We start from the raw sequence: 60,948 nt of genomic DNA on the forward strand, positions 1-60,948 counted from the left end.
GAAAATATGAGGAGATGAAGCAAATCCCTGAGGTAATACCGTCCACAACAATTGGGTCTTATAGTATGTATCTGGATCTTCCCATTCAAAGGCAAACAATTTCTGACTATCTTCATGTAGTGGAATAGAGAAGAAAGCATCTTTTAAATCTAGCACAGAGAATACCTCAGCATCCGCTGGAACCTGGGTTAAGATGGTGTGGGGATTTGGGACTGTATGGTGGTCCACTAAAATCTTTTTGTTTATGGCCCTTAAGTCTTGTACCAGCCTAAAAGAGATTCCATCTGCTTTGGGTACACCCAAGATTGGGGTGTTAAAGGGGGATGATCCCTCTATTAACCACCCATACCTCTTAAATTTTTCAATTAGTGGCTTCAAGCCTATTCGAGTGGCTTTCTCAGAGGATATTGTTTGACACACACAGGACCTTCTCCTTCCCTCAGGGGAATTTTTACAGGGTGTACATATTTTGCTCGGGCAGGAGTTCTGTCTGCCCATACACAGGGATCCACATTTTCTAAAATCTCAATCCCTTCGGGTTCTGATCTTGTCTCAACTGTCCGTAAAGCCATCTGGTAGTTTGAGCCTTGCTTTACCGGTAATTGCACTACGATTTGATCTTCACAGAAGAAGATTTCCGCCTGCAGTTTTGTTAGCAAATCCCGTCCCAATAGTGCTACTGGGCAGGCAGGTGATACTACAAATGCATGCTCCAGCTTATTATTCCCAATCTTCGTGAGGAGGGGCTTATATACAGGCAATCTGATCCGTCTTCCCTCTATCCCTTCTATCATTACATACTTTCCGCTTCCTTTAGCTAAAGGGGGTTTCACAGGAATCATTGAAAAGGTGGCCCCAGTATCCACTAGGGCCTCATAATCTCTGCCACCTACCCTAATCTGTACCATGGGATCCTTCCGGGCGTTTGCCCGTAGGGCGGTGGCCTTGAATCCCTGGACCCTTCAGCTAGAATCTTCTCCCGAGGATTCCGCTAGCATCTGGCGGTCCCCTCGTTGGGTTTCCCTCTTTTTATCCCGTAGCTTAGGACAATCTTTTTTCCAATGTCCTTCTTCCCGGCAATATGCACATTCATCCAGCTGCGGCCGACCTCTTCCTTTCTTCTGCCCCCCCCTCTGGTTGCCCTTTCCATCCTCCATTGCCATTAGTACTCTTGCTTAAGGTGGCTGCTAGCATGGCCATTTGCTTCTGTCCACGCTTCTCCTCCTTCTTTTCTGCTATTTGATCCCGGTTCCCATAGACTTTATACGCAATTTCCACTAGCTCTGAAAGGGGTTTCCCTGGTCCTCCTTCAACTTTTTGCAACTTCTTCCTTATATCTGGGGCTGCCTGCCCAATAAACAGCATATTCACCATGCGGTGATTTTCTGAAGCCTCAGGGTTTATTTCACTAAATTTCTTAAAGGCATCATACAACCGCTCGAGGAAGGCTGAGGGAGATTCATCCTTTCCTTGGCGGACCTCGCATATCCTGGAGAGGTTTGGTACCCGTGGTACTGCCTTACCCAGAGCTTCTACTATAATCCCCAGATATTGACGATTCAGATCTCTCCCTTCCTCTGAGTTGTTATCCCAATTGGGACTCTCAATAGGACATACAGCACGCAGGTCCCCTCCAGGGGCTACTACCCGCTCCTCAGCTATCTTATCTGCTACTCCCTGTACCATCCACCTTTCTTCAGAGGTCAGGAGGATATGCAGCATCATTTGAACATCAGCCCAGGTAGGACGGTGGGTTTGCCCTACTGACCGAAACAGATTTTGCATCTTATCGGGGTCTTCTCTAAAAGAAGGATTTTGATTCTTCCAGTTAAACAAATCTGATGTGTGAAAGTGTACGTAAACGAAGGTTGTTCCCCCCACCCCCTTCTCCTGGAGTCACTACTTGTCTCATGGGACAATTGTAATTGGTGTAATTGGGGTTCTTGTTACGGGTACTCCGGGGGATTTTATCATGCCAGGATTCCACGAGCTTTAACGCTGATTTGAGCTGAGCCAGCCCCTCTGGGAAGCTGTCCATTTCCTCATAAGGGGGAGATGTTGGTGGGAGATTCTCTGGGTCTTTTCCCTTCTTTTCTCCTGAAACCCCGAGGCCAGTTAGGGGTGCTACTGAGGGACTTTCTGACCTCTCCCTGCCCAAAAAGTCAGGATCCTCTCGGAATGATGAGGATGATGGTGATGATTCCTGGCTCCTGGAGCTGGGGCTAGAGTCCGTCTGAGATGATGATGGTGACTCCTGACTCCTGGAACTGGGGCTGACAGGTGACTGTGTTCTAACTCTGTGTCCTGGTCCCTGAATCAGATCTCCCTCACTACCAGAATCAGGAAGGACTTGGGCTGTTCTCCCAGTGTCTTTTGCCAATAACATCTTACACATTTTCTTTTTACACTTCTGAACCCATGGGGGAACAGGATTCATTATAGCACTTATCCAACAATCTATATACGGCCACTGATCCCAGTGGCCGTCCCGGGTTATCACATTTGAAACTGCATTAGCTAATTTTACATTGTAAGAACCAACTTCCAGCCATCCAACCCCGAAAGTGGGCCATTCCTTCTGACAAAATATAATCAAGTCATCCTTTGTCATTTCTATTCCATAGTCTCCCTTAAATTTACCAAAATTCCTCAGCATGCATCCTAATGGGGAAGCAGAATCTTCTTCTTGGGAGCTACCCGAACCCATTGTGTCTACCAATATACAAATGCACTCAGGTCCCTGTCCACTGAGTCACGAGGTTCCAGCTGAGCCCCCTTGCATTTGACTCTACCTTGTTGGGCAGAATCGGTGTGGCTAGGCTCAGCTATAGTCTCAGACTTGGTCAGCAGCTCATTTTTCTAAAGGGATTCCCCGAATCCAAAATCCAGACCAATATGCTGGATACCAAAACCAACACCTAAATCCTCAGGGCTCCCCAAATTCCCTTAGAGACCATTCAATTGACACAAGGAAAGCGAATACTCACTCTGCTGGACCCCTGGCGCCGTCTCTTCGGACCCACTCAGCCTGGATGACTCGTTCAAAGGAGTGCCTTTGACCTTTCAGGTGCCCGACTCACGGACCCGGGGGTCGTGACGGACTCCAAGATCAGTCCGGTGGCCACTTCACGACTCCCCTTTGCCGATCTTGTCGTGCCCTGAAGTAGTCCAGAGGGCTCCTGCCTGGCTCGCCAAATTGTTGCCAAAACGGCTAGTTTCGTTCCCCTGGAGGCTTGTTCAATTACCCTCAAGGAAAGAGTCACACATACATACAGGCTGGGTCCATCTAGGTTTATTGTTTGCAAACAGTTCGACCGGGGAGCAGAGAGCTCAAATCAGGGCCGACGATGAGTCCGGCCTGGAATCACATTTTTATAGCTTACATTCAACAGAGTCTTGACGTACTAGAAGTTTATTGGCTGCAGTACCAGTTCCTAATTGTGACGTCTTATCTTGTAGGCTGTACTTAACTAGTTATTGGTTAATGTGACTTATCAGGGTTAGTACGTGCGCACTCAAAGGTAGAATTGCAGCATGCTCAGAAGAAAAGAGCAATTTCAACAAAGTTAGTTAACCTTTAGTAACTTCTTATCTTATCGTAACCTTAAGGCACTGGACAGAGATGATTTCAAAATGCAAGGCAAGCAGTAAGAACCACAGCTTGGACATTAGACCTCCTGATCTTTACACAAAAGGGTCATAAGATGGTCATCAGACACTTCTATCATATGGTTGTTTCTCAAGCATTACTGCAAAATTATGGGGGCTAACAATGGTGCAGTTTAGCAGGTACTGGCAGTGGCAGAGTGCAGACAGGTCCTATTTAACATGGCTCAAAGCCATGCAAGAATGGGGGGCCTTGGGCTCTTCCCATCGCCTGAAAAACGAGGGGCTGGCAGCCGCCCACCCCGGCTGTCCTCGCATGTGCTGCGCTGCGCTGCACTGCGCTGCGCTGCGGGGAGGACCGTGCTCTCGGCACGGCTCGGTTTTCTCCAGTGATCTTTTGGAGTTTCCTTCCCAGGGTAACAGAGCGAAGAGCAGGCGAGGCCGGGGCTGCACGACACGACTCCGCTCCCCGGGGGCTGTCCAGTCCGGCGCCTTCCAGGGAAGCTCGAGACGCGCGGGCGGATGCCACGGCGGAGCGCCCCAAGGCAGGAGCCCGGAGCATGGGGGCTCCGCAGCCACTGCCCCAGGGCTGGAGCTCGCCCCGGCATCCCCGCGCCAACAGGCCCCAGCGGCGCCTCGCCCGAGCCGTGTTGCGGGCACCCGCGGGGTCAGGCGTCGGGCGGGACCGCCACGCGGGACAGGCCGCTTCCCGCGAGGCGCTGCTGGGGGGGAGGGGACGCCCCGCCCCGGCCTGGTCCGGCCCACCTCACCCGCGGCTCCACAGCCCTCGAACCGCCCGTGCCGCCGCCCCCCCTGCCGCGGTCTCCAGGTCCTCCCACCGGGTCACGGAGAGGGCAGTGCATGTGCGCACCCCTGCCTCGGGCCACGCGCTCAGCTCAGCCTGGCGTTCTGGCGCGGTCAGGTGATCCGTGCGGGGCGCCGCGATTGGCTGCTGTGGGGAGGGGGTGGGGCAACCGGCGGCTGAGCGTGGGAAGGTGGTGGTGTCAGATCAGGGTGGCTGCTGCCTGAGGCGGTGCCGGGCCAGGCCGGGCCGGGGGCAGCGCGCTCTTTGTGTCGGCCCCAGTTGGGCCGAGCCGAGCAGCCCTTGCGGGTTGCCGCGTTACGTTTGGGCCTGTGGCGTGGCGGGAGGCGCTGGCAGGGCGGGAGGCCCTGGCCGCAAGGAACCCGAGCCCGAGCCATGCTCCGTCCAGATGCGGGCACGGCCGCAAACGCCCTTCCGCGGCGCCCTGAGTTTTAGGCGGGGCCTGCGGCGCCCCGAGCACGCTCCCCGCCGCGGCCGCCGGACACGCGGGGAAGCAGTAAAACCACGAGCGGAAACGTCCTTGCAGCGGGCGGGGCGGTGCCGTGTGGAGCCGGGACACCGCGTCTTGTGAGCTCGCTACAGCGGGTGGTCCGTAGCCACCAGGGACTCGAGCCACCCCCCTTTGGAAACTGCCAGCTCTTAGTAGTACTCACTTGTGTTTTGACTACAGACAAGCAATGGAGTTGTTCTTCTGTTGCAAAGACCTGAGAAAAGCGGGACCAGGTCAGAATCTTTTTAAGGCGGTGGATTCGTTTTTGACATCTCCCGGTTTGTCTTGAGAGTCACGTTTGCGCACCTAGCAGTGCTCACGTTGCGTGGCACCGCAGTGCCGTGCACAGGATCTCGAGGTGCCGTCAAGTTGCTGCACAACCCGTTGGCAACTGCCACTGCAGGGGAAAGAGCCCCCTTTAATAAGGATGTGCCGCACGGGTCACGGGTCTGCGGTGTAGGTGTAGAAAGATGCACCAAGGCACAGGCAGACTTTGCCAGTATTTCTTTCTTTAATGTTTGTAAATCTGGTCATTCCTGCCTTGCTTGTCCAGGGAAAGCATTAACAGGTTGTTAAAAGAAATGTTTTGGGCACTCTTGTAAACAAAATTATTACTGTGGGGAAAGTATATAGGTCCCCAAATGAATTATAGTTTCATAGTTGTTAGGGACTGGAAGGGAAAAAATCCTGGAAAGTGGCTTCTCAGGGGACAGGCATAGGATTATTCCAGCCCTAGAGTTAAGAGTCCTTTCAGATGATGGTATTTTTTTGCCTGTAAAAGTAGTTTATCTATTGGACGCAAATAAGATGTGCCTAAAGCAATGATGAGTGAAGTATAGTTTGACCTGGTATTACCAAGATGTTGTGTCTTGATTCTGACCAGGGTATGATCACATAATCTTCTCTCTCAGCTAGTTGAGGCTATAGTCTCATCTGCTTCTAAATGATTTTTATGCATCCCTTTAATCTCTCTGACCAATGTATCTAAACAGACATCGAGCAATATGGTGGAAACCATTCGTGGAAAAAATAGGAAGAATTCTGTTTGAAGTTCTTGTATAAACATTTATTCAAAAGCTATATTGGTACTGTCAATAATGTTGGGGCCACTGTCTTCACTTAACAATCCATTATTTCTGAGGCTACGAGAGGTTCCTAGTTGCTCTTTTTGTCATAGAGGGTGATGTATTAAACTTCAACTATTCTGCCGTTCCATTTAATCTATTTGTAAGAAACCCAGTTGTAGTGGAAATAGAGCAATTGTTTGATAGTCCTTGGAGGTCTCTAAACTACATTCTTATCTGGTTCTTTTTTTTTTTTTCAGGCTTGGCTGACAGCTTCACATCCACTTATCTCTCTTTGTACTTTATGGAAGCTCACGGAATAATTGAAGGCTGAAAAATATATAACATAGGAAAAAACACAGGAGTTTTATTACCTTTACATGGGTATTATTGGTGTGTTTCTGAGGAACAGCGATTGATAGTTCTCACCAGTGCAATAAATGAACACATGCCGTGAAGTATAAGAGGAAGCATTACTAGGAAACATAGTGTGGATTTGTGTATGCTCTGTACTCTTTCTGCTGACACGCTGTTCACTTTGCACAGTAGTGAGGTGCTCAAAAAAACTGTATGGGGGGGTGTTCTCTTTTGTTTTGCTTTGTGAGCGTGAGTAAAGATGGCAAAGCATGTGTCAAAGAAGAGGAAGATTAAGGAAGAAAATAATAGATTTCCAGAACATTGGGAAGTGGATTATACTGAACAGCTATCAAGTGCTGCGTCTTCTTATGCAGTAACTTTGCAGTTAGCCAAAGCAAAGAAACCATACAGTGATGGGGATCTAGTGAAAACATGTGCAACTGAAATGGCCAGGGCATTTGGGGATGAGAACATGGTGAAAAACTTTGAAACAGTTTCACTCTCTCATCAGACAGTAGCCCAAAGAATTGAAGATATGAGCAATCAGGTATGTGAAAAGTTATTATACAATGTCAAAAAGTGTCGCTATTTTTCCTTATCGTTAGCAGGGATCACTGACCAAACTGATACAAGTCAGCTTTTCATATTTATCAGAACTGTGGAGGAAGATTTCTCAGTCAAGGAGGAGTTGCTGTCTCGTGTCTCATTACATGACACTACAAAGGGAACAGATATATTTGAAGCTCTTCAGAAGAGTGTGAGTGAATATGGCGGTTTTGAGAAATGTACCTGTATTGCCACAGATGGTGGTAGGGCTGTTATCGGTTCTGAATTTGGATTATCAGATCTTCTGAAGAAGTCTGGTGTTACATGCCCCATGATTCACTGTGTGATTCACCAAGAATCTTTGTGTGGGAAATGGGTGAAACAAGCTGAAGCTATGAAAGGTGCTGTGAAGGTTACCAGTCTTATTTGTGGTGGAAATAAATCTTTGTTAAACAGTAAATTCCACTCATTTTTGGAAGAAATGCAGTCGGTGTATGGAGATTTACCTCTGGATTCCGAAATTCGTTGGCTAAGTGCTGGTAAGGTTCTCATAAAGTTCTGTGCTCTCAGAAAAGAAATTCCAGTGTTCCTAAAAGAACAAGTGAAAACTGACACCACAGAGCTTGAAGAAAGATTTTTGTCTCCCCAGTTCCTGGCCGAATTAGCCTTCTTGACAGATACTACCACTCACTTAAATGAATTAAATTTAAAGTTGCAGAGTAAGAATAATACAATATCAGACCTCTTTGGATGTGTGAATGGGTTTCGTAGAAAGCTAAAACTGTTCAAGGTTGTTCTTGAAAAGGGTGATCTTATACATTTCCCATCTTGCAAGGAACTGGAGAAAGAAATGGAAAATTTTGAAGGTGTAAACTTTTTGGAATTCTCATCCAATGTAGATGCTATGGTGAAAGAATTTGACAATCGCTTTACTGAATTGGAGTTACTGAAAAACACACCGATGCTTTTCAACAACCCACTTGGATCTGTGCTTGAAAATCAGTCTTCCAACATACAGCTTGAGCTGTGCGATCTACAAGCTGACCCATTCTTAGCTGGTAGACGAGAAATAGGCCAGGACTTTTTTAAACTTATACCAGAGAATCGCTTTCCACATTTAAGGGACCTTGGTTTAAAGATTGTATCAAAGTTCGGCAGTACGTACCTATTCGAAAGTGCCTTTTCTACAATGAAGTCTATAAAATCTCAGTATCTATGTTCACTTACAGATGAGGCCCTCACTCGCTCACTTCGACTGGCCTTAACTGAGGAGTCAGTTGATATAGGTCCTCTTGTGCAGAAGATGGAGGGTCCACAGTTTTCACATTGAAAAGTTAACTTACTTTTTTTTTTTTTTTACTGTGTTACTTGTAGGCAAATGTATCAGTGTTGTTTAAATATGTAGATGTTTTGCTTATGTCCTTCCATGCCACCCAGCAGGTCATTCCCTAGGCTGTAGGTGTGCTGGCCATTTTTCCTCCCTAGGTGCAGCACTTGGCATTTCTCCCTGTTGAACTGCATTCTGTAATTCTGCATTCCATACTTATAAAAGCAGAGAGAGCGAACAAGTTGCCTAGGGAAGCTGTACAATCTCCTTCACTGGAAGCTTACAAGAAAAGGCAACTGGGATGGTTCAGCAAGAGTGAATCCTGCAACTGGACAAGGGTTGGACTGGATGGCCCTTGAGGTCCCTTCCAACCCCCTGCAATTGTGTTTAACTTTTTAAAAATTCCCTGTTACACAAGTATGACATGTTTACAGAGCTATTTAGGATCAGCCAGATTCTTAAGGCAAATAAGTCTAGGAAGGTATAACTTGGCCTGCCTGAGAAATATAGCAATTCTTAACACTTTGAAAATTTTAGATCTAGGTTTACTGCATTTCTGAGGTAGAAGAGCTTAGGACAAGAGACAACAGAACCTTTCACCCAGGGATCTGTGTTTCAGAAGGCTCAGGTTAGCAGTACCCAAAATTCATTGCTGTCTGAATAAGGCAAGTTGCTCATCTGAACAGATAATTGATGCCATCAATCTCCCTTGGTACCAGCCTCAGAAATGACATCGAGTGCTGAACAGGTCAGAGACCAACTATCCTTACACGTTTCCAGCCACGCAGCTCTGCAATTAACTTCAACAAGAAGTCTACAAGACTCACTAGTTCATTTATATTTAAAGTGCATTATGACCTTCCCTCTTTTCCTGCTCTTCACCTCTAACACTGATGGTTTCATTTCACAGAACCATCTGTGAAGAGAGAGAACCTGGAACATTGCCACAAAGCATTGCAAAAGCTCTATGTTGAATGTGTTAGATCAGGGGTGTTCAACCTCCAGCACACAGGTCAAATGTGGCCATGGAGCCATGGCATCTGGCCCATGGGGGCTCCCTATGGGTTGGCAAATTTGGTGGTGAGGGAGCAGTGGCAAATAATACTGTCACCCCTCCCCTGCTGCCAAATTCCCAAGCCCTGTGGACCAAATTGGGGTTGGCCATGCTCCCCCCCCCAGGGCCAGACTGGGGCTGAGCCACACCTATGGGCTCAGATCAAGGCTGGGCTATTCCCTAACCCCCTTCTCCCCGCCACACACAGCTGGACCAAGCCCTGCCTTGCCTGTCCCTCACACTGGATTGGGCCCATTCACTGGAGCACTGTCTGTCTGGCCTGCAGGGCAAAAAGGCTGGGTACCACTGTGTAAGATTAGTCTATAACTTACCCGTGGCTTGCAGTAGCTGCAACCAGTTTCTTCTCCAAGGCCTGGATATCATCCACTGTCAATCTTACCAGGCATACACCAGCCAGCCTTAGCAGCGGTGAATGGTGTTGAGCCTTACCAAGGATGTAACAGAGCTGCTGGATGAGAAACCAGGAGGCTCCGGGCCCGGTTTGCGGCCTCCCGCTGATGCAGGGCGGGGCTGGGCCTGCCCCCCACGTGTCAGCCCTTGCCGAGGAGAGCACCTCTCTTCCTAGCCTTAAAAACATTCACCTCTTCACGAAGTTTTGCCTCTTGCAGAAGAAAGCTGGATTTCCCTTGCAGCGCTTGGGAAGAGCTGCCTCTTGTGAGTCCCAGCTCCTGTCTCCAGGCTGGCTGGGCCTCACCTGAGCTTCCCCGTACTCTTATTTGGTTGGGAAACCAAATGATATGAAATATCTAGGGAAATTGCCTTTGACAGCATGTGTGGGGCAAGCTCCAGCCCAGAAGGCAGCAAAATGTCTGTTCACCCCAGGGACGGGCAGCCTTAGACCAGGTTGCACTTGGATGGTGGAAGCTGTGCTGCTAACTAAAATAACAGTCAGATATTGTTTGGATCTGCTAACAGTGTTGTGAAGGCACACGCTGTGATTACATTTAAATAAGGGCAAGCTAATTTAATGACTGCTAATGACACTTGTAGGTACGTGAGCAAAAATAATAAGGGACTGACGTGTTCATCTTCAAGGCATAAAGGTCTCCTTGGATGTTTAGCAAGGAATTTTCCTCTGGCATTGCACAGTCAAGTGGGTGCGTCTTGGGTGTCTGGCCTTTCTCTGAAGTACCAGGGGTTGGCTGCTGTTCATTGCCAGACTACATCAGCCAGCATTTCTGGCCCACACTGCCAAATCCTGCGTGTAATATAATGAAACTGAAGCATGGGAAGAAATTTACATTACATCTCTTTTGGATGGTGTTAGGCCTTGTGGCCTTGTATATAGCAAAACATCTGAATCTTCTTTCAACTGGGTTAAAATCCTAAGCAATGTGTCAGCAAGAAGATTGCAGTGGAAAGTAGGCTGGGCTTGTTTGATAATTAAAAAGACTGTGGCAACTTCCTCTCTTGGAACACTTACAGTTTTGCTTGAAGGGATTGTTGCCAAGATTGGTAAGCTTGAGGGGTTTACATTTGATTTGATCTGGGCAATGCTATATTTCCATGTTTTTTCTAGGTGTTTCCAGGCTTCATGAATCAAAATACTCTGTCCTGCAGTAGACTTGCACTTGGCGCTGTGTTTAGCTCAGCCGAAACAGACCTGGAGTGAAAGTAAATTGCCCTGATCACTATCATCCTGTCCTAACTGTTGAGTTAAGGACAGGTAACGCAAAAGGTACAGTACAAGCACAATCTTTAAGGGGCACAGGGAGATAGAGACTAACATTTGCCTTTCCCACACTGAGGCATTTGGACATCACAGTCGTGCCCAGAGTGCTCCCTCGAGAGCAGACTGAAACTAACCAAGACTTGCTTACTGCTTCTCAGCTGCTGCTTCTGTTAACTTTACGGCTGAACCAAGAGCAGCAGCATTAGTCTAACCTTAAGGGTGGAAGAAAAGAAACAATCTTTGAGAGGAAGAGACGCACTAAGATGCAGGGTGTGTCTAGGGCAGTGGTACTCAACCTTTTTAGATTCAGGGCACCCCTTGTTAAATTTGGGGCACCCGCCAGCTCTTACCGTCACTTGTTTCTTGATGGGAAAAGTAGCAGAGCAATTTTTTGCAATAGAAGAACTCGAAAGACCACAACAGGTCAGAATGGTTTTGATTTTATGGGTTCCTATTTGAAATCTTGTGAATTTTACAGGTGTTTTTACACCTAATAGTGCAGCGTGCCATGCAGTATCCTAAAAAGAATCTAATGGCACCCCAGGGTGCCACGGTACCCTGTTTGAGAATCACCGGTCTATGATTTGGAAGATGAGGTCCACAAATGATATATGGGGCTGTGTTGCTGTTCCACGCTGTGGGCTGTGTTGCAGCCGCCCCAGGAGCAGCCAACACCAGCTACCTGCAGTTGCTGGGCTGCACCATGCCCCAACCCCCCAGGGGCTCCACTTTTCCCCACTCACCACAACACCTGCTGCAGCAGCCCCAGAGCAGCCGACAACACCACCTGCCTGCACCGTGGCATGGCGCAGCCCAAGAGCTGGCGTGAGTGGGGACAAGTGGAGCCCTGGGGGGTTCGGGGCACAGTGCAGCCCAGCGGCTGCAGGCAGCTGGTGTCAGCTGCTCCCAGAGCAGCTGCAGCAGGGGCTGGGGTGAGTGGGGCCTTAGACCCATGGCCTTTTCCCCTCCCCGCACAGACTTACCTGCTTTGGGGGGGGGGGGGGGTGGGCCTATGCTGATCTCATAAGAGTGAATTTACCTCACATATAGTGAATTTGGGGTATAAAAAGGGTCATCGTATAAGAGCTAATTCACATATACAGAACCCGCATAACTCGAGGGAAACCTGTATAGCACTTTGTTTCATAGATTTCCAGGAGTTTTACAAAGAAGGTTGGTATCATTTCCATTTTTGGGGATAAATGCTGAGCGGAAAGTCCTGGCAATGTGAGCAGTGACACTTCCTTGTTCTGTTCCTTCTGTGTTCAGGAAAACAAGACTTGGATGGTTCTTTGTAAATATGCACCATTGCATGAAACAAACACCTGATTTCAGCCGTTTCTCTTCTGAACAGAAACAACTTTGTGTCCTCAGTTCAGGTGAAGTCTTATGGAAGGAGTTCTGAAATAATCTTAAAAAAAAAACATTTCTTGTGTTTCTTCTTTAGCATTTGCGAGAGGGTGACTCCACGGCAGTCTCATGCCAACTCGGCAGTGGTGCTCTCTGCAATGAAAGTCTTGATGAAGTTCCTGGAGCTCTTACCCAAGGACTCAGACTACTCCAACATGCTGCTAAAGAAACTAGCTCCTCCGCTTGTAACGCTGCTGTCAGGAGAACCTGAAGTTCAGTATGTTGCTCTGAGGAATAAACTTAATTGTGCAGAAAAGGTAAAGACTGGAGTGCTGCCCTCCTTGGGTGCAATGAAAGGGTGCTGGTTGATATGTACAAGCTTACTTGGAAGACTTAAGCTCTAGATGCATCTGTGATGAAATGGTTGACTAGTTGTCACAACAGTGTTCAGCCAGTAAGACTTTTTTTAGTTTTTGGTTTTCATAGATTCATAGATTCATAGATGTTAGGGTCAGAAGGGACCTCAATAGATCATCAAGTCCGACCCCCTGCATAAGCAGGAAAGAGTGCTGGGTCTAGATGACCCCAGCTAGATACTCGTCTAACCTCCTCTTGAAGACCCCCAGGGTAGGGGAGAGCACCACCTCCCTTGGGAGTCCGTTCCAGACCTCGGCCACTCGAACTGTGAAGAAGTTCTTTCTAATGTCCAGTCTAAATCTGCTGTCTGCTAGCTTGTGGCCATTGTTTCTTGTAACCCCCGGGGGCACCTTGGTGAATAAATCCTCACCAATTCCCTTCTGTGCCCCCGTGATGAACTTATAGGCAGCCACAAGGTCGCCTCTCAACCTTCCCTTGCGGAGGCTGAAAAGGTCCAGTTTCTCTAGTCTCTCCTCGTAGGGCTTGGTCTGCAGGCCCTTGACCATACGAGTTGCCCTTCTCTGTACCCTCTCCAGGTTATCCGCATCCTTCCTGAAGTGTGGCGGCCCAGAATTGCACGCAGTACTCCAACTGCGGTCTGACCAGCGCCCTATAGAGGGGAAGTATCACCTCCCTGGACCTATTCGTCATGCATCTGCTGATGCACGATAAAGTGCCATTGGCTTTTCTGATGGCTTCATCACACTGCCGGCTCATGTTCATCTTGGAGTCCACTAGGACTCCAAGATCCCTTTCCACCTCCGTGCCACCCAGCAGGTTATTCCCTAGGCTGTAGGTGTGTTGGACATTTTTCCTCCCTAGGTGCAGCACTTTGCATTTCTCCTTGTTGAACTGCATCCTGTTGTTTTCTGCCCACTTGTCCAACCTATCCAGGTCTGCCTGCAGCTGTTCCCTGCCCTCCGGCGTGTCCACTTCTCCCCATAGCTTTGTGTCATCTGCAAACTTGGACAGAGTACATTTGACTCCCTCGTCCAAGTTGCTGATGAAGACATTAAAGAGTATCGGTCCAAGGACCGAACCCTGCGGGACCCCACTGCCCACACCCTTCCAGGTTGAGACCGACCCATCTACCACGACTCCTTGGGTGCGACCCTCTAGCCACTTCGCCACCCACCGGACTGTGCAGTCATCCACATCACAGCCTCTTAGCTTGTTCACCAGTATGGGGTGGGATACCGTATCGAAGGCCTTCCTGAAGTCTAAGTATACGACATCCACCCCTCCTCCTGTGTCCAGGCGTTTCGTAACCTGGTCATAGAAAGAGACTAGGTTGGTCAGGCACGATCTGCCCGCCACAAACCCATGCTGGTTTCCCCAGCTGGTTTTTTAAGTGGATGATCTAGGACACTATTATTTTCTTCCTTTTCCTGTCATAGTGACAGCCAGAAGGACCCTTCCCTCCATGCAGTAAAGTAAAGAATCTAAACCAATAGAAGGGATTCATGAACATGGAGCTCTGCTGAATTAGAGGGCATGTGGTTGGTCTCTTTGAAACCAGTCCATTCTTGTGTACTCTTCAGATAGACGGTGGCAGCTTGAACTGTACATTTTGAAAGCATCGCTCTGCCACTAGAGCTTTGTGATTTCTTTTTGAACAATTGTTCTCTCATCTGTTTGCAAATCTGTGCTGAACTGATATCAGTGAATTCCCAGCAAAAGCTGAAGTTGATTTAAAAACTAAACTACTTGTGTGTGAAATAGGAAGCCGTTTAATTTTCAGGCTTGGGTTGATTCATGTGTTCTCCAGGCCTGAGATCTTGAAGCAAGAAATCAAGGTGTTCTTTGTGAAGTACAATGACCCCATTTATGTCAAACTGGAAAAGCTGGACATCATGATCCGCCTGGCCTCTCAAGCAAACATCGCCCAGGTCAGCTCCTCAAGGTGCTTTTAGCCCTGCATGCATCCTTGGGATGGCAAACAATGTGAAGGAGGATTTATGTACGAATTGATACCTCCTTAAATTGTTCTCAACTACTGTGCAAGAAATGACAGCAAATCAATGCTCCCTTCAGCACAGTATATTCTTTAGTTACTTAAAAGCAGGAGCAGCACACCTGTTAATTGGGTTTTACATTTTTGTAGTTGGGTCTCAGCAGAGCTGAGGTTAAAATTTAGGAAACTCTTGACTGTTCATGCTGTGCATCTTCTCTGTCCTGTTACTACATTGCTGAAATGCCATGGTGTGTCCATTCTCTTTAGCAATATTTGTGAGCTCAAAGAGCCAGTCTGCATAAGAGAGCTTTAAGAGCAGCGAGCAAAGAGCAAGCGGGCACAAATTCTCCAGACAAATGTTTTTCTTCTTTTTTGCAACGCCTTTGTGACATAACCAATTCACATCAGCTCTTTCATACACATGGAACATATGAGAAACAAGAATATAAATGCTCTGCTGGGTCAGACTACAGATCCATCTAGCTCAGTATCTCGTCCCTCATAGTAACAGAGTAAATTCTAAAGGGAAGAGTTTAAGCAGGACATACAGTATCTCAAATGATCCCTCCCCTGCGCCTCTCTCTTCACTGCTTCCAGCATTCAGGGTCCTAGGTTGTCCTGACTTTGAATTTGTACTCTATTGCATTAATACCCACTGAGGGACCTATCCACCATGAATTTGTTCAATCCCCTTTTGAACCTGGTTAAATTATCAGCTTCCAAATGAGGAGGAGCAGATGAGTTTGAAGTAGTAATACTATACAATAACACATCCCATTTGTATTTTAAATATCTCTAGGACTAAAAAAAAAGTCAACCCAAAATTTTCCCAAGAAAGAATTGCTTCTCTTAGGCAAAGTGTCCTAGAACCTTTATGAATCTACCCGCAAGGACTGCTGTTGTGCCCCAGAATTCATGCATCTCCATGCATCAGACTGATAGGCCAGGGGTGTGCAAAATGGCAGATCTAGCTGGTAGCTGGACTCTATTTGGTAGCAGCCCTTGCCCACATGGCTGAGGCTGATCTCCATGGAGACCCCAGCCACAGCTCACTGTGATACCAAGGCTATAGTTGCCATGGAGACCAGCCCCAGCTGCACTGGCGGGATGTGCGGCAGGGCAGGGGGCTGCTCTGGTGTCACTGGGATCTTGCAGCAGGGGCAGCTTGGTCAGGGCCAGGGCAGAGCCACAGTCTCAGCCTGCATGTTCTTGGCAGGCGTGTGTAGGCAGCAGATCGTGCCTTGGCCCTTGCTCGGGACCACACTGTCACCGCTGCAAGGAGCCAGGGCAGAGCCGCAATGCGCTGCCTGCGGGCTCCTGCCCAGTGGGCAGTCTGCAGATCACAGCTCTGCCCTGGCCCCCACCAAGCTACCCTGCCACAAAATCCCAGTGGCTCCAGAGCAGCCCCTTGCCATGTGCCCTGCCGGCACAGCTGGGGCTGGTTTCCATGTGGCCAGGGGCTGCTGGGAAATGGACTCCACAGCCAGCCGGACTTTGCACACCTCTGTGATAGGCCTATAAAGGAATGGACAGCACTAGCTCCCTTCTCCCCTTTTTCTCCTATACTCTCTGGTGCTGCTTCTAAATAAAAGAGGGATTGTGCTAACAAGTTGGTCAAGGAAATTTGAAAATAGGTCAGATTGTGTCATTCTTCTTTCACCCACAGTGAGGTTGATCTTGCTGCTTCATTCTAGGCAGCCCTTCTCTAGGTGGAGTTCAGAGTTTGAATCTAGAGGCTGCTCCTGGAGTTAAAGGAGTATATTCATTTAATACCTGCACCTACAGTTATGGAGGGGACATTTTAGATTAAGTTTAAATATAAAACTTGAATTGCATTTACTGCACTCTCTGCCATGGGGACACTATAGCTCCACTTACAGTCTAATAACCAAGCTTGGTTAGAAGTGAAAGAGTCATTGGAAATGTTACCCTTCACTCCCTGACCCAAACAACTCAGGTTTTGTGTGATGCTGCCCAACAGGTTCTGGCAGAACTCAAGGAATATGCTCCTGAGGTGGATGTTGACTTTGTCCGTAAGGCTGTGCGAGCAATTGGACGATGTGCCATCAAGGTTGAGGTAAGTATTTGGCATTTGTTTCTAGACTTCGCTATGACATGTGCAACAGCACAATTTTTGAGCTCTTTGGCAATGCTGATGTATTTCCCTCCTCTACCCTGCATGGTGGGGAAGGCTCCTTATCCCTGTCTTAAAGATTAAATGACTTGCTTATGGTTATACATGGGTCTGTGCCAGAGTCTAAGATGGAACATGAAAATCGTGACTTTCAATTCAGTGCCTTAGAGGGGATGGTCTTATGATTCTCTTGGATCTTGCGGTTGTGGCGGATGCTTAGCTGATATAAATTGCCATCACTCCACTGGCTTCAGTAGAATAATGACAATTACCCACAATGGCTGTGAGCTGGCATTTGGGGAAGGGAAAAGAAAGACCGTGTTTATTGCATAAAAAAGCAGAAAAATGTTTCTCTAAAATGGTCGATGGCCCCAGATGCATTTGAACAAGAGCTTGGAGAAGTGTTGAAGATTTGTTATTTTTCAGTATTCAGATTTGAAGTCCCCCATCCTCGTCCTGCCCTTTAGATCGTTTAGTGTTCAGATCATTTTGTGTTAAAGGTCTGTAAAACTTCTAGATTTATTTCAGTGTTCAACATTCCTTTTCAGTTTAAAGGCAGAAACTATTTTCAAAGGAAAACAGTAGGCAATATCTTAGTTTACTATTTTTAGGCAAACTTGTACTTCTCAAGGGTTGGACAGATCTATGAAGAGAGCAGGGACTTGTGGTGTAAAGTCCTGGCTTCTTAAGCCACTGTAGATAAACTCATGCAAAGTACTATGTGGACACTTATGCTTCAGGTTAAATCAAACTTGTTTAAATTTAGCTCAAGTCGCTGTTGACTTTGGGAGCAGATTTAAGCGAACCCAAAACAAACCTGCCTTAAAGTGTCCACACAAAGATTTGCACCATTTGCTTTCTTCTAGGGGATATGGTCCATTTGCTGCCTCCTGCCTTGCTGTCACCTAGTTCCTCTGGTCTGAATAGATTTTGGTTGAAGATTTTTACCTCTGTGGACTTCCCGCCACATGTCGGAGGCAGCAGAGGAGGTGATCTCCTGCCAGCCCATTTGCATTTCTAATTTTGGTGAATCTTTTCTAGTCAAATAATGAGAAGGAGACTGTTTAAAAACCAGCAACAGCAAACAGTTGGGCTCCTGAGGCAGAAAGTGCTTCCTCTGTAAAGGAGCTTGAACAGATCTGGAGGTGATGCATTTACAGGCTAGTATTCTCCAGATCTCTCACTTGAATCCACTCCAGTCCCTCCACATCAGCAGTTGAGGAGCTAACCAGGCCCTCTGATTTCCACAGAATCAGGATGCTGTAGGAGGCCTCTTGCCTGCTCTCACACATCAGGTCTTGTGAGACTCATGTCCAGTATATGTAAGGACTTAATAAGATGCCTAGCTTATTTTCAGTGATAATTCTTTACCATATTACCATAAAAATGCACGTCCTAACAAACAGTTAATTTTACTTTTAGCATCTTGTGAAGACTTTGCTTTTGAAAATTAAGGTCTGTTTATTTCTCTAACGATAGCTTGAAAAGAAGGCAATCTCAAAACAATCCACTATAGCATGTAAGAGGACTCTTGTCTCTGGGTTAATAGATACCTGTTCCCAGGGCAACAGAGTTTATTAGAGGCCATTTCCATCATGGATTGTAACTAATGGAGGAATCTCCTCATTCTCTGAGCCATCAAAGCTCTCAAGTTTTTGATGGCTTAAAAATCTTCCTTTGATGCAGGAGAGAGCCAGCAGGAGCTCATGATGAATGAGAGTTCACAGGGAACCTCATCTCCGCCTGCAGGAATCCTGCCTTTCATCTAATTGTGTCTGTTCTAGGAGAGTAGATTCATGAATATATTTGCATCCACTGCGATTAGAGGCTGGGAGCAAATGCATTCCTCTAGTTTGGGAGCACGTGCATTATCTGTCAGGGGTACAGGGAATTGTGTATTGGCTAACTCTCTGCAAGGCAAAAGAGAAACATGCCACCTGCAGCTATCGTCATAGGGATACAAATGATGCATCGGCCCGGCCCCAAAACTTTCCATCAGGTTAGAGTAGACAGGCTAAACAAGACACTGAGTGCAAGTAGCAAAGCTAATGTAGTAAATACAGTAGGTGTGGGGGGATGTGGGGACATGGCAGGAGGGGTCAAATCCCATTCACAGTAAGACTTCCTCTGGAGAGACGTCAGCAAAAGTTCTCAGATAATTGCAGGAGTGGGATCTTTACAGTACAATTTACAGAATTGGGCTCACCTTTCCTGGGTTGTGTTTGGTTTCTGTAGAACAGCAGCAATTTTGAATACCCCCTACCTGGAAACTGCTTCTTTTCATATTGGCTCGGTTTCTACCTTTGCACTGCACAGTAGTCTGCCACACACACACATCATTTCTGAACTGATATGTTTTTGTATGGAGTCTGCCTGCAGAACCCTCTCAAATGCCTGTCCTGCAATAATAAACTCCCCCCATATGGCGAGATGCATCTTGCCAAGAGTCAAAGTAGAATTGCATGTCCTTCCATAGCAATTCCCTTATAAAGAGCTCCTCATGGTACAGATCAGTACTGTGTAAACATAGGATATTATCCCTGGCATAAGAGAGCATTCTGCAGACTGTTCAATGGGTCAGAATTACCCATATTAATTTGCTTGTCCTGTTCCTGGTGCAGTTCTCAGCACTTGGACAATGAGGTTTCATCAATTTCACTTTTAAGTTCTCATGCCCCGCTGCATTGTTTGGACTGCAAGCAAAAATATTTCTAATGGCAAGCTAGGCTTTGTGCAGCTACTTTGAAAAGAAATCATACTGTTTTAGTACAATTATAACCCATGTTCCTTTAAGGTCAGGTAGGAAGAATGAAAAGTTCACCTTGTTTGAAATCAGGGAGCAAAGTGGAGCTGTAGAACTGCTTCATGTCCATCATTGCTATTGAACACCTGGGAAGAGATGAAATAACTCATCTGGATATGTCTTCCTTACTGGCTAAGCCTGTGGAACTCATTGAGATCCCAAGTGAACAGACATCCCAAAAGTCCATCTGCACAACATTTGTAACCTGGAGACCCTGAGGCTTTTCAGCTTCACAGTCCTCAAATGATGGCTTCTTACACCTCAAATGATGGCTTCCCAAGCAAGCAAGAGAAGAGATCAGAGCACCCTGTTATCAAGGCAGACACCTTTCAATTACAAGGTTCCAGGTTGTATTTTTCTTGCTGTCTTAATGGTGTGACACACACTGAGCAGTGCTGAGGAGGACACCTTTGCTATTCTGTGTGCCTCTGTAAGAGACATTTCTAGGTAGCCTTTTGTTTTCAGTGCAAGGCCAGGACAAGTATGCAATTAAAGGTGTGCCCCTTTTCTACCTCTTCCTATTGCCAGTGCTGTCACTGAGTAGGATGCTACACTTGGAAAAATGTTGTTTTCTTGTCTGGGAGGAGGTTCCTGGTCACTTGAGCCAAATGTCACAGACTTGATTTATTTGCTGCCTGAGGTTTGTCCATGAGATTTTGCCAGTTCTCAAACTGAGCTTCTGATTTTGCTGTTTAATCCCCTTTGTTCCTCCTTACCACCCCCAAGCACTTCAAGATTGAAGGGGACTATTAGCTCACTCAAGTCTAAGATCCACCTACGTAGATATTGTCTGTACCCTATAATGTTTGTGTCTCTCTACTGAATGCTCTGTGAATATATTTATGGTGGCTGCTTATTCACTGCCTTGAGCAGTCTGTTCCTCACGTTTAATCATTGGCTATGTAATGAGGCTTTGTATGTACTCTGCTAACACCTCATTCTAGGCCGTGTTGCATCAGCCATTTATAGCTCTTGGGTGTGGCATCCTTTGCTAGTACCCCTCAGAGCATTGTCTTCCTCATTTTCCTATCTGCTAATGAATATAGCTCTACTACCTAGATATTCTGTTAGCACAGAGAGCATTCTAGCATCCAGTCTTACCCTGTAATGGTGCTTAAAGCTAAGGTTTCAAGCCAGTTAATCTTTAAATTGTTCTAGCCATAGTTAATCTAAGAGAGGTCTCTGGCCATAGAGTTAGTGAACCCACCCCATAGATACTGAAGCTGCTGTTCCATAGTTCCAAGTTTGCTTTGTGGTGCTAATCAGCAGGGAGCTGGGTTTTCTGTCTCCCACAGAAAAATGTAGTAAAACAAGAATTTCCCTCCTTACTGGAGTAAAACATGGGTTTCTCATTTTAGCAGAGAAACCCAAGGATTTTGCAGTTTTGCAGTGAGTTCTCTGCAGGCTGCCAGAGTTCCAGCCTGAAAGGGGCTGGGAGGAGCAAGAGGAAGGTGGTTAGGCAGGGGGTGCCATGTCATCGGTGGTGGCAGTCCCTCAAAGTCGAGGATGACATCCGTTAGGCTTGATGGGTTCTCAGGTGACTGAGAAGCCCGATTCTGGATGCGTACATTCTTTTGCAATGGGGCATGGTGTTACACGGAGGAGTGGGATTCATGTTATGCGGAGGAGTGGGATTCACAGTCCTGGGTTGGTCTCCTTGTCCTTCCTCTACCGCTGCCATTTCACCTCGGTATCAAATTGTTGGGCCTCAAAATGGTGTGCACCTTGGTGGACCAGATGGCTCGACACCGAACAGTCAGCAGCTTGCTCCTCCCAGCTGTTGATGTCAATGCCTATGTGCTTGAGGGCAACCTTGAGCATGTCTTCGTACCATTTCCTTCAGTCGCCCTTTGAGCATTGGCCAACAGAGAGCTGGGAGAAGAGAATCTGGCGAGGGAGGTGGTTCTCGGACATCTGTATGTGGTGGAGGACAGCAGCTTCATGGAGGACGCTCGTGCTGGTCCAGCAGTCCTCCCATTTGATTCCTGGGATTTGACACAAGCACCGCTGGTGAAAGCTCTTGAGGGTCTTAATGTGGCATCGGTAGACAGTCCAGCTTTCACTGCAGTAGAGGAGGGTGGTCAGCACGACAGCCTTATAAAGCAGGAGCTTTGTTGACTTCCAAAGGTCTCTATTTTCGAAGACACATTGCCGCCGTCTTCAAACTGCGACACTGATGCAGTTGACCTGATGGTAGCCTGTTGAGAGAGGTGGCTGTCGAGATACAGAAAGTGCTCCACGTACTCTAGAGCCTCCTTTTCTACGTAGCTAGCACAAGGGATGTTCAGCTGGCTTGGGGAGAGTGGGTGGAGAACCTTTGTCTTGGCAATGTTCAGGAACAGGCCAAGTCTCTTATATGAAGTGTCAAAGAGATCTAGGGTCACTTGCACATCCTGTGCAAAGTGACCCATCACACAGCAATTGTCTACAAACTGAAGGTCATGGATGTCCTTGGTGGTGAGTTTCATTTTTTCCCAGAAGTGCCCAAGATTGAAAATCTTCCCGTCCAGTTGATACTGGGTACTGATGCCAGATGGTGGATAATCTTGGATGAGGTGGATGATGACGGTCAGGTAGATGGTGAACAAGCTGGGGGTGATCGCGCAACCTTGTTTGACCCCAGTGCGGGTGCAGAAGACGTTGGTTTCAGATCTTCCACTCAGGATAGTGGCAGTCATATCATCATGCAGGAATCTCAGTATGGTGACAGACTTCAGTGGGCAGCCAAGGCATTGGAGGATGGTCCGCACAGCTTCACAATTTAAGGAATCAAATGCCTTGGTCAGGTCAATGAAGGCAAGGAACAGTTCTTGATTTTGCTTCCGACATTTTTCTTGCATCTGCCTGGCAATGGAAACCATGTCTGCAGTGCCACGGGATGGTTGGAAACCGCATTGGGTTTCTGGAAGGATCTCCATGGTGATGGGATGAAAGCAGTTCAGGAGGATGCGGGCCAGGATATTACCTGCAGTGGACAGGATAGAAATCCCCCTGTAGTTCCCACAGTCAGATTTGTCTCCCTTCTTGTGGAAGGTCATGATGATCGTGTTCTTGAAATCCCCAGGGATGCCCTCTTTGTCCCAAAGGTGGAGGATAAGCTGGTGGAGTTGTGATGCGAGCCGGAAGCCACCAGCATGGTAGACCTCTGTGGGTATACCATTGGGCCCGCAGGTTTTGTTGGTTTTCATCTGTTGGATGGCCCGCTTCAGCTCTCCGATGGTTCGTGGATCACCAAGGGAAACCACCACAGGGTGCTGCGGGATGACTTGGAGAGTCTCCTCTGATACGGTGGACTCCCAGTTCAGGAGGAGTTCGAAATGCTCCTTCCAGCGCAGATGGATGACATCATCATCCTTGAGGAGCCAGGAGCCATCCTGTGATCGGAGGGGGTTTTGTCCAATGGAGCGGTGTCCATAAGTTGTCTTGGTAGCCTGGAAGAAGTTATGTATGTCATGCTGGTTGGCGTAGCTCTGGATCACGCGCACCTTCTCTACCCACCAGTTGTTTTTCATGTCGCGGATGCATCACTGGACCTTAGCCTTCAGCTGGTGGTACACTGCTGTCTTTCGCCGGGTTTGTGGATGGCTTTGCCAGGTGATGAAGGCTGCACACTTCCACTTGAGGAGATTGCAGATCTGAGTGTCATTGGCGTCAAACCAGTCCTGGTTCTGTTGCAATGCGAACTCAATAGTCTGGGCGCAGGCGTCTTGGACAGCAGACTTGAGTCTGTCCAGTGTGCCTGGATAGAGATGTTATCATTGCTAGGGACTTGCTCCGGTGTACTATACAACTGGGCCTGGAACTCCTCCCACTGTAGAGGGGTACCAGCAGGGCTGTGCAGGCTGTGGGGAAGGTGTGGGGAGTGAGGGGCACCAGCAGGACTGTGGGGGCTGTGTGGTGCCTTTAATTTTAATCATGGATTTGGTGGGTTTTATTAGAGAATTTGCAATTTTTTTATCAGGGAAAACCAGGATCCCTGCCATTTCTCCCTGTAGCTTTTACATTTTTCTCTTCCCCCAGCACATTGTACTAGTCCCCCTTGAACTTCCTTTCAATCCTGAATACTGACAGGCAGCTCCTGCAGGGTGCTAGCCTGTTTTGTGTATTGGCTAGCAAGGGGATGCAGAAGTATTAATGCAGGTAGTGTCTGTTAATATCACTTTTGCATGTGTGCTGACCACTGGTTGGATATCATGTCAGAATAAAACCTTTTTTTTTCTTGTGACAAGCCCTTGAGTTAAAGGACATTGTCTTTGTCCTGCAAAGTTTTGAATATGCCAGCACTAAGCTCCTATCTGCAAACTGTGCATGTGCTCAGGGCTGCTTGCTAGCCTTTGCCTCTGTTTTGGGCTTAGAAGTACACCTCAATTTTCAGATCATATACAACATGTGGGTGGTTTATTTGCTTTGCCTTGCGGCAAGTTGTTCCAAGACTACCCATACTGCTTTTCTCCTCAGCAATCTGCAGAACGCTGTGTGAGTACCCTGCTGGACCTCATCCAGACCAAGGTCAACTATGTTATCCAGGAGGCTATTGTTGTCATCAGGGACATCTTCTGCAAGTATCCCAACAAGTAAGTGAAAGTATTTCAGGCCTAAGGACCTGAGCAGCTAATGCCTTAAAGGACAACTGCCCCTATTTTGCTCAGTGCCCTGTAACTCAAAGCTCCCATCATTTGTGTAACTTCTCCAACTTTAATGGATAAGGTGTCTCTCTTTCTGAAAAGTGGACTATTCTAATCCAAGAATGTGGTACCCTAGTGTTGCTAATAGATTGCTCTTTGACACAGTATGTGTTTGAGTGGGAAGAGTTTTCCTCCATACAGATATTTAGTTTTCATTAAGTACAAGTTAATTAAAATCAATAAAATTCTGATTATGGTGGTTACATTGAAACACTGACCTATCTTACAGCATTAGGCTCCTGTAATTGCTAGCGTCTGTCAGGTGATTTTATAAGCCACCTCCAGCAGAAGGTTCACAAGCTTAAAAACATGTTTCACCTCCCAAGAGCTCAGGGTGTTGTTTCAAACAAACTCCATTTGTTAAATGTTACCATGGGCTTAGCCTTCTGTTTTCATAGTTTCATAGTTGGTAGGGTTGGAAGGGACCTGAGGAGATCATCTAGTCCAACCCCCTGCCGTGGCAGGAAAGAATACTGGGGTCAAACGACCCCGGCCAGATGGTCGTCCAGCCTCCTTTTAAAGACCTCCAGGGTAGGAGCCAGCACCACTTCTTTTGGAAGTTGGTTCCAGGTCCTAGCCTCCCTGACAGTGAAATAGTGCTTCCTAATGTCTAGCCTGGAACTACCCCCTGCTAGCTTATGTCCATTGTTTCTTGTAACTCCCAGGATTGCTCGGGGGAACAGAGATGCTCTCATTGCCTGTTGGTCCCCCTTGACTACTTTGTAAACGGCCACTAGATCCCGTCTTAGCCTTCTCTTTTGGAGGCTGAACAGGTTCAGGTCCCTCAGCCTCTCCTTGTATGGCCTGCCCTGCTGCCCCCTGATCATGTGGGTGGCCCTCCTTTGGACCCTCTCCGTATTGGCCACATTCCTCCTGAAGTGTGGCGCCCAGAACTGGACTCAGTACTCCAGCTGCGGCCTTACCAGTGTCTCATAGAGGGGGAGGATCACCTCCTTGGACCTGCCTGAGATGCATCTGTGGATGCACGACAAGGTATGGTTGGCTTCCCTGACAGCGTCCCCACACTGTCGGCCCATGTTCATTGTGGCATCAATGATGACTCCAAGATCCTTTTCTGTCTCAGCACTGGCAAGCAGGGAGTTCCCCAGCCTGTAGGTGTGTCGTTGGTTCTTCCTCCCCTTTTATTTGAGGGACTTGTGTGTGTTCAACTAGTACAGCAGCATCTTTCAACTGAGATGTGAGGATAGATGAGTAGCAAAGGGTATACATACATCTTCAGGCCTCTGTGGCTAATCCTGCTGCCAGTTGCAGGGAGACTCATTACATGCCATAGAGGTACCCCACCAGAGCTGTGTGCTGATGCCAATATTAATTTTAGTGCTAAGCTATTGGGGAGGTATTGATACCCTGGTTAGAAATCCCAGCCAGGAACAGGAGCCAGTGAAAAGGCAAGACCTGATAAAGATTCAAGAGAAGCGACTGAGCTTATTTGACTTGTTGGAGCAAAGATACCTTTTATTAAGGAGACAAATATGGCAAGTCTGTGTCTTGAGTTTTATCTCCTACATAGTCTTGCTGCCTAAAAGAGAAAGAGGAGCCTTTGGAATCTTAACTAAGTGGGCATCATTTACGAAGATGATAGTGTCATTGGAAACATTTTTATCATGTAACTCATCTCCTTGCTGTGTGCCATTTTATAGCTTGTAATAATGTAAGTTGTCATGATTTTGATCAGAGGGCTTCACCCCTAATGGCATGGCATGGGTTAGAGTGCTAGTTCCACAGTGATGTAATTTGCCCCCAGTAATCAGGCTTTGTTCTGATAAATCAGGTATGAGAGCATCATTGCCACATTGTTTGAGAATCTAGATTGCCTGGATGAGACGGATGCCAGAGCTGCCATGATCTGGATAGTGGGTGAATATGCAGAAAGAATAGACAATGCAGATGAGCTGCTGGAGAGCTTTTTGGAAGGATTCCATGATGAAAGCACCCAGGTAAAGCTGTGCTCTCCACCCCCATCCTTCAAGGTGATATGCAGTGGGTGTACATGGCTGACCATAGTATTACTAGAGCTAATTGGAAAACTTCAAATGTTTGGCTAAAATTCAAGGATTCTTGGGAGGCTGTCCTTCAGGATCCCCTGCTTTCATTTCCCTCTGTAGACTGGCTCCCTGGTTTGACTGTGTCTTGCATAATACACCATAATATGTCCTCTAAAAAATAAAACAGGTGGAAAGCAGTGCATGATGGGAGTTTCCATATGTAGTATATAATGGGAAATGTTACTTCTGTCAGGGAAACCAGGACAAATGGGGACACAAGGATATCCCAATGTGAGGCCCCTGAAGGTGCTACAACAGCAAAATATTTTGTGGCTTGGGGCCATTTTGTTTTCTGACAAAAATATCAATGTTATGGGAAGACCTGGCACTTCATGCAAAATTTCATTTAGTTGAAGACCCAGTTTTGTAGAGCACACTCTCTGTTGGAAACTTTCAGCCAGTCCTGAGTGTGAAATTGCATATTCCAAGGCATATTACATCAGGAGTGATCCTGACTGACCTAGCTATGCTGGCATAGTGGGGACTCAAATTATTCTGACAAAACTTCACTGTTACTAGTTTAAATCTGGTTCACTAGGTTGGAGGTTGAAATAAGCTAACACCAGCTAGAGTGCAGTCTTGCCATTATGAGTTGATGGTAGGAGCACTTTGCCAGTATAGCATGTTGGTATTCCTATTGGGGTAATGCACTGCTAGTGTAGCCATGGCCTGAGGCTAAGTCTGAATGGTCCTCTCTGCCATTTGCAGAAGAATTCAGTAGGCTTGTTTTGTGTCTTACTGGAATACTGAGTTAGTGCATCAAGTAGGTAGTTTCTTTTGCTCTGAGGAAAGGAAAGACTTACATATGCTGTCCTAGTTGGCTTTAACATCCCCTCCCCCCCACGTCTGCTTGGGAGAGGTGAACAATGAAGTAACTTATAATGTGGTCATCATTGACCCCAACTGCTTGTTAAGACAGCTTGAGATCTTAATGCAAAACTACAGCAATGGAAGTATAAAATAAAACCTGTGATTTAAAAAAAAAACCATGGAGCTGTTTAACTCATTGGGCAAAAGGTTCACATGCTTTGTGCTAAATCAATATTCTGTATTTGCATGTGATCTGTGCAGTTTGCATTAGCTTCTAGCCAGTTAAAATGAGACAGTAGCATATGCTGGTATGCAGGGTTCTGCTGTGTTGTTTGGGTTTGGACAAGGCAGTGTTACAAGCTAACCTCACATTGTAGCTTTGAGTATCTGCATACTTTTATGTTCCTTTCCTAACCTTTGTTGTGTTCCTGCTTTATCTTAGGTGCAGCTCAGTCTGCTGACCGCTATAGTGAAGCTGTTCTTAAAGAAGCCCTCAGAAACGCAGGAGCTGGTTCAGCAGGTCGTAAGCCTGGCCACACAGGTATGCCAAGCTGTATCCAGTAGGAACCCAGGTGGTCCAAGCATCGTGATGCTGGCAGACAGTACCGTGTGCTCTGCCTTGACAATGCCAAGGGAACTAGATGTGCCAAGAGACAGGAATGAAGGGTATCTACAGCATAACCAGTTCCTCCACTCTGAGTCAAAGGGCTGTGACTTTCAGTGTTTGGGTTTTCCAAGGCACTATTGCTGTGGTGTAGTTGCTGCTTAATTCTTCTTCAACCCTTGCTCCCACCCTGGTTTTGTCTCTGTGATGTGGAACACGAAGCATAGGATGGGTAGGTTCCATAGAGATCCAAAGAATCTTCTCCCTCAGAAAGATGGCTTGTAGTTAAAATCAGAGAGATGAAGTGGAAGAGAAGAGATGTCGGGACTGGCAAACATTTTGTAACCAGCGGGCATTGGAGCAGAACACTAGCAGTGTTATGAAATCAAAAGAACAAGGCTTTCTTTTGCTCCCAGGCTGCCAACAAAAGTGGCAATGTTGTTGGACATTTTTAATACTGGATTTCGACCAGCTTGCATGGGCTGCTGAGCAGAGATCCCCTGACCTTGGATCCCTGTGAATCTGAACCAGATTTGAACTGACAGCCTGAAGTCCTGCAACTCCAGATCGTTAGAGAGGATTTTCCTCTGACAGGAACAGCGGAGGCCTCAGCTTAGCTCTCTTGCATTCACTGGGGCTAGTCGTCCAGTGCCCTTTGCACCCTCTCTTCCAAAGACCTGCTGCATTGTACAATTAATATAAAATCCCTTCCAGCTTTCAGAGAGTTTGTTCTTTTTCCAAAATGTTTTAAACTGCCATCATCTGGTCTGCTTTGCTTTAAGAAAGGTCACAGGCACGGTCTGCTGGCATTTAGAATCCTCACCTTGATGTGTGGAGCCACTGTTAATGCCATCAAAGAATGGGGTAAAAGTTAGGTTTGGAGCCTGCATAGCAGCAGAGACAAAGATGCCATTAGGCAGTCCCTGAACTTTATGCTTGGTTGGGTCTAGGATACAGTGTATCATTATAGAGCCAGCCTGCAAAAGAAATGTGCCAGGCATTAAAACCCACTCTGCTGAGTCACAAAACACTTAAGAGCCTAGTATGATCCTAGGGTGCCATTTTTTCCCCTCTTGTTTGTCACAAACCTTAATTCAGTCTGGCTTATTGCATATTTCTATGAATAATAATGCAATGCAAGTTGCATAGCAATAGGCCCTTTAGTGTTTTAGTGCTCTGACCTCTGATTCAGAGGTAGAGATACTGTTATTTTTCACTTTAGCATGAGAGTATCTAAGCATGTATTTCTAGCCATCTCTAATTTGAGGGCTTAATGTGTGTCGGGAGAGATCTCCAGAACAAAATGGAGGTGGGATTGTAGCATGTGGTAGGGTACCCGTGCTAGCCCAAATCATCCAGCCTAGATAACAACCTCCCTGAAGACAGAGTAGGAGAAGGAGGTGAGGAGAAAAAAAAATCTACTTTTGTCTATTCCAGCAGGTGTTTTGAGATTTGAAATCTTATAAAACCTGATTACATTCAGTTGGCTATAATGCTGGAGAAGCATTTAGACTTGAGTACGGGTATGTGGGGTGGGGAGGGGTGCATTTGGGGAGGGATGTGTGATTGTGTGTGGGAGATGGTGTGGTTGTGGTGCTTGTGGGAGAAGGGTTTTTGGGTATGGCGGGGTGTGCATGGAAGCCTGCTGCACCCCCCCCTCACACAGCCCCATGAGCTGGTCAGCATCTGCCCCACAACAGCCTAGAGTCTGTGCACCCAGCCCCACAGTCCCAGCCCCATCCCACGCCCACTCTGGACTCACCCCAGCAGGAGCAGACCAGCCAGAAATCCACATACACATCCCTGACCCCAGCCTGCCCCGTGCCTGCTCTGCACCGCCCACATGTGGTATATCCTGCTGCCCCCTGGACACACAGCAGGGCTGAGGCGGCTCCACAGCTGGACTACTTTTCTAGACAGCCCAGGTGGCGGTGGCTCCTTCCAGCTGCTGCCACCGCTGGCCCCAGGCCTGTTGTACTGGTAGGAGCCTATGTTTGTAGCCCTGATCCAGCCTGCCCCATGCTTGCTCTGGACTCATGTGCCCAGGCTCAGCAGTGGCGGCTGCCAGGCAAAAACTGTTCCTCAGCGTGGGGGAAAAATGGCTCCTCCCCCTCATTGCTGCTGGATCCTTCCTGCTGCAGCTGCCTGGAGCCCGTGTTGGGTTTCCCTGCATCTTCAGCACCACGTCTGGGCTGCCCAGTGGGGCAGCAGTGACAGAGCAGTTGAGACACAAGGCACCCCGGCATAGGCTCTGGGCAGCTGCAGCAGGAAGTACCTGCCTGGCAGCCGCCACTGCTGATCCTGGACGGGTGAGTCCCAAGTAGGTGCAGAGTGGCTGGGCTGGAGTTGTGCTGCTGGTTCCTTGCTCGTACCATGGATCTGGGGCCAACAGCAGTGACTGCCAGAAGGAGCCACTGCCGCCTGGGCTGCCTAGAAAGGCAGTCCAGCCACAGAGCCACCCCAGCCCTGCTGCGTGTCCAGGGGGCTGCAGTACATGCCATGGGTGGGTGGTGCCTGGGCCAGGCGGGGCTGAGGGACCCACCACGGGCTGGGCAAAGCCCCTCCATGGGCCAGATCCAGCCCACAGGACGTATTTTGCCCGGCCTTGGCTGAGGGTTTGCCGCACTTTTTGCAAGAAGCTCTTGCAGGCTGGAACTCTGCCAGCCTGCAGAGAGCTCTTTGCAAAAGTAGAAAATCTGTGGGTATCTCCATTAAAATGAAAAATCCACTTTTTTTGTCTGTTAAAAGGGAAAATCCACAGTTTTTCCCATTTTTGCATGGGAAGCAGGAAACCTGGATCCCTGGTGATCAGCGCCCTTACTTCCATGGGTAGCTTAAATGTCCAATATAAAATTACTCCTTACACCCCAAAAATACTGGAGCTTCTTGTTTCTTTTCCTTTGGAAGCTAGGCTTTTATCTCTCTTTTTTAAAACAGCTTTTCATGCTGGTACAGAATTATCTACAAAAAAAAGGATGTTACTGACAGCTGGAGGCCTGAAAGACTGAAGGATGTCTTTAACAATGAGAGTGTGTGTGTGTGTGTGTGTGTGACCTTTTATGCTCCCTTTCAAAAGTGTATGTAAAGCAAACTCTTAGCAAATTAGCCACCTATCCTGTGGCTTTATGTGCCTTGTCCTACCAGTGCCCTTGTAATCCTCAGTCATTGTCTTTCATGGCACAGTATTATGCATCTGCTACTAGTATGTGGCTGAATGAGGAAGTCATTTTGATCCCTCTATTTATATTTATGGTAGGATTAAATAAGGACAATTAGAAGAGCACATTTGGAATGGAGTGGAGGGAGTTCTAAACCCTGAGGTCTGTTGTACTTGATTATCTCACTCGATCCCTTTTCTATTCAACTAGATGTTTTCCTCTTTGACTGGCTATTTAGCTGAGGGGCAAGAAGCCAAACTCTAATTTTTGTTTCAAATGTTGCTGTTTATGGCAAGTACTTCAGTCAGTAGCATTGTCTTCAAGGTTGTAGTTTCATTTCCAGTAAAACAGAACAAGGTTACTGGAAGAAAAAGAATGTGACTGCAGCAAATAAGCTTGCTTCAAATCCCTGGATGAGACTCTGTTTCCTTTTAGGATTCAGACAACCCAGACCTGCGAGATTGTGGTTATATCTATTGGCGCCTTCTCTCCACGGATCCTGTGACTGCCAAAGAAGTGGTTTTATCAGAAAAGCCACTGATTTCTGAGGAGACTGACCTGATTGAGCCAACACTGCTGGATGAGCTCATCTGTCACATTGGGTCATTGGCTTCTGTGTACCACAAACCACCCAGTGCCTTTGTGGAGGGCAGCCACGGGATCCACCGCAAGCATTTGCCAATTCACCATGGCAGGTAAGCAAGGAATAGCTACGTTATTGGCCTTCTCTGCTCTGAGAATGTGAATTAGGGAAGAAATAGTAAAAAAATTCCCCCAGCTTTGTTTTGAAAAGTTTGTTAACTTTTCAAAAACAGAACGGGTAGAAAAAGTGCTAGGTCAGGTCATTGAAGTTTGGTCTGGAGTAAAACTAAGATAAGTTAAAGCTTAAATAATGCTGTGAAAATAGAAAGGTTTTGGTTTGTTCTGTATGTTACAAATTTTCTCTAAAGACAAAAAATACAAACCAAAGAGCAGACTGGGCAATAAGCTTGTGATCTGAAATCAAATAGTAAATGCACAGTGTACTGGAATCCTTGTTTTATAGCGATTCTGTTCAACTGGCAGCCCACAGGCTGTGTGCAGCCTGTGAGGGGTTAAATTGCAGTCTTCAGGCTCAAACCAGGCAGCTGCTCCTAGCAGCCAAAGTCTCTGGGCTCTCCCTCCTCCTGCTCTTGCTTCAGAAGGCAGTGCAGTGCTGCACTGCATGGGGAGCTGATAGTCAGGCTGGGCTGTGCAAGGGGAGAGGGGAATGGGAGGTCGAGGGGGGAAGCATTGTATTCCCTGTGGTATGTGAGGTGGCTTTTTGTGCAGTGATGCTGGGGAAGTGCCCATGAGTGCATGTATTGCAGCAGTATATAAAGGAATTGTGCCTCTACGGTGTAGCAGCTTGGGGGAGGGATTCACAGAGCAGTTGGGGCCCTCGTGGTGCATGCCTGTGCAGCCCAGTTGTCCATCCGTGGCTTGCCTGCTGCTGTAGCCTGCACAGTGTGCAGCCCCCATTGGTGTGGCTTTCAGTGGCTTAGAAGTTGGACAGCCCCATGTTACAGTATTTCATTCCGTTCCATGGTTCCTTCTTCAGGTGAGTTATACTACTTGCTAAGTGCATCAGTTACAGTTGCAGCTCTTTTTCCAGTTGAAGGTATAGTGTCAATGTAATGTGTACCAGAAACCCTGGGAAGTCGTTCTTGAACCACTGTTGGTTTATTGTTTGTCTGATTGTTTTGCTATCCTCTTGCAAATCGGTATAGACAGTTGTGCCTTTGCTGTCTCCTCATATCTCCCTTCCATAGATACAAATACTCCTGATGGCTAAAACACTTTCCATGGCTTTGGAGCATTATGAAGTTTAGTAGCTTTTCCTCTGTCTGAAACTTAGTCTGGCTGCATTGACCAAAGGCCTGCAACCTCAAGTTACACTCAGGACTTCTGGGGCTTCTGCAGCGTAGTGCAATGGAAACAGAAGAACTATGTCCTGCTCAGGGGCCAAGAGCAGAATGGGCTAGCTCAGGCCAAAGGTGAGACCAAATCTCCATCTCAGGCTTGGCCAACTAGCTCTCCTGTTCATTGTTATTTCAGGTCAAAGCTGGTATAGCTCAGATGAGTTCTTCACCACTTCTAGAGCACAGAGCTTAGGGATTCAACACTGGCAGATGCTGTCCAGATAGCCAGCGGACTCCCTTTGATTTTCCAAGTACCGTATAGCTATTGCTTATATCACTGCACTGCTCTAATATCACGTTACTTAATCATCTGTTAGCTGGGCCAATATCCTCTATACCTCAATCCGCAACAACGTGAAGAAGCAACCAGGGGAACAACAAACAGTACTTTGGAGAGAGTGTTAACTTTCAGTGCTGTGCTCCTGTGCTCTTTGTAAATTAAAGGCAAATGGTGCTATTCATTGGCAAATTAGATTTCTTCTACATGAGCTCAGCTTAATAAAGAGATGTCATTATTGTGATTATCAGCCTTACTGCCTGATAAAAAGACATGTTGATCAGGCTTCAGGGGAGAGCCTTCTTTGCAGCAGTATTGCAGTAAGCCAAATTATGGCTTTCAATTTCATATTCACAATACTACTCCTCAGGGGCAGTGTTGCGGGGAGACTGAAATCACTCATTGCATGTCCTCTTGCTCTGCGCAAGGAAATTGACTTGCATCTTCCGGATGCCAGCAATACTTGCATGTCTGTTCACTTGGATCAAGCTAAAACTGCCAGTGGAAGACAGTGATTTTTCAAAAAAACTTGGGTGGGATCTTGATTTCTTTTGTTCTGAGGAGATGAAACTTTTCGGTGGCAGATTCTTGGGATAAGTGCTTGCTTAAATTATTGATTCCACCCCTTCCCCCCCTCCCCCCCACCATACGAATGGTATAATTAAAATGGAAGGGTTAAGTGTTGAACTTCTGGGCGTAATCCTGCAAGAAATTACTCATAGTTGTGTTGGCAGTGTGAACTTTCTCCTATGCATTGTCCTCTAAAGGTAGTATGTTGGCCTTTAACTGCTCCAGTTCTCAGCTGATAAGAAGTTCTCAGCTACATGGGCTGCTCAACCACATGAGCTGCTTCCAGGTGCTCTGCTCTTTCTATTCAGGCACACCAGTTGTCATGAATTAGTGGTACCTTTTTGGGGTTCTGTGATGAAATCCCAAGAGTCAGGGGAGTAGGTTGAAAGCCAGCGTTTTGCCTATCAGCCGTGGAAGGTCAGACCCTTTTTTTGCTTGTGGGGATTTTTCTTTAGAGTGATATTATCTTTAAATACCATGCTTGCTCTTCTCTTAGGATGTTTATATTTCAGTCCTTGGTTTGCAGCCACCAGCAGCTACTTGTCTTCCAACAAGTATTTGCTGCTGGTGTTCTGGGAGCAGCCAAAGCTGGGTCCGATTTAACTTTGGCTTAAGGATTCTGGGAGCTGTGCTGATGTTCTGGGAAAGCCCAAATGTATTAATTCAAGAGAAGATCTGCTGGTGAACAGGGATTGAAACATTCTCCCTTTCATTGTTCTCCCAGGGCAATAAAAGAAGGGAAACATGATAGCATGTCTGTATTCTTAATATATGGCCATTCATGATTCTTTTTATTCTTTTGAAAGCTGTCAAGCAGATTTCTCATTGGCCTTGGGGGCCGCTACAGTTTAAAAAAACAAAAAAAAAACAAAAAACACACACACACACACACACACACACACACACACACAGTCTTTGAAGAAAAGTGATTGTGCATCTCCATTAGAGAAGAGAAAGGGCGTATAAGTAGAGGAGAGGTGGAACATTAAAGTGTCATCGTATACAGGAGGAAGGAGACTGAAGGAAGGGGTTTGACCCTTTGGCATTGCTGTAATACAATTTTACTCATGTCCATTGTTCATAAAAATCATCCAGGTCACACGTTTTGCTCTTACTGGGGATTGAACTGGATCAGGGAAATTGCTTTCAAGTGAGCATTTCAGCATATTCAGTATGTAAAAGCCCTGCTACTAAAGGTGGAAGCATGAAAAAAAGTCAGCATTAACACTATTAAGGGACTAAATTTCATTCCAATAATCTTTTTCTTATATCCTTTTCTGCATTCACCAAAGTGACCAACAGCATGTATGCAGTTTCCAAAGGTATCTTCAGACAAATCATGGCAGTATCAGGAAGGAGGATCAAGGCTACTCACAAATTAGTAGGGTGGGATCCCTACAGGAATGTTCCCATTTTAAAACACCTTATCAGAATATTAATTCCAGGAGAACTTCCTTAAAACCCCCTGATGCATGTGCAGTAATACTGCGTGAAAATAACTTGCTCCCTTACTGCAGACAGTTGGGAGTGTGGGGGTAGGAGAAGCATAAAGTGAATCTAAAATTGTATAGCTTCTCTGAATATAAAAATATTGTAATGATGCACAGGAATTTGAGTGGCCACTATGGCATTTGCAGTCCACCCGTCGTGTGTGTGTGTGCATCTTGCGTGTGTGTGTCCCACTACCTTACATTGAAATAATGCCAGCTGGGTTGAAAAAAAGGTCTAGAATACTTCACAACAAGTGAAAGTTAGATGCTGGCATAGGGCAAGTTATATTTCATGCTTTAGCAAGAAAGCTAATTTCTAGAGAAAGAAATTTGTCCTTTTCCCATTTGTGCCTTGTGTCTGAAGCTTCAGACTGTTGCGATTGCTAGAAGGAAGAAAAGACAGTTGAATAACTTGGTATGTCCCATGTGTGTTGACTAAGGAGATAATTCGGCTAACCCAGGGACACCTTAAGCAATAAACACTAACCACCAATTCCCATTACTTGTTGCCTCCAATTTGTGATCATAAATCATGCGTTTTGGTCAGTCGCCAAAAAAACAAAACACCATTGCTTGGAGCTGTACCACGTCGCTGTTTGTGGGTCATTTGTATTTTTGGCGGTCATTCATGGGTCTTTGTTCTGCAGTTTCTCTTCTCTGGAGCTCCAAAGGCTGCAACAAAAGTGACTAAATATTCTACCTTATTTATTTTCTGTTTGCCCACAGCACTGACGCAGGAGACAGCGCTGTGGGAACCACTGCCACTACCAACTTGGAGCAGCCTCAGGTTATCCCATCTCAAGGTGACCTTCTGGGTGATCTTCTGAACCTTGACCTGGGCCCCCCAGTGAATGTACCCCAAGTGTCCTCCATGCTGTGGTGCTGTGGACCTCCTTGGCGGAGAGTTAGACAGTTTGGTAAGGAATGTACTCTTTCTTCCATTTCAAATGCTGTACAGTAACTAAAAACATTTGTGGTCTCAGTGGCTGGCAAGACCTTGGGTATTCATTCCCTTTGTGCTGAGTGCCTGCTACTGAGACCTGAAGAGATTCATAGATTACTGGGACCCTCAGCAGCCAGTGTTACTTCTGTGCCAGTTCACAGCCAGGTTCTTCCTTTAGTAAAGAATGCTACCACACAACTTAGATTCCCATTGTAGATCGATAGGACTATTTCCTGCTTTCTCTCACTGGGAAGCAGGGGAGGAGGATTGAAGAGACCTGTCAGTTCCTAAGGTGTCCGAGAGCATTATAAAATACACCAGTTCCCCTTCTAAAGGGCTTTCATGGTGCCCTCTTGTTCCCAACTCAATTGAATTTCATTACAAGCTCCATCTTTATAGCCTGCACCATCCTATTTGTGTATTCTCCAGAGCATGTCTTGCCTTAAGTATCGGTGACATCTTAATTGCAGTTAGGCCAAGAGGAAGCACTCTGCTACTCCGCATAGTCCAGCCCTTCACCACAGGCACTCACAAGGTAGTATTCTAATATTAAAAGGGTCAGGCACCAGAGAATGAATAAATTCATTCTGCCTCTTGCCTGGGGAGGGCAAGCTGGGCATAAGCTGTCATGACTGAATCAGAAGGGGGAAAATTTATTATGCAACTGAATAATGGGTGCAGCAGGTCTTAAATCTGTGGCTGCCATTCAGTAAGAGAACAGATCACTGAATACAGTAGCACATTTAGCCTTCAGCACTGTGAGTCAGGCCTCTACCATCAAGCGGCAGCTTTGGAGGAGTGGGAGGCTGTTTGTACAGCTGGACGAGCCCCGATGCAACAAATCCTTATTTGTCAGCTTCTCCATTCATTGTAGCAGTCTTGCTAAAACAGACATTAAATACAGAGCCCAACTTGTGGTGTTTCACAAGCTGATGAAGTAAAAACAAATCTAACCCTCCCTAGCATTGCTATTCACAGAGATCAGATGTGCTCAACGTATTTGATCTCTGTGCTGTTTGAGCAGCAGTTCGTGCACCTGAAGTTCACATCAGTGGAACAGGCATGCTAGTCCTTGGCTGCAGTTCTCAGCAGCATGTACTGTATAAGCCCAGCAGCGGGAGCTCAGTTCAGTGACCACTGATGAAGAGAGAGACAGCCACTGCTGTGCACTGTAACTAATTTTATTTCTTTAATTACATTCATACAATTCAGACAACAATGTCATGTGACAGCTTGAAAGAGGCATTTGAGCCAGAAATCCCTGTAGAGACACCTTCATCTCTGGTTGCAGAGACAAACCTTCTGTATTGAATGTCGAGGCACTTGGTTGTTGGCCAGAGACCTTGTGGATGAGAGTAACTTAAGGACAAAAATGGGTTAGATAAGTCATGTCCAACCTTTTAGCCCCATGTGGTTGGACAGTTGGGGTAGGATCAGTGTACAGGGTGGATCCAGTTTGTGTGCCCAAGCTGCAGCAGTCACTTGGCCCCCCCACAACCCTCATACTTGGTTCCAAGACAAGGGGCTTTTTTTTTCATGCTAAATGGAGAATAAAAACTCAGAATTGAGGAGATAAAGTATCTAAATAAGTTTGGAGGGACATCTGTAATGCTTACATCACCAATTCTCTCAGGGGCTGATTCTCACAAATGTAGAGAATTTCCTCCATTTCTCACAGAAACACATTCCCTAACTTCTCAATGATCTTCAGGGTCACAGTTGTTTTCCCTTTTCCTGGCAGGTGATACATAAACAGCTTCCTGGTTTTGCAGGGGTCCATAGTCACTAACTCATATTGTTTAAGATTCAGAAGGTTGAAAAACTCACAGGAAAGGTGGTCACTTAAAAAGGACCTAAAACTCAGCAAGCCAATCACAAGTGCATCCAGTAATTTTTTGATGACTTCATGGGATATGATATAACTATTGCGATACTTTATTTGCAACATAACGTATCCACTATCACTAGTGTCAAGCGCATCAGGGCAGTTGGCACGATTCTCTCGGAGGCGCTGCTGGGGGGGATGTCTCTTAGCAGGGTTTTTCAAACACTTAAGATTGAACCTCTGCTTTGGTTACTTCTTTTGTTGACATCAGTCTGTGGCCGTAGGGATGGATGTAATGGAACGGATCAAACAAGAATCTATCCAGCAGCCTTTGGGGCTAGTCTTCTCCTCGTCTACTTCACGTGTCCCGCCTGAGAGAGTTGACGATAGGGATTCAGCAGAGTCTGAGAATTATTCAAATCTGACCGGGCCATGACGGGAGTTGGAGTCCTGCACTGCCCTGCTCGTGCAGCATCCTCACCACTCTGTACTTCTCTGCTAGGATACCACTGTGTCGTGGAAACACACGCAGCATACTTTTGGGTCAGGTCAGCAGAAGCTTTTATTCAAAAGAAACTACAGCTGTAGGGGGGATTCCAAAGTGACATGGATTTCCCAAGCACTTGGAAGGGGTCCCCCCCAAGAGCAAAATCAGGAGACTTATATACTTTTTAACAATCGCTTACAACTCACGTGATCATATAGTGAAATTAGCATGAAACGCGGCTATAATATTACTTCATTACTTCTTTGCTGTAATCAGGATAGGAACTTATGGGGGAGGCGAGGTTAGTTCACAAACCTTCTTGCACCTGGAAATCAGAGTTGTACATACTTTCTGCTATCTTCAAGACCGCGGTGAGGGAAGCAGTTGCAGAGGAGTTACAAAGAACAAACACTTTCCCTTATCTGTTCTACTGTAGAGAGCCAGCAATTCACCACAAAGCGGTTATGTCATCTTCTAACTCAAATGATCAAAGTTTAAGGCATTTATTTTTTTCTGATTCCAGACCCCACTTTGAGACTATTTAGTCTCACTTTAGCCTTAAACTTCCATTCTCATGAGCCCCTCTGTTTCATCATGCATCCTTTCATGTTTTCTTTCAATTTGCTCACACTTCTGTAACACCTTTATTCTAGACTCTGGCATGGGTTTTCTTGCCTTGCTAAAGCTTCTCCTGCTGACTTTCACGCAGCAGAGGATCAGTTGCACTAAGACATAAAACATTGTCAGCACTATCAAGACAAACAATATTCCATACAGGATTTTCTTGCCAAGGGCCCTGAAATCTGGGAGCCAGGAGGTTAGCCAAGACCACATTACTTCTAGACCCCAGTCAGTATTTTTTGAGGCCGCTTGATGTAGGACCCTTAACTGATTTCGAATTTTACGAATGTCGGTTTCTATTTGCATGTCCTGATTGACATAGACACAACAGGTGGAGTTTACTAAGGCACACACTCCTCCCTGGGATACTAATAAGTAACCTAGGGCTATGTGGTGTTGTATAGTTACTTGTGAGATCTGGGAGATCTCTTCTTGCAGAGCATGAATTGCATCCGCAGTGGCATTTCCCATAGCTTCAATTGTGGCTGAAATGTTAATTATGGCTAGTTTCAATTCTCTTACTCCAAGCCACGGTATGAAGGTTCTCAGAAATTGATGGAACCCTGTGTTTCTGGTAGCTAAGGGGTTAACCGCCCTTTTCATGTGATGGTTGAAATTTTTTACTTGTTCCAGATATATTGCACTATGCATTTCGAAACCAGGGATAACACGTCCACGAGTGCATGCCCCCACTCAATTCCAAGGCAAGATTTTATGAGCCCAGTTTCCGCAGAGCCAGTAAAGGCCCGGGGCAGAAAGGGTACTCAAATCTGGACAGGTGTTGTGCCATATCCGGCACTTTCAATTGATATGCATCATATAGGGCGGACCACGTTTGGCTGCTATCCTGCTGGACCGAGATATATTACAAGAAGTAAAATTGGAGTGAATGTCAAATTCCGATCTGTTTGCAATGAGAGCAACATGAGGTTCCTTAGAAAAGTTGTAGACCATGAATCCTGTACAACTGAGAGAGGGTACTTTACCCAACAGGATTCCACTGGTGCTATTAGGGCTATAATCTAGAGTAGTTAGGCAATGAGGGTAGTGTCCTACAGGTGTGGCTTTATTATAAGCTCCGGTGTTGTTGGATCTGTAACAGAAAGGCCCCCCTACTCTTGGGGAGATTATCCAGTTAGCAGGGACGGCCCTCCATTCCTTAGGAGCGGACCGATGGGCAGCTAACGAGTAGTGTCTAACGAAGCCGCCGTTTATTTTTCCCCATTGCTGGAGGGATATTGGCACTCCGATCATTGGGATTCCTTGGTGTAGGTGCGCTGGGCTGTGAGAGCATATCCAGCAGTCACTTTTATTTCCAGCTTGAGCCACCGTAAGGGAGATCTGCAAGTACAAATTTTTCTCCCACCCCACTTGGGTGATACTAACATACCCAGGTGTGATGTATCAGGATATCAGTGCCATTTTTAGAGACAGGAGGGACAAAGAATTTCAACAACAAACATAACCAGCACGAGTAAGAAAAAGAACACAACCAGCCAAACCCAGGATGGCAGCCAAAGTCTTTTTTCGTCCTCTGGACTCAGGTTACCTAAAGGACTGAGAACGTTGGCTCTTGGTCTTAATCAAGGTGGTGATCTTCCGAGCGGGAGCATTTACTTTCTTCGAGGCCAGAGATGATATCTTTGTTCTTCAACTGATGAATCCGGCTGGGCTGAGGTGTTGGGTTCAGGGGAGAGGTTACTAGCACTTGCACCCTGATGCTCCTCACTTGCCTGAGTGAGGTCCTGAGGGTCTTTGTCCTTGGCCTCAGGGAAAGGTCCCAACCTTGGTTGGAATTCAGCTGCTTTGGGGTCCAATGGAGGTGATACCTTCTTGCAGTGTGAGGCGTGAGTCCACGTTTGGTGACCTTGGCAACGAACAGCAGAATTAGCGGTCAGAAGTACCTGGAAAGGTCCCTTCCATCTGGGTTGAAGTGCGTTTTTCTGTTGATAGACCTTTACGTAGACCCAATCTCCTGCTTTGAGGTTGTGACAGGGAACATCCGGTGGTTGAGGTAAGGCTTCTTGGACCTGGGCTGCAGCCTGATGTTGAACCGGTTGTTGCTGACGTGGGAGTCTCAGGAGAGCAGGGTTCGAACAAAGGTCCAGGATATCCTCTGCTGGCTCTGGTGGTGGGGGTGGCCCGGGCAATGCTGGATACATCGGAGCGGTGGCCGGCGTGTAATTTGGGGGAGCAGCCAATTTCTCCCGAACAGCTTTTAACTGCGGTTTAATTTTTCCTAAGAGTCTTTTAGACTTCTATTTTGAGATTCTGTCCACCTTTTGGACATTTCATCATACCAATAAAAGTACGTGTCCCACTGGTATTGTGGTGTTTTGGATCCACAGGAATCTAAAGCCCCTCTTAAGTGCACTATTTTATCCCGATCAAGTGTTCCTTCCTGTGGAAAATGCTTCACGGGATCATCCCTAGTATACCAGTTCCACTTATCCAGGTACTTGGAAGCCTCGGGAGAATAGTGTATGCACATGAAGTACGCCGGAGTCCCCTTAGGGGGGACGGGAACTTGTTTAGACTGACTTGTTCCCATTTTCATTCGCACAGGGAGACATAGGAGAGGCTTATTTAGGATGTCTGGGCCGCTCAGTGCCTTGCCCCGCAGTTTTTCACCGCCCAGACAAAAGGCTTCTGAAATGGGGAGGGAAACACAAGAGGGATCCTTTCACTCCTGCTCTTGGCAGAAGCTACTGGGACAAGGGGTTTGGAAAAGACAAAATCACTCAGACGCCCTGTCCACTGGGTCACGAGGTTCCAGCTGGGCCCCTTGCTTTCGACGCTACCTTTTTAGGCAGAATCGGGGCGGCTAGACCCAGCCTTAGTTCCAGACCTGGTCAGTGGCTCATTTTTCTAAATACACACACACACATTCATTCAGTAGCCAGAGAGAAAAAAAACAAATTACTCGGAAGCCCTGTCCACTGGGTCACGAGGTTCCAGTTGGGCCGCCTTGCTTTCAAAACTGCCCTGTCAGGCAGAATTGGGGCAGCTGAACCCAACCATAGTCTCAGACCCGGTCAGTGGTTCATATTTCTAAATACAGACACACGCACATTCATTCAGTCAGCCAGACCTCCTCCCCCACACCGCCTGAGTTAATTAACCACAATCCCGATGTGCTGTTGGATGAAGGTGCTTCAAACTCTTTCTCCCTGAATAAAACGTACGTTACCGGACACAAAATTGGATCCTTTACCAGACAGAAAAGTTTAGCCGGCAGTAAGGTTCAGACTGACCTGGGTCTTGTCATTACCCCTGGTGACACATCGGCATGACGATCTTGTCTTTTCTTCTCTCTTAGGTGTCTGGTGAGACTTGAGACCCCAAGCATTCTGCTTCTGCCTTTTATGTTCAACTTCACAGCTCAACAGGTAATGGAAGTTAAATGGCTCATACTGGCCAGCCAAGTAAGGCAACGATGCTGCAGAAGCCAGATGGGTGTGAACTGCTTCCCTGGGCATGCTGGCCTTGGGGAAAACCACCAGATCCCTCCTGGCTGGGAGGAGAGCATCTAACAAATTGACAGTGTCCCAGTAGAAGCTCCCGGGGGTGCCTCCATCTGCAAGCCCACTTTTCACCCGTTGCAGCCAAGCCCTTGGCCAGTGGGCGAGGCTCCACTGTTCATCGTGACACTGGATGCTTGAATGTCACCTGACCACTGAGTGGCAGTGTGGAGGTGAGTCGGGCGGGGGCCTGTGACAAGGTTACATGAGAGTGAGGGGGCAATCTCAACATAAGAACTACCAAGCTGCTCTGTTGGATGCACGGGCCCAAGGCAAGGACACAAGAGAAGAGGCTTCAGAAAACTACAAGGAGTGAGAAGCCACTTACATGCTCAGACAGGCAGAGGCACTAATGCTGTCATCCCGTGGACCCATCCCGGCAGATCGGGAATGGGAGGATGAAGGGAGGGGACGACAGAGGTGGAAGGGGAGGGGAGGAGTGCAGGGCTTCACCTCCTCAGGGTGAAGCAGCATGGGAGCAGCCAGGCGAGCTGGAACCTGCGGGAGAAGGGCAGTCAGGGCACGCTCAATGTGGAGTCCTTCAGCTCACCCCTGGGATCAACCACGGGGTAAAGGAGCGTCTCCCCAGCAGGGAGCAGGACGTGGCTCTCACACGTGGCTCAGTGGGGCTTTCTGTCCCAGCGGGCCTGGCCTGGGCCAGAAGCTCTGATTCCTGGGATGAACCCCTGGCAACAGGGTCCTGAGGCCCAGAGTTGGGCAATGAGAGGCCAACCCAGGAGACGGCTGGTCCATGCAGGGCACTAGGGCCCTGGCAGAGAGGTGGGACGGGTCATACTGAGTGGCCTGGAGGCGGAGGGCACCCGATCATCATGTGGGCTGGTGGAGGGGCAGCCCCTCAGGCCTGGGGCTGGTTGGGGTGCAGGGGGGAAACTCACCTCCTTGCTGCCCCCGACCTTCTCCTCCTCCCCTTTGCCACAGTGTCAGCCCTGCAGGTGGGACGCAGAGACACTGGTCACCTCCCATTCACCCCAAGCCCCCAGGCACCGGCCACTCCCACCACCCCATGCCTAGGCCTCCCCTCTCTCCATTACTGCCTTTGTACCAGGGACCGGCCCTGGGTGTCCTGCCAGACCCACCTCCCTTCCTCCCGCTGTGCTGCCTGCGCCTAGCTCTGGTTCCTGGCTGCCGTCTGGACATACACAACAGGGACGACTCCCAGCACAGAGAGCCCAGGTCTGCAGCGCCCCTGTCCCAGCCCTGTCCCACCTAGACACTCAGGGTGCTGGAGGGAGTTGTGGGCAAGGCACTTACTGAAGACACAGTAGTCATACCCCTTCACTCACCTCTTCCCTTCCTGGGCTCCTGCCCCCACCCTGTCCTTCTCCCAACTTGCGAGAACTTTCCCAGGACCAGGAACGGCCTCCTGGCTCCAGCCCTCCTTCAGCTCCCCTCACTGATCCCACGCTCACAACCTAACGCTAGCGAAAGCATCATGTTTGCCGGCTGTAGGGCCACTTATGGTTCTGGACTGACTCATGGAGCTGGCTGATTTGGCTTGGAGCATGAAACATTTCTTTAGAAAAAACCCCAAAAAACTAGGAACATCATCATACTTTTCCCCGTCTTGTCGTCTTTGGACCCTGCAATGCTTTGGTTCACAGGGGCAGGGGGTCACAGGCCACATCTACCAGGCAGAGGGCCCTTGTCTGTGTGGAGGTGTCCTGATTTTGGGGGCCCTCTGCCTGGGTGCTGGCTTCCACAGTGTGGGGAGCACTTGTCTGCGTCCCGGCCTCAACCCCCTGGGAGGGGTGTTTCCGCCTGATTGCACAAGAAGCAACTGGTCAGAGATGGATCATGGACTGAATTCAAACCCAACAGGCCCTTTGACGGAAGAACTCCCTGACCTGCAAAGACCCCTGTTCCCAGCCCGCCAGCCTGCCCTGCAGCGGGAACACTGCATGTGACACCCCCAGCACCCCCACACACTAGCAGTATAAAAAGCATCAAAACTCTCCCTGTGCCCCAGTCCTTTTGGACAGCAGTGAGCCTCTGTTTGTGTGCTCGCCGCTGTCCTGGCCAGGGGTTCCCCCTGGCAGCCCGCATTGGCCAGGCAGATGGCCCTGGTCTGGGTACCGGCGTGCTCGTGGCAGGGGCCCTCTGCCTGGGTGCTGGCCTCCACAGTAATGGGCAGGCACTCCTCCGCGACCCCCTCCACGGGAGGCTGTTGCAAATGAAAAAATGGTGGCAGTGACAACAAAATGCAAGCCCCTGGCTCAGTGCCGGCAACCTGGCGGAGTATGAGGGAGGGGATAGCCAGCCACGAAGTAGGGGAGGTCCATGCAGCACAGACCCAGACCTGTCACCCCACCGGTCCCACAGTGTGACACCCACAAGGCTCACGTGCCCAGCACTGCACACACACATGCCCTCCCCCCATAGAGCCGGCGCAGCACCCAGCCCCTCGAGTGCAGGGCCTGGCACAGCAGGACACAGCCTTGCCCTGGGCACACACAGGCACACACACACTCCCCATCTCCCTGGGCAGGGGCATGCAGAGCAACTCACCTCTGTGGGGCTGTCCTCCAGAGCCTGGCCCTGCTCCCTATGTGCCTGGAGGGCCAGCACCAGGGCGCGATTCTCCTGTTCCAGCTCCTCCACTTGAGTCTGCACCGCAATCACCCCAGCCCATCAGACCATGCCCACGGCTCCACCGAGCATATCGGGCACCCAACAGAGGCACCTCCACTGCCAAGCTCGGCCTCAGCCTGCTCCCTCCCCTGCCCCACACTGCTGCTGGACTTGCCCCACCCCGCAACTCACCAGGAGCTGCTCTTCCCTTTGCCAAGCACTGTGGGGACAAAGCACATTTGTGGGCTCAGGGAGACTGACGGCGCCATCCCACAAAATAGCCCTTCCCCAAAGAGAGACTCGCGCAGAAGCAGGGATGGGCCCTGTGGGGAGACAAGGGGCCGCCCGTCAGCTGGGCCCACACTGCTGCAGGGCGACCAGCCCCTCCAGGGCACAATGCGTGGGGGCACCTGCCAGGAGTCCTGCATGCCACATGGGCAGGGCCTTCCTTCACGGGGGTCGGGTGGGAGTCCGTCCGGGGAGTAGAACCTTGTCCCCTCCCCATGCAACCACAGAAGTCCCTCCACTGCTCACGCCAGTCCCAAACTCACCGGGTGCAGGGTCCCTCCTCTCGTGTACTTGTGCAACGGAGGGGACAGATGGGGACCCCTTAATGGGGGACAGTTTTGTTTTGGCCCACCCGTCTGCGCCCAGGCTGGCATCTGGTGCTGAGAGGACATGAGAGCTGAGCATCAGGCTGGGTGGCACTGAGCACCACTTTTAGGATGGGGATCCCAGAGCCCGTATGAGTGCCACCTTGCAAGGGAGCACGGCAGCAGGGCCATTGAAAGGAGGAAGGCTCCCAGGGCTGGGGCATGGGCAGGGGCTGCAGGGCCAGGACCTGGCCCAGCGTGAGGAGCCCATGGGGGCCAGTCCTGTTCCCCTTCTCCAGGGAACTTGCTGGTGAAGAGCAGGGGGTGACAGCTGGGCAGGGGGTGGCACAGGGCAGGGGCTGTGCAGATTGCACCTTGGACAGCATGGGCTTAGCCTGCTAGCCAAACCCTGCCGGGAGGGGAAGCCACACAACCCTGTAGACTCTCGTGCTGACCAGCCCTTCTTGTTCCCATGGCGGGGCACGTGCCCAGGTCTCACCCAGGTTGCTGGAGCGCAGGCGCACAGGGGGCAGCTTCTCCTGCCGGAGCATCTGCAAAGAAACACAGCCCTGAGCTGAAGGAGGGAAAGAGGTGCCGGACTGCCGAGAGCAGGGACGAGGCATGGTGCCGAGTGCTGGGCCCTTGGCCAACCTCAGGCCCGCTCACAGCTTCTCACATCTCCCAAAAGTCCCCGGGACAGACCCGTGCTGTGTCCCCAGGTCCGCCCCCATGGCTGAGTGAGAAAGGTCACTCATGTCTGCAACTGGTGCTGGCCTCTGACGCCCAGATAGGAGGATGGACTAAACCTAACTACCTAACTAATGCCTAAGGAACTACTAATCTAATTAAGAAACAAACAAACAACTAACTAACAAACTAATGAAATAACTACCTATTGAACTATCTAACAAACTAACAAACAACCTAGCAACTAACAAACTACCTACCTAATGAACTAAGAAACTAATTAGCTAACAAACTAACAATCTAACTGGCTAACGAACTAAGAAACTACCTAAAGAACTAACAAACTACCCAACAAACTGCTAAAGTAAGGAACTAACTAACCAACAGAGATGAGGCACGAGGACAAGGAAAGGCAATTGGCGCAGGTGAAGGGCAGGAGAGCACTGGGAGGAGCCGGTACCTGAGAGTGAGGCTGGCCATTGTGATGTCACTGGACACAACAGCTCTTTTGCCATGGCAACCAGGGGTCTCCCTCCCACCCGGGCAAGGTGCTGAGTGCGGGGGCTGTGGGCGCCTTTGGCCTGGCCTGGCCTGGGGGTGCTCCCGCCCCAGATGACCTGAGCCCCTGAACTCTTTGGGCGCATTGTCCGTCCTTGTCCGTGTGGCCCAAGCAGTGACCGCCCTGGCTGGAGGGTCACAGCACGACAGCCCTGGTGCAGGGGGTCCCGGTTAAACAGTAGCCCCCTCTGATCACTGCCCGGTGGGGTGGGGCTGGGAACACAGAGCCCAGCTCGGCCTCAGCCCCATCTGAAAATCCAGAGTTACAATGGCCTCCGAACCCTCCACCCCTGCTTCTGTCGGAGAGAAATAGCTCCCATTCCTCTTGCCCCTGCTCAGATACAGCTCAGCTCCCCAGCACGGTGCGGTCACTAGGAGTGGACTTTCCTGATGGTCCTCTTGCCCCACACTCACCCCCGCCACCAGCAAGGGGAGAGGGCAAACTCGTGCAGCTCAGGGGGACACTCCCTGGGTCTGTTACTCCACATGGGGAAGGGGGAGCAGGGACGGGCATGCTCGTAGTTGTGGCACAGCCGAATCGCCAACAGGACACTTGTGGGCTCCTCACGTGAGCCCAAGTGCCAGGGATGGGCCCAACGATAGTGCTTGCTCTATGGCATGGGTCCCAGGGATGAGGCACTCACCCAGACCTCCATGCCTTTGGGGTCTGTCCACAAGTCACCATTCGGCTGAGACCGGGGGGGTGGCAAACAGCTTGATCTTTATTAGGAACAGGATGCAGCAACTCACAAGCTCACAGCTTGCAGGGAGAACTACACCTACCCACCAGCACAAACCGCACCTGCAGGGCATCACGAGGAGAGACTGGGTCATCCCACTGCTGGCCCCTTCAAGGGACCTCCCATGTACCACATCCCTGTCCTTTACTCGGGCAGCTCCCTCTTACCTACTTGGATATCCATCAGGCGCTACTTTAACTGGTGTGGAAGAAATCAAACTTCACGTTGTGGTTGTATTAGAATTGGCAGAGCCATCTAGGTTTATTTAAAACTGTACTAGTGATCACAGGGAGAGTTCTTAAAGGAACTCTGACCTCTACGAATTTACAAGCGTATTTATACTTTAGACAGTGAGAAAAGATGCAGGGTTCAGACAAAGCAACCTGGGGAGAAACAAAGATGTTGATCATTCGTTTGTCACACGTAAGCAGTTTACTTATTTAGAAAAAAACACTATGTTTTGGGATCAGTTCTCAGCTTCTGGCTCGGCGGAAAGGAGGAGGTTAACATCTGCACACAGACAAAACAAGGCATGAAGGTTTCTCCTTATCTTAGAACATTTTAAAACACATAGCATCAGCGTCAGCACTTTTCTTCTCTTTCTCTCTCTTCTTAGTCAAGTAAGAGGCCTGGTTAAACTTATTTCCACTTTCCCCCCTTTTGGGCCTTTTTGGCCCAACATATTAGATATTTATAGCCATGAGCCTTTTAACTTCTAATTTTTCTTTCTTTTTACCTTTTCACTATTTTAACATACATAACACAAAAGTCATCCAATTAAGGGAGAAAGCAATCATGGGCACCCCTGTCGTCGTACTAGGAGGCAAGTGGGGACATACCCAACATTTAGAAACATTTAAATCCTTTGCATATTGATAAGACAGTTGAAGAAAAGCATTTTGGTGAGCATGCCAGTGTGGGAGTGATCTTTTTGACCCGTTTTGAAGTCTAGTCTGATTTACAAAGTTTCTTTTAGCTGCTGAGTCTTTAAGTTCATATAAGAGGATCCAAAAGGAAAGCCTGAGAAGTACCCAAGTCACGACTAACCAACCCCACCTCGGGAACCAGGAACTATGAAGAGGCCTTTTTCCTTTCCCGAAGGGCATATTAGTGTCGTTGGGGTACATTTTCTTCATTCTGTAGTGGTACATCCCCTTCGCTTTGTAGTGGCAAATCTTCTTCGCCAGTAGGCACTTGGCTCACTACTGGTCTTGAGCTCTCCTGTTGGCAGGCGCTAGGCTCACTACCGGTCTGTGGAGGCTGATTACAAGGTTGATATGGAGGAGACTCTAAGTCTAACAGGGCTGATGTTTTCTTAGTGTGTGAAGCATGGATCCACGGTTGGAGTCCTTGACACTTTATTGCATTGTTGGCTGTCAGGAGTCCCTGGAATGGGCCTTTCCAGCGGGGTTCCACCGATGACTTCCGATGATGGACTTTTACATGAACCCAGTCTGGAAGCAGGATGGAATGGCACGGCTCATCTGGTTCCTAGGGGAGAGTTGCTTGTACCTGTGAATGAAAAGCCTTAACACACTTCATTAGTGCCATACAGTAGTCTAGAATAATATCATCAAGTAAATGTATATTGCAAAAGTGGGAGGCAACAGGTGGTGAGGCAGGGAGCCTCATGGGTCTTCCCATCAGGATTTCATGTGGGCTAAGTATGGTGTTTCAATTGACAGTAGATCTCATACTTATAAGGGCTATGGGAAGTGCATCTGGCCATTTCAAGTGAGTCTCAGCACAAATTTTGGCCAATTTATTTTTTTAAAAGCCATTTTGGCGTTCCACTTGATCGAGGCCTGTGGATGGTAAGGGCAACGAAAGTTCTGCTGGATTTGCAGGACTTTGCAGACTTCTTTCATTATCTACCTGTCATATTGAATGAAATAGTTTGAATGTTTGTAATAGTTGCCCATTAGCCAGTTTCAGGAAGAAGACAAGATTTATCTCCTTATCTAGATCATTGTTTTGGTCTATGTGCAGAAGTTCCTGACTTTGCTCAGTCTTAATTCTTGAATTTTATCTTTAAGAGGCTTTTAACAAAGAGAACCTAACAATGACCCTTAAGCAAATATCCCGAGTTCCGAGAGATCAAACCCTAGGGCCTTTTGACAAGATTGGTAAGAAAAGGTCACTTAAAGTGGTATGGAAGTTCCCCAAAGTAATTAAATTGATCAACAAAAGAAACTAATTACCAAGCAAAGAATCTGTAAAGTAAGATCCGAGCCCAAATTTGGGAGTGATGACAGGTTTGGGTAGGATTGGCCCAGGATGACAACTCACTCAATAAAAACTGTAACTTACTCTCCCAAATTAGAGGTGACTATACTTGCAGAACAACAAAGGAAGAATCGCAAGTGTAGTCCAGATCAGACTGATCACCTGAACCACCCTCTCCCTGAACACAAATCTCTTAGTTCACGCTGAAGCTGCAGAGTGCCTGAAAGGGACTGAAAGAAGAGGACTTAGTCCTATCAGTATTCAGGCCAGCCCATTGAACTGTACTGCTGAGGTGAGCCCATTGAACCGTACTACTGAGGCCAACCCATTAAATTGTACTACTGAGGAATGAAAGCATATTTAGATATTTGGCTTCTCGGAATTCTAGGATTGTAAGTATATTATGAAAATAATAGTATTGATTCAAATTTAACTTTTAGTTGTAATTGTAGTTGTTTTTGTAATACTATTGTCGTGGAAACACGCAGCATACTTTTGGGTCAGGTCAGCAGAAGCTTTTATTCAAAAGAAACTACAGCTGTAGGGGGAGTTCCAAAGTGACATGGATTTCCCAAGCACTTGGAAGGGGTCCCCCCCCAAGAGCAAAATCAGGAGGCTTATATACTTTTTAACAGTTGCTTACAACTCACATGATCATATAGTGAAATTAGCATGAAAAGCGGCTATAATATTACTTCATTATTTCTTTGCTCTAATCAGGATGGGAACTTATGGGGGAGGCGAGGTTAGTTCACAAACCTCCTTCTTGCACCTAGAAATTAGATTTGTACATACTTTTTTGCTATCTTTAAGGCCGCGGTGAGCGAAGCAGTTGCAGAGGAGTTACAAAGAACAAACACTTTCTCTTATCTGTTCTACTATACAGAGCCAGCAATTCTCCACAAAGCGGTTATGTCATCTTATAACTAAAATAATCAAAGTTTAAGGCATATATTTTTTCTTATTCCACACTATTCTTACAGCATTGTTTGGGAAGGAAATACATTTGGAGCATTGTTTCTGATATATGTAATTATTGTGTTCTTAATGTCTGTGGTATTTCTTAAGCAGTGTTACATGCGTAGCAAAGAATTCTAAAATAAAACTGTGTTGTATGAATTAAGTGTGTAATCATTGTGAAAATGTGCAATCAACTAACTACTCCGCCAGCCAGTGCATCAAAACGAATCAGTAAATTGTGTGGGATTTTCTCTATTCCATAACCCACTAGAGACACTGCCCAGTAAAATGAGTTCCTGTATCAGAGTTTATAGATAAAGGAATACCAAACCTTGGAATAAAGTCTCTGAGCAACCTTTTGCTCACACTGATGGTATCAGCTTTTGCGCATAGGTAGTTTTCTACCCATCCAGAGAACTTACGTACAATAACAGGACCATATTCATAAGAACAACATTGATGCATTTGAATAAAATCTATTTGTAAATTTACAAACGGCCCCCAAGGTGGGGGATGTGCTGCCTTTTTTTGTTTTTACAGGTTTTCCCACATTATGGGCTTGACAAATAGGGCAGGTATAACAATATTGCTGAGCCACAGATGAACAAGTTGGAGCAAACCAATCAAGCTTAACAGCTTCTATCATCCCCCCTTTGCTCACGTGTGCCATGCCGTGGTGTATGCAAGCAAGAGAGGGAAGAAGGACTGTTGGGGCAACCAGGCAGCTGTCCAGGGAGCACCACAAATGGTCAGGGTGTAACAAACACCCAGTCAGTCTCCACGTATATTTTTCTGGTTCTGGAGCCTGATCTTGGAGGAGGGCAACGTCATGAAGACTTGCCAATGGAGACTGGTTAATTGAGATAGACAGAAACACAGGTGTAGCCTGAGGAGTGGAAATAGCCACAGCTTTGGCAGTGCAGTCTGCCAGAGCATTTTTACATGTAACATTATCATAAGGTTTGTGGTGAGCTTGGCATTTAATAATAGCAACAGCAGAAGGTAACTGTAAAGCATTTAACAAGGCATTTACATATGGCCCATTACTAATTTTGGCACTTCTTGACATGAGGAAGCCTCGTTGCTTCCAAAGTTGACCATAATCGTGTACAATACCAAAGGCATAGCGAGAATCGGTGTCAATATTAATAGAGGTACCAGAGGCCAGGGTGCAAGCCCTGGTAAGGGCCACAAGCTCAGCAACTTGAGCTGAATACACATTGGGCAAGTGATGGCTTTCTATAACATCACATTGGGAACATACTGCATATCCTGCAACAAGAGAACCTTTTGAGTTTCTTTGATGTGACCCATCAACATAAAATACTAGATTTGGGTTTTGCAAGGGGGTGTCCTTTAGATCAGTGCGGGGCATTGTTAGGTGGGCAGTAACAACAATACAATCGTGGGGTTGTGGTGGGAGAAACCTCCCTAAGGATTGTTTAGCTGTAATTTGATTGACAGACAACGCGGGTAAAGAAAGACAGCTGTTTATTTGCTCGAGCAAAGACCATAAAGCCAGCTAAAGGCAAAATGGCCCCCCCTCAAGGGTGAGGCAATTTTTTATACTTTTTACAACAAAGCGAGACTATATGGTTAACAAAAAGCAATACTTGGGGCGGTGCTCTACAAATCTTTGTAACAGCATATTTTTATTAAGCTGAACTAGCACTTTTAAAAGCTAAAAGTTAAGTAACAGTAACATTATAATATGTTAGCAAAACCTTACACAGTAGAAGATACTCCTCAAGGACGCAACCAGTAAGCTTAAAACAATGGTTTCTCTGTCTTATCTTACTTCTTGCTGTAGCTGATTTTTTTTAGCACACTGACACAGATTCACTTTTTAACTCAGAAAATGCTTGGTGCAGTTAAAATGATTACTTGACACAAGCAAAGGCCTAGCTATCATTCTGCCTTGTGGTCAGCTGCATTGCTAGGCCACAGGTCATGCCTTGTATTCAGCTGTAAAGCTAATACTTCTTAATAATCCAAATTATTGTAAACCTAACAGTATGCTTTCAGAAAACTATTCTATTTCAGGGTAATAACAAACCTGCGCACTACAACTTCCCACTTTGTTCCAATTTTCCAGAGGAAATTTTGGAACATACTTTTAGGTATTCAACTTTTTGTGGGGTTAGGTTTTGATGATTGATGCTGGATATTTGTACAAACTGACCAAACATTTTTACTTGCCTTTGCATAAACTGTTGTCCTAGAGAGCATAGACACTGAAAACAGCACAACAGGCAGATTATAGTTATAACAATTCCAATTAAGCTTAAAACAAAAGGTTTAAGCCATCCTGTAAGGGAAGGCAACCAATTTGTGAGCCAGCCAACTAAGAGATGTATCTTTGGGGATTTTTGCTATATTTTTGGCTTTTTGGATATGGACAGCTGCATCATTGAGGTGGGTTTGTACTATTGTAAAAGAACTGTTAACCCAAACGCAACATTCTGGTTCGATAACTGCGCAAGCTCCCCCTTGAGCAGCGAGGAGAAAATCAAGGGCTATGCGGTTTTGAATTACCATTTGTTTGAGTTCTTTTTGGGTGTTAGCCAAGGCAGCAATGGCCTTCGAGAGTTCCTTGTGACCTTCACTGAATTCATGAGCCATGATTTCTATCACAGCTTGTAGGCGTAGTGTAAATCTTCCAAGACAAGCAGTGCCTACTCCTGGGAGTATACCTGCTAAAGAACACCCGACTAACACTTCTTTGGTAAGCGGAGTTTTTTGATATTTATCTACTATATTACGGCTTTCTTGCAAATCCCTCTTGTTTTGCCACCTGCCCTGTGGAAGGTGCGTGGCGAAGGACGTAGAGGGTTTTAACATTGCCGGATAGCAGATACCTTTTCCTTTGGCAGGGATTTTATGGTAGGCGTGGGAGCCACAGACCCAGTATTGTCCTTTTAAAGCAGTGAGGTTTGAATACTTAGGAGGTATTCGGCCCCCGTTTCCTAATCCTAGCACCCCGCGTTCACCCTTTGATTTAAAGGAAGGATTTGCAGTTCCATTGAAGAAGCATTGTCCCCGGGAGGTATCAGTGTACAAACAATACCACAAGGTATTATTTAAAGAGGAGATGGGGGTGCAGATAGGATTAGTGCCCTTGGTTAAATTTTTGTTGCTGTAGAAATCATTGTAAGAGCTGCAATAGGTAGGAGTTGCTGTGTTATTATTACGCCAGTCTCCTCCACTAGAACTAGTAAAATAGTGGTGCTTGTGCCTAAATTAATGCAGTTTGATACTGAGCAGTTTACATAGAAACACCAATCTCCAACAACAGGCTTTACTAAAAGGAACTCCTGCTGACTTTGGTCCCAAGCTTGGTTATTAGAGGGGTTTAAAAGTGACTCGATGGGGCCCAAGGGGATGGGAGTCATAGGAATGCCTCCTTGAGTGTGGAGAGGAAAATGACTGCACACCCAACAATCACTTTGGTTTTCTGCTTTAGCGGCTCTCTCAACGTATTGGAGGTACATATTATTATCAGAGATGTGGGCAACATTAGGTTTAAGAGTAGTTTTAGCCTGAGGAGACTCTGCAAATTGTTTGAAAACTGGGTGGCTAGGCTTTACACAATATTCTGTTCCATAAGTAAATACCCGAACTTCTGCTGAACTACAGCAATGTGAGGGAGGATACCAACGGGCAATGTTGACCTTCCCGTTTATATCAGAGAGTTCGATTGAATCGCTTATCCAGACAGGAAAACCTCGGGCACCAGGATTAGCACATCTGCAGCAACTGTCAGCTATAGCCGACCCCTGTGAGAGACTTATTTCTCCAGCAAAGAGAAAGATTAGAAATAACATAGTTATAAAAACCATATTATAACCAAAATCAGCACAAACAGTATGCACAACCCTGCAGCTCCAATAACTGATCTTCTGGGACATGTTACAGTTTCAAAGTGCTCGGTTTCAGCTGATCCAAAAGTGTTTAGAGGATGCAGTACTTGGAGTTTGGTGCTTTCTGGGCTGGGCAGGACCCCAAAAGGGTGACAGTTCATTAGTGGACCTTGGTTAGTTTGAGTTTTATATTATCTTACGGGCTGCAGGTCCAGGAGGTGTTTGTTTTTATTTTTTTGTTTGCTTCTGGCTCACCCTTGTTGCGGTCAGGTGGGCGTGCGGTGCTCCCACGAAGTTCGCAGTTGTTTTTTTCTGGCTTTCCCTTTTCCAGGTCAGGGAAGCTTGCGTTGGAGCCGATCCTGAGCTCTGGTGAAACTTCTGTCTTTTTTGTACGAGTATAATGAATCCAGTTGTCCTTCTTTGCTACTTTTACGGCGGTGTGGGAGGTGAGGAGGACTTGATACGGTCCTTGCCACTTAGGTTCAAGGGGAGACCGTTTTTAAGTTTTTACATACACCCAGTCTCCAGGCTGGATGCGATGTGCTGGGACATCGGCAGGGAGGGTTTGGCTTAAAGCAGCATACCTATGGAGAGATTTTAACTGAGACTGTAGAGATAAAATATAAGAGGTGAGTCCTTCATCGCCTAAAAGAGAAGAAGTGTGAGCCGGTAATAAGGGGAAATGTTGCGGAACAGGGTGTCCAAATAGCAGCTCGTAAGGGCTGAGCTTTAGTTTTCTCCTGGGGGTAGTTTTGATGGACATAAGGGCCAGTGGGAGAATCTTAGTTCATTTTAACCCGCTCTCAGCACATAGCTTTCCAATTTTTTGTTTCAGGGTTTGATTCATTCTCTCTACTTGTTCTGAGCTTTCTGGGTGCCAAGGGGTATGGAATTTCCATTCTATTCCTAGGCAGCTGGCCAGTGTTTTATTTATGTCAGCAGTAAAATGCGATCCTTGATCTCTTTCAATGATACGTGGAGGACCAAACCTGGATATAATTTCATTAAGGAGTATTTTTACTACTTGTTGTGCTGTAGCTCTTCCGGTGGGGAAAGCTTCTACCCACCCCGTGAGTTGGTCAACAATTACTAGGAGGTTTTTGTACCCATTGTCTTTAGGCATATCAGCAAAATCTATTTGTAGTTTTTCAAAGGGAGTATAAGCCCAGGGGCGGGCCCCAGGGGGTTCTGATTTTTTTTCCTTTGATATTAAACTTTTTGCATATACTGCAGTGTTCTAAAAGCCTTTTTGCTTCCTGGTAGACTCCGGGTGCGTAGAACAGCCTGTTAGTGATAGTGGCAAGTTTTTTACAACCTAAATGCTTGCTTTGATGGAGTTGATGCAGATAGGGTCTAAGAGCTTCTTTAGATAGCACTATCCTTTTATCTGGGAATCACCATATTCCATTTTTTTCACAGGTGGCTCCTGCCGCTTTCCATCTCTGTTGTTCTAAAGGTGGTGCAGACTTGTACATTTTTGGCTCTAGCAATATTCCCAAGTATGCCTTTGACTGGGGAATTTGAGCTTGGAAGGCTAGGGCAGATAGTGGTTGTAAGGCTGCTGTTTGAGCTGCAGCATCGGCCAGGGCATTGCCTTTTGAGACTTGATCTCCCTTTTTGGTATGAGCTGGGCAATGCATTACAGCTATGGCTTTTGGCAACATTATAGCTTGTAGGAGATCATTGACTTGTTTAGCATTTGATATTTTAGTTCCAGAAGCTGTTATAAATCCTCTCTGTTTCTACAATTGTCCAGTGGCATGACAGATTCCAAAGGCATACTTAGAATCAGTCCAAATATTTACAGAGTGGCCCGATGCTAATTGACAAGCTCGTGTAAGGGCAGTAAGTTCAGCTGCCTGCGAGCTCAACTGCCCAGGCAGTGGTTCAGCTTCAAGTACTTCAAATGGAGTTACTACTGCATAACCCGTTTTTCTAACTCCATTTACTAATTTTGAAGAGCCATCTACAAAAAAAATCAAGTCAGGGTTGTCTAAGGGTAAGTTACTAAGATCTACCCTGGGTTTGTTTGAAAATGCTGCAACTTGAAGGCAATCGTGGGAGTCTGGTTCCCCATCGCTGGGTAGAGGTAATAGAGTAGCCAGATTTAGGGTATTGCATCTCTCTATGACCAGGTTTGTAGCCATTAAAAGTGTGGTTTTATACTTGTTCATTCTCTGATGAGAAAAATGTTGAGTATTTTTCTGGAGTAAAAGTAGGGCAACTGCATGTTGAGCCTTTAGGATAAGGGGATATCCGAGGACTAATTCCTGGGCTTTCTCGACTATGGTTGCAGCTGCTGCCACTGTGCAAAGGCAGCCTACTCCCCCCTTTGCCACTGGATCTAATTGTGCAGAGAAGTAAGCTACCGGGCGTTGGGTGTTGCCTAAGGGTTGAGTAAGTACCCCAGAGGCTACTCCTAGTTGCTCATGGACAAAGAGCGTAAAAGGTTTTTGATAATCTGGTAGCCCTAGGGCAGGGGCAGAAGTTAAAGCAGATTTTATATTATTGAAACTACGGGCAGCTTCATGCTCCCAAAAGACTGGCTCTTCTGCCTCTTTTGTAGTAAGCTGTACAAGTGGCTTGGTTTACTCTCCGAAGGCTGGAATCCAGGAGCGACAGAACCCCACCATTCCCAGCAGACCCCGAACTTGACGCTTTGTTATAGGCTTGGGAATATTTAGGATAGCTTGGATTCTGTCATCACTCAGGCGTCTTTGGCCAGGCTCCAAAATGTGGCCCAAGTATTTAACAGTGGATTTACAAAACTGAAGCTTACTTGGTGACACCTTGTGGCCTTTGGCGGCTAGTGCAATGAGTAAAATGATGGTGTCTTGAATACATGCTTCTGATGAGGCAGAGCATAAGAGTAAATCATCCACGTATATTAGAAGGGATGAGGAGTTAGGAAAAGTAACATCTTGCAAATCTTTGTGAAGAATTTGAGAAAAAGTGCTGGGAGATTCTACATATGCTTGGGGTAACCTTGTCCAGGTCAGTTGAGAAGAACCCCAGGTGAAGGCAAAAAGATATTGGGATTCAGGGTGGATGGGGATGCTGAAGAAAGCAGAACAGAGGTTTATTACGGTATAAAAAGCAGTGTCAGGGGGTATTGCAGTTAAAATAGTATTGGGGTTAGGAACGACCGGGTGTTGAGAAATGACATACTTATTAATTTGTCTGAGATCTTGAACCAGACGATACATAGGTTTCCCGTCTGGACCAGGCTTGGGTTTCTTTACTGGGAGTATAGGTGTGTTACAGGGGGACTGACAGGGAATTAAAATTCCTTGTTTAGAAAAATCTTCAATTAAAGGCTTGAGTTCCTCAATAGCTTCTGCTTTCAAAGGATACTGGGGTACTTTAGGTGGCTCAAGATTGGTACGAATTAGAATTTTGACAGGATTTGCAGATTTTAGGAGTCCCACCGAGCTGGAGGTGAGGCCCCAAAGCTCTGGGGGTACCCTTTCTTTTAGAACAAGGGGAAGAGACTGCAAGCTCGAGTCTTCTGTAACTGCAAGCACTGCGGCTATTATTGGGACCAGGGAGGACAGAAACGTTAGAATAATTCCGTCAGGTGAGCACTGTATGGTGGCTTGTAGTTTGCAAAGAAGATCCCGTCCAAGAAGGTTAACAGGGCCAGTTGCTAGAAGAAAAGAGTGTTTTGCTGAGAGGGGGCCAATTTTTACATTCGTGGGTTGTGAAAATGAGCAACGGAAGGGTTTTCCCTCAATTCCCATAACAGTGACTTGTTTTTCACTTGGTGAAAGATGTCCTTTGGAAATACTGGAAAATGTTGCCCCTGTGTCTAGCAGGCACTCATAGATGTGTTCTCCTATCTTTAAGGGTATTAGGGGATCTTGAGCACTGCAGTTTAGGGTGACTTCTTTAGGTTGGACAGAGGATAGTTGCAGAAAGTGGCATGTAGAATCTCCCTCATCACGTCAGTTATCACATTGGTTTTGAGCAAGATCTGGGCTAACAGTAGTGAACTGAGGGTTCTTGAATTTTTGATTTTCAGGGTTATCACTTGGGGATCTTTTTGGTTTTAACTTGCACTCTCTTTTCCAGTGTCCTTCCTGTCTACAGTAATGACATACGTTGGGCCCATACGGTTGGTAGGTACGGCCCGGTGGCCTAGGCACAAAGGGCCTCGGGCCACGGGGCAGATTGGTTCTATAGGCATTTGTGGGCTGTATTACTGCTGCCAACATGCGAATGCTGGACTGATCTTCCTTTTGTTTTTCTTGCTTCTTTTTTTCTTCCCTTCCATTAAAAGTTTTAGTAGCATTGGCTAAGATTTCTGCCATGGATTTGCCCTCAACACCTTCAGTGTTATGTTGAAGCTTTTTTCTAATATCTTCGCTAGCCTGACTTATGAACACAAGTTTTAACACAGGCAAAGTGGCAGGTGTTTCGGGGTCCATGTTTCCATACTGACGTATAGCTTTACAGAGTTTTTCAAAATAGTCTGAAGGGTGTTCTTCGGGACCCTGAACAGTAGCTGTCACTTTGGACCAGTTTGTAGTTTTATCTCCTGCTTTCTTTAATCCTTCTAAAATGCTGTCTTTCAGCATTCGTATTGAATTTTGCCCCCTTTCCTGATTGTAATTCCAATTCGGATTTTGCCTGGGCACGCCATTAGGCATGGGGTGGTTTTCATGGGGCTGATCGGCTAGAAATTGGTCAGCATGGCGTAGTACTTGAGTTTTCTCGTTCGTAGTTAAGAGGCTTTCGAGAAGCTGCATGGCATCTAACCAGGAGGGGTTATGAGTTATGAAAATGGTTTTGAAGCGTCTTAGAACTACTTTGGGATCATCTCTGAGCCTGGGGGTGTTTTCTTGCCAGTTTAAGAAGTCTGTGGTGGAGAACGGAGCGTGTGTCCAGTGACTGATAACTTCTCCACCCTCGCCAGGCACAGGGTATTCTTTTAGAGGTAACTGAAGTGCAGGCTTAGACAATTTTTGATGAGTGCGATTTGAAATTGGAGTGGAACTGGAATCTGGAGAGGGATCTCTGGATCCCTCTCCAGATCCGGGACTTGGGGATTCCGAGAGAGACAATCGAGGTGATGCCTCCCGAAGACTTCCCAGTCCCTCGGCCGGCCCAGGGGCAATGTTTTGGGGTTCAAACATTTGGGGTGGTATTAATGGTAGGTTAGGGGGCCTAGGCATGGGTCTGTAATCATCTTCTGAATATGACGGTGGTGCAGCAGGTTTTGGATATAGAAGGGGAGCTAACAGATTTGGAAAAGGTGCAGGGGTCTGGGAAGCTAAAGGTTTTAATTGCTTGCTAGCAACGTTGTCCCATAAATACCAATAACTAATTTGGCCACGGCAGAGGTCCTCCAAGATTTTTCGTAAGGCAGCCAGACGATTTAGGTCAAATGATCCATTTTCTGGCCATTGTCTTCCCAAATCTAACTGGGACGTATAAGACGTCCAATTAGTTAAACAGAGTTCTGCCATACGAGACTTGGACAGTTCCACCCGTCCCTCCAAATGTTTCCAATTCTTAATCATAAAATCAAGGGGTGAATCAGGAATAACTTTCCCTAAACCGGAACCCATGATTATATCCAAGCACAAGCAGTCTTATTTCCCTAAGTTCTACCTGCCTAGAAGCTGTTTCGTTCACGTACAACAACCAGTGTTCTCGTACCCCACTGGCTTTCTCCGTGAGGAGGGGCGTCTTGAGTCCGAGACCCTAGTCATTGGCCGTTATAACAGCATTTTTACCTTATATCTGTGTCTTTTGCCTTTCGGCGAGGCTGCTGGCTCTATCAGCGTTTAGATCAGCGGACAGATACACTCAAAGACTGCTTCCAGAGACCTCTAGAGATAAAACCAGAAAACCAGAAACCAGATAGAAACCAAAAACATACCTGACCTGAGGTACTCGCTGGTACCGTTCCTTTACCCGACTTGAGGATCCTGCCTTATTGGTCCTGAGGGGAACTTCCACCTCCCGACACTAACCCAATAGGTGAACTCACCTGGTGCGCGCTGGGGTGTCGGGGGATGGAGGTCTCCAAAGGCGTCAAGCTAGACGGGTCCCATCTGGGGTGCCAAATTGTGGTGGGAGAAACCTCCCTAAGGTTCGTTGTTTAGCTGTAATTTG

At 47.2% G+C, this 60,948-nt stretch overlaps 1 non-coding gene and 1 pseudogene across 1 annotated transcript; both read left to right on the forward strand.

Annotated features, from left to right (window-relative positions):
* The first annotated feature begins 5,735 nt into the window (after nucleotides 1–5,735).
* Nucleotides 5,736–5,833, forward strand: LOC132245277 (Z30 small nucleolar RNA). The gene has a single exon (XR_009457101.1). It is a non-coding gene; the product is annotated as a Z30 small nucleolar RNA (small nucleolar RNA).
* Nucleotides 5,834–12,480: 6,647 nt separating this feature from the next.
* Nucleotides 12,481–37,230, forward strand: LOC132244876 (AP-2 complex subunit beta-like; annotated as a pseudogene).
* Nucleotides 37,231–60,948: the final 23,718 nt, after the last annotated feature.

Source organism: Alligator mississippiensis, chromosome 14 (assembly GCF_030867095.1).
Source record: "Alligator mississippiensis isolate rAllMis1 chromosome 14, rAllMis1, whole genome shotgun sequence".
In the NCBI taxonomy this organism is placed as follows: Eukaryota; Metazoa; Chordata; order Crocodylia; family Alligatoridae; genus Alligator; species Alligator mississippiensis.